Source organism: Pteropus alecto, unplaced genomic scaffold, assembly GCF_000325575.1.
Source record: "Pteropus alecto unplaced genomic scaffold, ASM32557v1 scaffold76, whole genome shotgun sequence".
NCBI classification, from domain to species: Eukaryota; Metazoa; Chordata; class Mammalia; order Chiroptera; family Pteropodidae; genus Pteropus; species Pteropus alecto.
In genome coordinates, this window is record NW_006443138.1 from 25534535 (window position 1) to 25606623 (window position 72089).

Below are 72089 nucleotides of genomic sequence, written 5' to 3' on the forward strand. Positions count from 1 at the left end.
GGGTCCGGTCCTAACAAGTATTTAGATGTTTGTATGCTTCTAAACCATATAAGGAAACAGTGACCATAAAGGAAACAGTGAAGAACAAAACCAAAACATAGGTTTGTTGCTGTTGTGTGTGTGTGTGCATGCTTGGGTTGGACATGCACGTGTGTGTGTGTGTGTGTGTGTGTGTGTGTGTGTGTTTCATCTCCGTGAACTAAGAAAACCTAACAGCAAAACTACATTTCCTTTGTTGAGCAAAATTCTGCATCTCTGTAGTTTTCACATCTTGGCCATTGTTACTCTTTGTAACTCCAAAAGAAATCTGTTCTCTTTTCTACCAGCAGCTCTTGAAGATATTCCAAAATAGCTGTCAAGTCCTCATTTTTATCTCCGAATTCCACCTTTCTAAAATGTGCTTTTTAATGTGAGAGAAAGGGATGATTTAAGGGGATATATCAGAATCAAGCAGGGGCATTGCTCGTTTGAAACCTTAAATGATATTGAAGGGGAATATGAGGGTTTTTTTTTTAATGTTTATAAAATTGAACCATACTTTAGAAATGACCTTCTGCATTAGGTGACAGGAAGGATAAGGGTCTCCTCTTTTTTTCCCCAGATCTCTGCTCACAGAGGTGAAAAGATCTAAGATGTATTTAGCTACCTAACTACAAAGACAAAAAATATTGGAGAAAAAAGTTGTGGGAGATTTTGAAATGGGAAAAAGAGATTACTGGATATCCTTTTAGTGAAGTGTCCAGGGACCATCAAATTCTGTGCACATACACACACCTTTGTCTGTCTTTTTCTGGAATATTTACAACTTTGCAGAGATAGAAGTTAACTTGTAGACAACTGATAATAATGCAAATAATTTTGTCATAGAAATTCAAGTTGCGTCCAGTAGAATACACTTGATATCACTCTCTGGATATTGCCCTGTTCTTCTAGTTTTATATTCACTTGTAAATTTATCTCTGAAATTCCTTATCAGTCCGTATATATGTGGGACTTTGTTTTCCTTTGAAAAAAAGGTTGTAAAACCTTCCTGATTTGTTCATTAATGAATTAAATAAAATCGTTGACGTGTTTTTGTTATTTGAATGAGAGTCACAACCGTACCTTATTTTGAAAATTTTCCTTTAACAATTTTCCTTTTTATTCACTCATCTCTTCATCCATCTTTTGGCTTTTTAACATGCCCTTCCTTCATATTGCCCACATTTTATATGTATGGAAGCACTTGTCAAATGAACTCAAAAAGAGTCTGGAGATTTTGGCTGGAAAGAAATGATAAAGATTTATTCAATAGTATAAGAGTCTGTAAATTAGGAACAGAGATAGCCAAAACTGCAGAATAAAAATGTTCCAAAGAAGAAAGAAATTTAAGAGTTCTTGCAGTGAAAAGTACATTCTTGACAATTATCAATCCTTCATTCTTAGCCCTAGGATTGGTCCAGGATGATCATCAGTCAGATGTCAGGTGGTCTGGATAATGATGCCAGGTGGTCTGAAAGATTTGCTCCAGGAGGTCTGGTCATGTCTGATGGTCTCGGTAATGATTGATAACACCTACTCAGGCAGAAGTTAGGTGGTCTGGATACTTGAGTCTTTCAGGGGATAATCAGAGGGTTATCTGGAGGTCTGGCGTATGTCCAGGTATTGACACACAACGAACTGATATACATCCAGGCGTTGACGTAGGACTGGAAATTTCAAAGTTTAAGTTCCCAGGCTAGGTAGAACAAGAATAGAATAATTTCCTTATGCTTCATAATGTTAATAATTTTAGCAGCTTAGTTAAAATGATTCTATATGTTCCCTATCTTCATTCTTTCCTCACACCTAAAATTCTAATACTATTATTATCAGCATGGACTCAGGAACCAGACTGCGTGAGTTCGAAATCCAGAACCTTAGTGAAGTCACTTGACCTCTCTATGCCTTAGTTTCCTCATATGTAAACTGAGGGTACCTCACAGGGTTTTGTGATAAATAAATGAGTTATATAAATAAAACATGTAGGAAAGTGTGTGGAACATAGAAAAAAGTCTGTTATTTTTATCTCCTTTAGGTTGCAAGGACAGAGATAATTCCTTTCTCACTCTGAGACCTGCTGCTTTTTCCAGGCCCTAAAACCTTAGCTAGCTCCTCTGTCGCTTCTATGAATGAAAACCAATTTTTAATTTAGGACACTTTTGGTATCACTACTTTCTAATTTTCTCCTCTGTCGGGTAATATTATCGAGTAAGGATTTATATTGCAATTTTTGTCTGAAAGAGCTCATTTTTTAATAACAGAATGAGTTTATGAAATCACCACTCACCCTCGTAAAAGCCCTTCGGATGGATCAGATGCATTTACTGCACTTATTTATTCTGAACATAAAATTATAGCAGCCTTCAGGAGCCTCCATTCAAGCTGGGAAAGACATTCATCAGCCTATAAAACTGGAAAGATCATGCTGTCTTTTAGATGTAAGATTAGGGAACCCACATCAATGATCCCTTTGAGAAAACAGGGATAAGGGGTTTGGTTTAGCTTCGTCAATTGGTTTCTGGACCACGAAATTCCTTCTTCAGAATTGGGCTGTTAGATTCAAGTTTTCAGTGAAGGTTGTTCTTGGAGTAGTATTCAAAGTCCCTGGTCCCAGTTTTATCAGTCACGATGGGCTTGGTTTTGTTGTTGTAACAAATGATCCCCCAAATCTTAGAACCTTGAACAACAAAGGTTCATTTCTAGCTCATGCTACTTGTCAAGCGTGTGCTGACAGTGTTCTCTGTCTCATGGCATTTCTGCTCCAGGACTCAGGCTGAAAGAAACTCTACCATTTGGGATGTCTCCAGACTTAAACCAAAATGAAGAGAACACGGGAAATTGCAAAGTGCATGGTAAATATGTTTATCTGAAAGTGATTGTTATCACCTCTGCTTCCCTTTCATTGGCCAGAGCTCATTTCAAGACATACTTCAAGTGTGGGGACTGTGCTTCTCTCGTGTGCCCAGAACAAAAAGGGAACTAGATATCAGATATTTTTGGACATAGTAATGCTTACCACTCCAATAATGGCTCCCAAGCCCCGACTGCTTTACTGCCTTGGTTCTGATTTGTTAGCTTTGCTGTCAGCATTTGGAATAGGACGTAATTCCATTTCACTTGACCTTGCTTTTAAATTGAGAATATCCCTAACATTATCTGATATCTGTGTAGAGGAACTAAGCTCCCAACAGTACGAATTTGCTCCTTTAGACTTCGAGCTTTCTCTAAATAGGCACCTTCAGTATTACCAGGAGTAAACTTGTTTTTCTTTCAGAGTTACTGCTTACCCAGCCCCTACCGGAGTATAATTGTAAAATGCGTCTGCATGTTTTAAAAGCTCATTATGTAAATGTATCAGAGTTCATATCCATCAACAGATAATTAAGAAGACTATATACATATTTATGAGTTTGCTTAATATCGCTTTAATGAGGAGGTTTACTAGAAATACCAAATCAAAGATGCAAGTAGAAAAATGATCATCCCAAAGATGAGTACAAGTTTTCAGCAGTTCTTGGTAGTCCTGGAACTGTCAGACACTCAAAGAGCACCTCAAATTTCCTATTAGCCTACCATAAATGATAGGAAGAAGATGGGGAAAGAGGTAGATAACATCACTTAACACCTCTTTGAAAATCAGACTATACTTTTTGTTTCAAATGAAAGCTTTTCAAGGAGCCAAAGTCTCATGTTTCCGCCACCTATAAAAGCAAGGCCACTGTGGGGACATGGTCAGAAGTTTGACATGGCAGCCCCCAGCTGATTCAAAAACTGCAGAGACAAAACCCCCACTCTAGCCCACATAACTCCTTTGTGCAAATTAGAAGAAGTGTCTCCTAGGAGAGGAAGAAAAACTTATGTCTCTCTCTACCCAGCAAAATACTACAGGTACATATGTGGCTTAGCAAGAAGAAGGTGCTTTGTGCGGAGACATAAGCAACCTTGGTCCAGGTAAATGAAACCTAGTGCTAGGACACAGGGTGAGGTGACTGGAGCATGGGCTAGAATTTAGCTTGCACTTACCCTATCAGCTATACACCTTTGCACAGCACGTAATCAGCTCAGCCGTGGTGGCAGCCCTATCTAGAAAACTCCATGGGAGTGATTCTCACCAAGAGCCGGCCTAAATCTGTAAGAACGGAGGACTCGTCCTCATTCTATCTACCAACTTGTCCTTTAGTTTACCCAAATGGCAGCTCAATCTCACATTTGGGCCTCTTTATTGCACACTCTCCACTACCCACACACATTTCACTGGCTAGAACTCAGTCATGTGGCTCCACCAAATTACAAAGAAATCTGGGACATGTAGTCTTTCTGGGTGACCAGGAGGGAAAGGAAACCAAGTTTCTTGACCACATAGCATTGTCTCTGCCACAATCTACCCATCATCTGTTCACCATCTGTTCATCCATTTCCTACTATATTCCTCACATAGAAAGCATAGACCTCATTCCAAGTGAGACAACACAAGGACCATCCAATGACTGCAACCAGTTCCAAGGCTAGGATCTCAGTGATGTTTTGTAGTCCTCTTTATCAGGCCAGATGTGGTTCCCTATGATCTAGTGAACTGTGGACTAGAAGACAAGTTATCTATCCACACCACGCCCTACACATTGCTGGAGTAGAAACAGGATATCTAAAATTAAACCTCCCATTCAATAAAGGGAAGAATAAAAGAAGCATTCCTTGCCCATAGCAATTCTGAAGTTTCTTAATTTGATCTAATTCTGGTCTCTGGGAAATACTGACTTGTCTGTCGTTCTCCCTGGCATGTCTGAACTAGATGCTGACAAATGTGTTCTCCTTGGAGGCCCTACAGCTCCGGTACCCTGATTCCTCCTAGAGCAAGTTTAGAGGCCCGAGACTGTTTCATAACTTGAACAGTCAAATACTTTTTTCTTTTAAATTCAGGTTTGTGGTTTCTTTGGCTTAAATGTAGTAGCTCTTCTGTTCTATTTGCATTTAATCAGTACTATGTGTCAAGAACCACATCCATGTCCATTCTTAGACGTAATTCTCAAACTTGACTTATGTCTTTGCTTCCTTATACCTCTCCATTTGTCCGTCTGTCTTTTTAGTGGAAGGCATATACCACCTCTTCCCACATTCCCACATTCCATTGGCCAGAACTCATTCACATGGCTCATTTATTGCAGTGGAGGCTAGAAATTAGGGTCTTTCTATGCATCCAAAAGGAACCAGAAATGGGGTTTGAATCCATATCATTACTTCTTCCTCATGTGGCTTGGGAGGTAAGTTATCCTCGTTGGCAGCCTCCACTCATAGCTGGAGTGAGGTAAGGCATCTCAAAAAGAAGAGGGGTATTATTTCTAGAAAAAATAGGAGTCATAGTAGACACAGTAACAGATTGCAATCTGGATAGAGTTTAAGTATTTTGGGGGGCAGGCAAACCTAAAATAAAAATTTCACTTTCAAAATTTACCAGCCTTGGGTGTCTATAGGGAAGTGACAGGAGCTCCTGGGCCTCATGTGTAAAATGGAGATGAAAACAGTACTTCCTTCATAGATAGTTCTAAACTTATATTAGGTAATGTTTGTCTTAGTCCATACACTCACTTGTGCAAGAAATTTAACTTAACATCTATGTTAAATACTTTCCTTCTTATGATAGAAACTTAATCTTAGTCAATCCAGAGCTTCTCGCAGGATCCTGTGTAAGTTCCAGGGAGCAATGTGGCAGGGGTGAGAAAATAGACATCTGTCCTTCAACATTGTTCCTTGTCTGGTGACATCCACTGAGATGAACTTGCATATGATTTAGTCTTTGTTCCACTTGGGTCACAGCTGAGCCCTTTCTTGTTCCCAACCAGCAAGAATCTGCAGATCTGCCAACAATATGTGTCATGTCTGGATTGCTCCACAGTGCACAGGATACACTATTGCCCAGGTTATTCTGGGGACCCAGAAACCTCTGGGAGGTTGCCTTGGACCTGTCTTGTCTTGACTCATTGCACAGCTATTTCTTCTGCTTTCATGCTTTATTAGCTTAGAGACTTCTGGAATCTTCCCACTCCCTGGTAATGAGGCTCAGAGCCTTTCTGCTCTTGGTTCCCCAATCCTATCCAGAGATTCCATCATTCAGCATCAATCAACTCCCTTCTTCCCAAGACTCTATTCAGGAAAAAGCTCCCAATAGTATCTAAGACTGAGCTGTCCAATACAGTAGCCACTAGCCATGTGTAGTCATTCAAACTAAAATTTGATAAAATATGTTAAATTAGTTCGACTAGCCACATCTCAAGTGTTCAGTATTCATATGTGGCTAATGGCTACCATATTGGGGAACACGGTTTTTATTATAGAACACTTCCATTATCTCAGAAAGTTGGATAGTACTGGCCTAGGATCTCTTTCATGTCTGGCCTTCCCCTCCTCCTCATCTCAGAATCTACATCTGGCCTGGAGGAGAGGCCTTGCTCTTACATGATCTTACAATCTTACAACCATCCTGCCTCATGTCTAGGCCTAGGATTCAAAGCTCAAAAGCCAAGAACTGACTCTTTTGTTCTCTTCGTTCTACTGAGTCATCTGTTCAAGGCACAGAGGGTGGGATGCCTTCATTACCAATAGAGTGACCAACCGTTCTAGTTTGCTGGGACCAAGAAGATCCTGGGTAATGAGACTTTCAGTCTGAAAACCAGAAAAGTCTCAGACAATCCAGGACAAATTGGTTACTTTGGTTATGAAAAATCCCAGGTTACCAAGAACTGTGGGGGAAAAAATCCACTCTTTATATCTAAAAATTTACTTCAACTCTTGTAGCTAATATTAATTTGATGAGAATTTCAGCTTAACTTCCACAGTTAGACTTGGATATTATATTTCTTTTTTCTAAAGATTTCCCAATCCCCACTCTTTTGCCCCTCCCTTCCTAGTCCTATGACTTCCATAGATTTCATTGGTTCCACCTAGTATTTATTAGATGTATATCTTGAGGTCACTTTCTCTTATTCCACCTACTAGGGGGACTGTTTGAAGTGTCTGATATTTCACCCTTTTTACAAAGAAAAACTATTGATCCTGAGGTCATATGAAGAGTGAGCCACATAAAAGACTTCTGCAGGGCAAACAGTGAGGGCTAGCTCTAAAGAATCCCTTTGGTCATTAAACTAAGACCTTCAATGCATTGTTAATAGTTACCTTTTGGTCCATTTCTAACTCATATAGTGACAATTTCAAACACAGAAGCTATTGTAAGAGAAGGGACTGTCATGAACTGCTGTCACTCGTCTGCTAACTGCCTTGTCCCCTTCTATTCTCTCCCTGACATATTCCTGCTCTGGCTTATTAGTTTGTGTGAACTGTCTAAAAATACCTTGATAGCAACAGCTCAGAGGATTAAAGAAGGAAAAGTGTTATTTAGTTAGAAGACAAATGTCTTTCTTTCATCCAATTCCTTTCCTCAGTGAGATTCAGACCCAAGAAGACATCAGCATAAGTTCTTTTTGAGTCTCTCACCCATGAATATGATTTGTGCTGTTCTCTGCTCCTGGAAAGTTTCTCTCCCTTCATTAACCTTAACCTGTAAGGTCCAATGCAAATACAACCTCATCCAGCAAGCCATTCATGATTCACCCTTGCCAAATCGTTTGTCTCACGGCCAGTATGACAAAAGATTTAAAAAATACAGGATTATATAACCTTACCCCAGACCTGAATCAAAATCTTGAGAGTGCCAAAAATATGCATGTTTAACAAACACTCCAGGTACTTCTTTAAAAAAAAAAAAGTTATATCGATGTATAGGTTACATACCATACAATTCACCCATTTAAATTGTACAATTCTTTGGCTTTCAGTATATTCACAGTTTATATTCACATAGGGGTGAATAGATCTTTACAAACTAGTGTTTTGTTTTTCTTTAGGTATATATGCAGAAGTACAATTGCTGGGTCAAAGGTAGTTTTATTTTTAATTTTTTGAGAAACCTCCAAACTGTTTTCCATGGTGGCTATATCAATTTGCAATTCCACCAACAGTGTACGAGGGTTTCTTTTTTTCCCACATCCTCACCAGAATTTGTTTTTTGATTTATTGATGGTGGCCATTCTGATAGGTGTGAGGTGATATCTTACCGTGGTTTTAATTTGCATTTATCTGATGATTAGTGATCTTGAGCATCTTTTCATATACCTGTTGGCCATCTGCATTTTCTCTTTGGAGAAATACCTATTCAAGTCTTCTGTTCATTTTTTAAATTGGATTTTGGTGTTCTTATAATTGAGTTGTATGAATTCTTTGTAAATTTTGGATATTAATCCCTTCTTAGATATATCATAGACAAATATCTTCTCCCATTCAGTATATTGTCTTTTCGTTTTGTCGATGTTTTCCTTTGCTCTGCAAAAATTTTTTAGTTTGATGTAGTCCCATTTGTTTATTTTTTCTTTTGTTTCTCTTGCCTGAGAAGATATATCAGGGAAAAAAATTAGTAATAGCAACATCAAAGAGTTTGCTGTCTATGTTTTCTTCTAGAATTTTTATGATTTCAGGTCTTACATTTAAGTCTTTAATCTATTTTGAATTTATTCTTGTATATGGTGTAAAAAGGTGGTCTAGTTTCACTTTTTTTGTGTGTATCTGTCCAGTTTTCCCAACACCATTTTTCAAAGAGACTATCTTTACCCCATTGTATATTCTTGCCTCCTTGTCATAGATTAAATGACCATATAGGTACGGATTTGTTTCTGGGCTCTCTATTCTGTTCCAATGATCTATGTATGTGTCTGTTTTTACACCAGTACCATGCTTTTTTGATTACTATAGCCTTGTAGTATAGTGTGATATCAGGTAGTTGCACATTATTAATCACTCCCCTATTCCCATTCCCCCATCTCAGCTGTAGACAATCTCTAATCTATTTCTCTTTCTATAGATTTACCCACTCTGGATATTTCATATAAATGGAATCATACGATATATGGTTCTTTGCGACTGGCTTTTTTCACTTAGCATAATGTTTTCAAGATCGATCCTTGTAGCATGAATTAGTACTTCATTTCTTTTTATGCCCAAATAATATTCCATGGTATGGATATACCACACTTAATTTTCCTATTCATCAGCTAATGGATATTTGGATTTGTCTTACCACTTATATTGTCTATTATATATAATATTATGAACATTTGGGTACAAGTTTTTGTGTAGACATGTGTCTTCATTTCTTTTGGGTGTATACCAGAGAATGTAACTGTAGGGCCATATGGTAATTCTATGTTTCAGTTTTTGAGGAGCTGTCAGACCATCTTCCACAATGGCTGCTCCAGTTTCCATTCCCATCTGCAGAGGATGAGGGTTCCGATTTCTTCACATCCTCACCAATACTTGTTATTATCTGCCTTTGCTTATTCTAGTCATCCTAGTGAGCATGAAGTGGTACTTCATTTTTTTTAGCACCTGATGGCTAATGCAGGTGCTTCTTATACTCACTAAAGTTTAAGAACCTTTGATATACTGCTTATAGTATAGTGATGGGGTTTACCTGCTGTATGGTTCCTACCAGACAGTAAGCTTCCAGAAGGCCTTGAGTACACTACATGGCAACTCAGTGATTGCCCTGTGCCTGACATATTGTCAGTGCTCCAGAAGTAAGAGCTATTATCTATTGAGGGCTTGTGTTGTGTTAGGTATAGGTCACCCAAATTAATTTATTTAATCAACACAACAACTCCATGAGGTCAGGTCTGTCATTACCACTATTTTACAGATAAGGAAACTGAGGCACAGAAAAGTTAACTTACTTGCCCATTTTTGAACTCAGCTTGCTTGATAGCAGATGGAACATCGCCTGCAATAAATATTGAATAAATGAATGAATTCAAAATTCTGAAAAAAGGAGACAACAGGCCATGGCAGCAAGGCTCACTCCACCATCAATTTGACTGAACACTATCTTTCAGGAAGAACAGCGCTAGAAATCTGAGCTGCCTTGCTTCTGTGAGTAACATTGTGACACCTCATAAAACCTCAATTCCTAATGAAGGACATAGAAATTTTCACAGGCTTGGATTTTTTAAACCAGATAGACACTAATCCTGAGTTCCCAAGCCCATCAAGAAGTATCCATGGTGGAGAATGGAAATATAGACTCATTCTGGTAGAAACTTGGATAAATGCATGCTATCCAGGCATGGCAGGGATGTATTGGCAGTGAGGTTAAAAGGTAGAAAGAAGTTTTTACAGCTTTGAATTCAGCTACTGCATATCAAATGTTTCCTCTTGAGAGTAAACGTGACTAAAGATCAGCTTCTAATTTCCAACAGGAATTTCTACTTCTTGTACAAGGTAAACTCTTCAGTATATCCTACCAAGAAGAGCTGCTGCACACCCGTATCATAACTTTGGGCTAGTTAAGAAAAGACACTTCTTCAGTCTGAGCACAGCTTTGAATTCAGTTATTGCATATCAAATGTTTCCTCTTGAGAGTAAACATGACTAAAGATCAGTTTCTAATTTCCAACAGGAATTTCTACTTCTTGTACAAGGTAAACTCTTCAGTATATCCTACCAAGAAGAGCTGCTGCACACCCGTATCATAACTTTGGGCTAGTTAAGAAAAGACACTTCTTCAGTCTGAGCCAGGATACATAGGTTGGTAAGCCAAACACAGGCTGGATTTCAGGCCACACCAGCCCACTTGCCTGGGGTCTATTTTCAGAAATATTTTGTCATCCTAAACAAAAACTCTGTACCCATTAAACAATATTTCCCCATACCCTTCTCCCCCCAGCCTCCAGTAATTTGCCTATTCTAGGTCCTCATTTAAGTGGAATCACACAATATTTGTCCAACATTTGCAATGCCTAACCTGAACAACCATATATGGCAGCACTGATACCAAGCACTCTACATTCCAGAGAATAGGTAACTCTGTATATTAAAGAGTTTAACCCTGGTGAATATGATAACCTTGGCAATTAGGGAGCTATTTACCATAAATCAATTAATGGATTTTCAAAACCAGCAACAAATGACTAATAGAGCCTTTGTTTGACATAATGGAATGTAGAAGCTGACTAAAGCCAGGCATACAGAATCCAAGGCAAAGCCACAATTCAAAGCCAGACTCATTCATCTTGATTTCAGTGCCTAATCCAGAAAGCGAGGGTGCCCTTGGCGTCCTGAAAGGTAGAATATGGTACCAAAAAAAATAACTTTAAGTTTTCAGCTCAAGACTGCAGGCAACCTTCTCAACCATGGAACAAGACCAACATCCAACAGCACATCTTGCTTCTTAGGCAATTGAAAGAGCTGTCTATGACACAGGCTTTGTGAAGTGGCCCCATCAAAGTCCTGGCCGACAGCCAGCCACCACCACCAAATAATGTCTGCCCCAAAGCAGCTCCAAGAACAATGCCATGGGAAGTTGTAGTGGGTGGGAAGCCGTACAAGATACCTAAGCACCTATAAGAGGAAATGATGGTATGGAACAACACCGACTATTATTTGTGTCTTTCCAAATGCCCAAGCCTGTTGACACACAACTCCAAATAATATAGCATGATGGTGAGTTGCTAAGGAACTGTGGTCACAGATAGAATAGCAATATTCAGAGAAAGAAAAAAAAAAATGAGAGACTATATATGAACAGAATGGAAGAGCTATTTACTGTAGCGGGTAGTACATAAACATAGGCACAAGTCTAATAACAATAATTATTATTTATAATAATAAAATTACTAATAAGTTGCTAAAACTGTACTATGCTCTTTATTCACATTATCTCATTTGCATTATTAAGGCACACAGAATGCCTAAGAAGTGAGTATTATTAATGTAATCTTCTTATAGCTGAGGACATGGAAGCACAGAGAGCATAAATAACTTGCCCAAGATTACACAGCTTATGAGTAATGGAGCCTAGATATGGAGACATGCAATCTCAGTCTAAAATCCAAGCTCTTAACTGCAGCCTTATTTTGCTTCTCAAAGGACTATGGTATATGAAGCTACAATGAGTCCTTGAAACCACTATCATACACAGTGGACATGTTGTTCATCCATCCATACATCCATACATCTACACATACATATTTTTTTCAAGGAATATTTATTGTGCTCTGCTCTTTGTATGCATTGTTGTCTTTAATATTGCCAACAACTCTAGGTTGTTAGTAGCAGATTGATTCCAAAAATGGCTGCAATAATATCTTTCATTCCTCATGTATTTTGTAATGAGACGTTGTTGATCCTTTCATTGATAGGTGGAGTCTATGTACCCTCACCTTGAATCTGAGCTGTCAGTGTGCCTTACTATGATCAACAGAATACTCTAGAAGAGATATTCTGAGATGTCAAAGTCCAAGGTTTAAGATGACTGGCAGTGTTCACTTTTTATGTAATTAATCTGACTACCCTGAGACTGCTACGCTGTGAGGAAGCCCAAAGCTAGCCATGTGAAGAGAGCCTGGATACTTGAAGGAGCACCAAGGCACCAGACACCTGGCAATCTGTATTAGAGACAATTCAATCTGTATTAGAGACAATTAGACTGAAAGATTGATTTAAGGAATTGATTACAGAGGCTGGTAAGTCCAAAATCTGCAGGGTGGGCTAGCAGGCTGGGGATCAGGAAAGTGCAGATGTTGCAGTTCAAGTTAAAATGCCATTTAGTAAAGAATTTCTTCTTGCTTGGAGGAAGTAGAGTTTTGTTCTATTTAGATATTCAACTGATTGGTCTAAATAGAATACATTATAGAGGGAAATCTGCTTTACTCAAAGTCTACCCACTTAAATGTTAATCTCACCCAAGAACACCTTCGTAGAAATATCAGAATGTTTGACTAAATATCTGGCACTGTTGTCCAGCCAAATTGACATATAAAATTAACTATCATATAGTCCAACCCAATGACCTATATAATGCAGTTGTGTGAGCGCTGTTGACAAAAGAACTATCTAGTTGAGCCTTATCCAAATTTCCGACTTATAGAATCACAAGAAATAATGAATTATTGATTTCAAGCCACTGAATTTTAGGGCCGTTGGTTATATGGCAATAGAAAACTGAACTTATAATTTAGTGACCTTAATAAACAAGTAAATAAACACATAGAGGTATAGTTTCATATTTATATATTAAGGAGGAAAGAATAGAACAAAATTCTTCCTTCACTGCATTTATTAAACACTTGCTAGGTAAAATTTCCATGGTAGTGTCAGACAGGACACTGATACCAAGATCATTCTTTTCTAGCCCTGGTTCTAACCTGCAGTGATAACTGGGCAAATCACTGACCTTTCTAGACCCTGGCTTCTCCATCTGTGAAATGGGCATGATAGCACTCATCCTCTCTGCCTCATAGGCTCTTGTGAAGATGAAATGAGATGAGAAACAAAAGCGCCGTGACTGCTGAGAAGCCCTCAGCAAGCTTCATCATAACCAGATAAATGTTCCCTTGTGCTAAAAATGCAAAATTGCTTTAAAATGTATTGCTAAAATGGAAACATCTGGCCCAGGAAACTTGAAGGAAGCAGCAACCTTTCTGACCCAAACAATTTCATCTAATAGCTGGTCTCTGAAGTTTCCTCCTTCTGTTCTGCTTTGCCCATTGCTTGGAATTTTATTTTGAAATATGTCAGCCTTGCTTTTTTCGCACTTCTGCTTTTTCTATTTTTACTTTTCACCAGATTAGAGAAAGAAAACCTTATAAATGGTGAATGTCTACTGTTGGACATTCCAACTAAAGTTTAGAAATCTCTCCATGAATTTATTCACCAATGTGTCTTTTAATTTTACTTTTAGAGCAAACTGGGTGAACCATAATTATATAGGAATTTTATAAGCAACCTCAGCAAGCTGCAATTAGTCTACAGACTAATGCTATTTCCACCTGGGTTATAATACAGTGGACCCAGCAGCCAAATGCAGACATGTCTTGTCCCTGTTTGAAAGCTAATGAGTGACTCCCCAATGTCCTCTGTATAGAGACCAAGCTCCTTGGCTAGCACTGATGTCCTTCGTGATGTGGCTGTTGCTTACCTCTTTCTTCATCCTTGCCTCTCACCACTCACATTCTTGAGTTTCGAGACATGTTAATGCAGGTGTATCATCTGTGGCCTTTCCACAAGCTATTTTTTTCTACCTAATATACCACCCCTCCTTCCATCTTTGCTTAACTAACTCCTTCATCCTTCATGTCTGATTTTAGATGACCTTTCTGAGAAATCTTCCCTAAGCCCCCAAGACTGGGTTTGGTGTCCCTCATCTGTGACCCCTTAGCACCTTAGCTCTAAGGTAGTGTTAAATTATTATTTTCAGAAAGTTAAAGGCACAACTCACATACAAGTACTTCATGAGCCTATGTCAAAGATTTATTTAACTCATTAATGAGAAGACCAGCAGGTTGATAAAACTGAATCAAAAGAACATATTAATCAATGAAAGAAAGGATGCTGATATAAGATTGCTAAGTTAGATACAAAACTGAATGTAATATAATGTCCTATAAGCAATAAAATCATAACTTTTAGGAGTTTTCTTTTCCAATGGACAGAAACTATCTACATCTCTACCAGACAAAAATTACTTGCAACTTATCAATTTCCTACATATTAAGATCTAACTTTCAAGGTCTAGACCATAACCAGTAGTAATAGTTATCCAAATCAAGGGTGTCAGAGGACCTTTGGGCTGGCCTATTAGATAATGCTTTAGTATGACATTGAAAGGATCACAGTCATCTTTCTGGATAAATATTTTTTTACTGGTGGCATTAATACCCTGTATTATAACAACCCATTATCTTGTCTGAAATTCCCAGCAAACTGAAAGCTTCTTAGGGACGAAAATTTTCTTTTGTTCACTCTTATGGCCTCTGATCTTAGTTTAATGCCTAGTATGTAGGAGGCGCTCAGATAATTACTGTTGGGTGTATTAAAAGGTTTTCTCTTTGAGGATTAAAGTACCTCCTTCAAGAAGCTTATCAATTTCCTACAGCTCAGGTAACAAATGATGAGAAATCTGTTCAGTGATCACAGCCCATGTACCTCTCCTCACCTAACAAGTGTCCCCTGTGGCCTCCAGCCCCTTAAGCATTTCTTCTGATTCCTACTATTATATAAGTTCTAAATGTCATTTTGATGGTCAGACTTGAAAAGCAAGATAAAGGAAGACCATCTCCTTTACTGTATCTTCATTTAAGAAGCAAGAAGAATCAGGTCCTTCCCTGCCAAGTCCCCCCTGTCTCCAGTCCTATTAAGCAGGCTAGAAACCACAGGCCTCTTTAGCTGGCTGCCTCATATATTCATGCAACTACTAGGGGCACACGGGCTCATTCTATTCCTGGATTCAACTCCCCAGGGACTGCTATTGAGGCTGCAGCACGGTGCTCATCATTCTAACAGGCTTATGGGGCAGCCCAGTTTCTCACAGATAATGAGCCTGTATAATTTAAATCAAGACTAATTTATGCACTTAAATATTTATTGCCAGCATGGATAAACTACCCTACTCGTGACTTGTTTTTATTAGCACAAGAGGCAGGTAAAACATCATCAACTGATTGAGGTAAGGGACAGAGGCAGGCATAATTTTCAGTTACTTGGGATAAAGGAATGTGCATAAAGAGGGAATTGGGATGGAGTGCACTTCAAATACCTTCACATTTTGAAGGGTCTGAAAAGGTCTGGAGAAACAGCTTTCAAGTAGCATGCATGAGAATGACTTTATTACTTTACATAAAACCTTCGTCAACTTTAAGATGACCTTGGAAAGATTTCAGAAAAACAAAAGCCTGTAGACAAAAAACCAACCATCCAACCAACAAACAAACAAACAAAAAACACACAAGCAAGAATTTGAGACTTCTTTGCCAAGTAGTAGGCCCCAATAAGCCCAGGATGCTGGTAGAGGTGGACTAGGGCTGTGCAAAAGGAGAGAAAGCAAAGAGAGAACAAAAACATAGCAACAAAGGCTCTGTGTGTTCTTGGAAGCAGAATGGATCCTTGAAAAATCTAGGAAGTGGGTGAAGTTTGCCTTTAGAGCTCCCAGTTTCTTATTCCTGGGCCTTCTTCCTCCTCTAGAGAACCCCCTTCACCTTGTATATTCTCTCTCTCTCTCTCTCTCTCTCTCTCTCTCTCCCTCTCCTCTCTCTCTCTCTCGCTCTCTCTCTCTCTCAATCCCTCCTCCCCGCAACCCATGCATGCACAACTGTATTCATTCTTAAACTTTTCTCTCTGAAAAAAGAATAAAGTGGCCATATAATTTACCATCCATCCAGGAACACTTTTAGCACCCTTTAAAATTGCACCAGGACAAAGAGAATAAAGTAGAATTGTCCCAGAAGGGTCCTGGGAAAACTAGACATAAGATCATCCTAGAAATGCAAGGCTTGTCTTCTGTTTAAGGAATTATGAGCATCACTGAGCAGGTGGAAAGAGGTCTCTGATTCCTTCCAAAGGAGAGAGCAATGGAAGAAAATGGAAGGGGGCAGAGGTATATCAGGATACCTCCAATTGACATATTGAAGTATCCAGCTATTATGAGATTAAATTAAAAGGATTTAGTATTCTCACATAATAAGTGATGTAGAGGGAGGTGATTCCAAGCAGGATCAGTGGCTCAGCCATGTCAGGGCTTCTCTGAGATTCTCTTGGTACTCTCCCACATTATTGCAAAATGGCTGCCCAGGCTCTGCACATCATGTCTTCACAAAATCAAGTTCAAATATAGGAAGAAGGAAATGTGACTTTTCCTCTTATCTCTTTCTTTTATAATATAATATGCATAAGAATGACCTTATCACTTTACGTAACACCTTTGTCAATTTTATGGGGACCTTGGAAATTTTTCAGAAGAACAGGGAGCTATCTGGGTTTGTACAAAATAACACAGGCAAGACTTTGAGATTTCTTTGCTATAAAAGAAGGTTATAGGTTATGTCTTGTTCAGAATTCTCCCAGCAGAGTTCCCCTCTGGTTTAATTGGTCGGTATTGGGTCACATGACTACAGGCACACTTTGGTTTATTGTGCTCATCAGATATTGCGTTTTTTACAAATTGAAGGTAAGTCCCTCCTCCGGAAAAAAGATTAAAGCTTAATGAAGGATTAGATGATGATTAGCATTTTTAAATAATAAAGTAACTTTTATTTAAGCTATGTATATTGTTTTTTTTAGACATAATGCTATTGCAAACAATAGATTATGGCATAGTATAAATATAAATTTTATATGTACTGGGAAACCAAGACATTTATGTGACTCACTTTATTGCATATTCATTTTGTTGCGGTGATCTGGAGCCAAACACACACTGTCTCCAAGGTATGCCTGTATTGCCAGAGCTGCAGGGGAGGCTGTGAAAGAGAGAACCTGCACGTCTGCGTCTATGATAGGCAGTGAACTCTGCTCACCTGAGAAAAGAAGAGAAAATGGCTGCTTAGTGGACAACCAACTGTGTCCACCATAAACCTTCCCCTAAGACTTGTGCCAAATTTCATTGGTCCTGCCTAGAATATAATCCAAAACTGGACCCCCAGTGAGACATAAAGAACTCCAAAGCAGACAATGAATTAATACGCCTGATGAGATCCTGAGACATTAGCTATGAATCCATTGACTACCATGTTTCTTTCAGAAAGGCTTTCCCTTTATTACTGAGTGGTTTTTCCGATACCCTTCGCTCTTAAGGCTTTAGCTGGAAGTCGATCTCCTGAGCCTGATTAGAATTCAGAGATCTCTTAAGTCTGATCCAGGCTTGAAGCTAATTTATTTAATCTTCCCACCATCTCCATGAAATAGGTATTCTTGTTAACACCATTTAACAGATGAGCAAACCAGGTTTTAGCAGATTTGGGTAACTTGTTCGAGATCAATTCCCAACTCCTTACTTAATACATTAATTGAACCTATCCTTGAAATAAAGGGAATAGCATAGGTTTTGCAAATTATTGGTAATTGTACTAGTGAATTTATTATTAGTAATTATTAAAGTTATCACTTTCTCCTTACTCCCAAGTCCTTAAGGTCCTATGTGATTTTTTTCTCTCCTCTTTCCTTCGTCAACTTTTCTCCTCGGTCACTTATGATAAAGGACTTATTTCTGTTCCTTGATTGTCCCAAACTCTGTTCTGCCTCATAACCTTTGCACTTGCTTTTTCCTCTGCCTGGAATGCTCCTGACCCAGCTCCTCCCTTTTGAAGTCTTAACTCAAAGAAACTTTCCCTAGCCACCCTAATTAAAGTGCCCTCCCTTATTTTCTATAAGAGCACTCGATTATTTCCTTCAGTGGGTTTATTACTGACTCTTTTCATTTGCTTGTTTATCTCTCTCCTTTAACCCCTCCCAAGACTTCCCTGAGATCAGAGATTTTGTTTTTGATTTTTCCCCTTTTGGCTGGAATGATGCCCAACACATGGTAGGTGCTCAATAAATTTGCTGAATGCTTAAATGGTTTTTAAAGTTCAGACCCAAATCCAAGTCTGAGTAGCTCAAAAGCCTGTAGATATAACCACTTTGGAGCACAATTAGGAAACACTGGTCTTATCTAACCCCATCATTTTAAAGATATGAAAGTAAGGCCAAGAATTTTCCCCCTAAGATTGTAAATTAGTAGCAGAGATAAGGAAAGAGCATTGGAATTGGGAACTGAAGATTCCATTTATAAGCCAAATATCCTTTGAGAAGCCATTTAATCCACTTAGCCTCAGTTTTCTCATTTGTAAAATATCAACTAGACAGCCTCTCTCAGAGTAATTTTGAGCTTTACATGAGATCGGGTAGGCATAAGTGTCTAACATGGTACCTAGCTCAGAATAAATGCTTGGAAAAAGTTAGCTTCATTTAATCCCAGGCTAGTGCCCTTCAATTCCACCATGTTCTTGTGGCAGTGAGTCCCTTTACAAAATGACAGATACATCACTCTGAACAGACAATGATGTAAGGTGCTGTTTTTTGCAGACTCAGTTTCTTATGGTAGGACTCCAAGAGATCCCAAGAATAAATGAGTGGGCCCTAATAGTCCCTGGTTCAGAGCTCTGAGTCTAATCCACTGTAACTGGGGTTCTAGGCCAGCCAGCAAAGCCTAAATTGAACCTATCCTGCAGCTGAAGCATTGATTGAAAGTGAGGCGAATATTACTTGCAGTTTCCAGTAACTAACCAGGGAGAACACCAATATTCTGGTATGTCAGGAATAGGGTGGGGTTGTGAAGGAAAGAAAAAGTAGGACCAGGTCTACATCAGCCTACTTCGAGGGAATGGGAGGAAGTTTGCAGACTGGGTGCGCTTTGATTTCCATGGTAGGAGTGGCCATTAGGTGCCAGGCCATGGTGGGGAAAAGCAACTGAAGATTGCAAACTCTCCTCTGTCCATATTAACAGGCAATAGGGAAGGAATTAGGGTCACTAGTGTAGACTCTAGGGTCACAAAGACCTGAGTTCATATTCTGGCTCTACCCCTCACCAGTGGTGCTACATTAAACACATAACCTAACTTCTCTGAGCTTCAGTTTCCTCATCTATGCAATGGGGATAACAACAGCACTTACAGCAACAAGATGTTGTGAGGTTCAAAAGGGATAATGCATAGTAAGCTCCCTACAGAGTTCTTGACAGAAACCTGGGTTCAATAAGGTTAGCAATTTATATCAATTTATACAGTCGTAGACAGAGAAAATTTATAAAGTAAAAAAAGGGAGAGGGGTACAGATCTCAAAGGCAGGTAATTTTGCTTTCTCTGCTTGTCTTTTTCCATTTTGCAACTAAGAAGGCAGGCAAGACTCAGCCTGTCCTTAGCCTTTATGCCCACCCCATTTCAAGACAACCTCGGACCACAGAGTATAAACCTTTACCATTCACAGAAACCAAACTTTTCCATCTCAATCTGCATAAATGAAGAATGAGAAGGCCTTGCAGCCTGTATTTGCTGCATGTTTCTATGAAGGCCAGCAAAGCAGGACTTCTAGTAATGGGATAGTAACCTGAGTAAGAGAACTGAAAAAGCAAGTCTGGATTTATCCCTGCCTGTCATGTTCCAGTGAATGATGAAGGCACAATAATGGGAAACATTGCTTGCTTACATGTTCAAGCCCATCCACACCTGTTAGGTACTATTATTAGTAGCAATATTAATAAATGCTTCTGACATGCAGTAAAGGTTCAGAGTCCTGGAGAGTTACAGGGCATGTCAAACTATAAACTGCTTGCCTCTAGTGGCTCACAGGCATGAAGTGTATAAGACAAGGCCCAAATGGCAGAAAACATGGTGACTGGTGAGGGCTTCTTGTGGGTGAGGCAGGGAGATTTTTTTCAGGACTCTCTCCTTACCTTGTAGATGGCTTCCTTCTCCCTGTATCTCTTCATATCATCTGTCCTCTGTGTGTGCTCTGTGTCCATATCTCCCCTCTTTATGACGACACTAGTCATAATGGATTAGGACCCCACTCCAGTGACCTCATTTTTACTTAATTACCTTTGTAAGGACTCTCCAAATAAGATCACATTCTGAAGAACAGGGGTTAGGACTTCAACATATGAATTTAGGGGGAACATAATTCGGACCATAACAACCCTTCTTATAAAATATGACATTTATTTACCTGGTATGGAGAAGGTACTCATTAATCTTTATTAAATGAATATATATATGTATATATATATATATACACACAGAGATATTCATCATTTTATTATATCAACATTATCACTATCAATTAGAAATCTTTAACATTTATTTACTTCTATAGTTGATATTAATTGCTATTTACTTGATAATTAATAATATATATTAATAATAATATCCTAGAATTATGGAAAGATTCCAAAATGCAATTCGAATCATTGATCAAAGATTACACTAAGCTCAGTATAATTTTAATGTTAGTTACATTTTATTAATATAAAACTTGGTCATTTGTAGATGGGATTTATTATAATCACCAAATACCAAGAATGTTTGTTTTTACTCTAGTCTAAAAAAATGTGAGGGTTTAAGTTACATACCAAAAACTGGATTTCAATAAAATGAGAATGAAAACACACAAAGCTACCTTAAGAAAAAAAAGCAAGTATTCTGACCATCAGAGTCACCATAATTGCTCTTCTAGAGCATAAAATTGTATTAACATTTTTGGGCAACACAGCAGCAGAGACAAACGATCCTGAGCAGATTTATAGCAGTTTTTTTTAAGAGACAGAAGATTTTTACCTTGTGTAAAACTTGGAGAAATTTCCACAGGGAGTGACCTATTGGGCATAATTGACCATTGCATCAATTAGTATCTTCCACAAAAGTTTCAACTATTCAGAGGCAGAATTTAGACACTTTCTTGTACCCAGTATTATAAAAGTCAGGCAACAACATTAAGACATAATTTAGTGAAGATAGTTTTTGAGGTGCATGGTGCAAATATGAAAACTTCCACCCAAGAGCAGCACTCAGAGGATGTAGAAGAATAAATAGACACCATATTCCTTAAATTCTCTCCCCTAAATCTCATTTTCATTCAACTGGGCTCTTTGCAAGAATGCTTGAGTGCACAGTGTAGGAAGTCAAACATATGGATTTGAATCTGGGCTCCATCTCTTCCAAACTGTGTGACCTCAAGTAGGTTACTTGCATATGAAATGAAGGTGATTATTATGCTTATTTTGTATGTTTTGTGGTGAGGATTAAATGATGTACATAATGCTCTTAATACACTATCTGGGCCATGGTAAACACCCAGTAATGTTAGCGGTTGGTTATTATAGTAGCATATTCTTGGATATATGTATATATCTATATACATATATACATACTATATACGTACATACTTAGTAGTAGTAGTATATTCTTGGATATATGTATATATCTATATACATATATACATACTTTGGAAACCACATAGGTGAGTGGTAGAGTTCACATTCCCTTATGAAAATAAAAGTATGCAAGTGGTATTCCTGCTTAGATGGAAACCTGCTTCACATTCACATAAAGGAAGAGTATAGGAGAATCTCTTCTAGTTTCACTAGAACACCCAATTCTCTTATAGAAAACAATATGTTAATTCCATTAACAACTTTCCAAGTAATGCCCACATTATGATCACTAGTTTCATTATTTGGCATTAATTTACTTGATCAAATATAAAACAGAGACTCGAATTTACCCAACTCTAATTACCAAAACAAAATTAAAAAACAAAAAACAAAAAAACAACTTTGTATAGATAACCCATCTATTATATAATAAAGAATTTGATTCTTTGTCCCTGGTTCCTGGGAGGGAGACTCTAACTCCTTGGAATTCCTCATGCGATGGGAATGTCTTTGTTATTCATGAGCCTCTTGGATCACACCTGAGTTAAACTAAAAGATGAGATGACTGAGGATGAGAGCTGGTCATCAGAGAGACCAAACTTGTGATTAGGAGGTTGGGGCTATGAGCCAGCCCAACCTCTGGGTAAAGGAGAAGGGCTGGAGATTGATGTAATGACATGGCCAATGATTTAATCATGCCTACTTAATAAAACCCCAATAAAACCTCTGGACACTGAAGCTTGGTGGCACTTCCTGGTTGGTAAACACATTGAAATGCAGATTATAGGCTCAATTAAGCCCATATTTATGATTATGGAACATTATGAGCATTTTATTAATGGTAAAAAGCTACAAGATAAATCATTACTAATTGTTATAGACTTATACTAGTTATTTTCTTGTTCATTTATTGTGTTTCTATACATGTCTTTCTCTCCCCTTTCTTCTGGTAATAGATTCAACTTATCTTCCATTGCCCAGTCACACAAATGAGTGTCAGACCAGGCCAATTGAATCACAGTACTTGTTTTAGTTTGGGTAGGTCAATTGCTATAACAAATCAGCCCTGGAATGTATAATGGCTCACACACAACAGAAGTTTATTTCTTGCTCACACAACTAGTCCAAAGAGATTAAGATCAGATTGGGGAGAGAGAGATCAGTTGTCACTGGTTCTTTTAACACATATTTCCAGGACATCCTGGACATTAATATCCATTGATAGCAAGTGACCAAGGGAGTGGGAAAAGCCCATCTGTTTCATAACCTTCCTAGCCTAGGAATAACATGTCTATAGCATTCACATTCTTCTGATAAGAACTAGTTACACGGCTTCATTTAGATACAGGTGAGGCTGGGAAATGTAGTCCACGTCTGGAGTGCTGCTTTACAGAGCTCTCTAATTTGGAAACAGGAGCACAAATTTTGGTGGATCATTAGCAATCAGAGTTTGGTTAAAGGGTAGACCCATGACATGACCCAAAATGGACTAACCAAAGAACATCGAAGGGATTGATATTCGAAAGCTAGGAAAAAAGGAAGAATGTGAATTTGAACTTTTGTAGCCATGTTCTTTGCTATGATGTGAAAGTGTCAGCAAAATGAATCCAGGCAGAGAGAGAGAATGGGAGAGAGACAGAGACAGAGACAAAGACAGAGACAGAGAGACAGAGAAATGGAAAGCAAGTGAGTCTTAGTGGCCTCAACTTCCAGTTCTGGTCCCTGAGGCTTAGGTGCCCCTTTTCATTCACTGATGCTCTGAGCCACCCCATTCTCCTTGCCTGCTGCATGAGCCAATGAGTCAATATTTTAGTTTTTGTGGCCGATCTGATCTCTCTCACAACTACTCAACTGTGTCCTTGTAGCACAAAAGCAGTCAGGGATAATATTGAACTAATGGGTGAGGCTGGGTTCCAATAAAATTTTTGAAATCAGGTGGTAGCTGGATTTGGTCTGCAGGCAAGAGCTTGCTGACCCCTTTTCTGGAAATGAATAATGCTAACCTGAAAGTCAAGAGAACTGTTTTGTGCATAACAAAATTGGTGACCTTGAACAAATTACTTGATATCTGAGATCTGTTGAGATTTATTGATGCCAGTTTCCTTATTTGTCTCAAAATCCTCAACAGCCTTTTTATTCTTTTGTTAGATTATTATTTATTCTATTTTCCTTTTCAATGTGCAAAATTAATTCATAATGGTTCCATTTTTAAGTTGGAGCTCAATTAAGAACTACAAAAGCATTTTTAACCTTGCCCTCTTATTACAGAGTATACAAAACATGAATAACTGTTTTTATCTTTATGCCCCCAGTTCATGGAGTGGGTCAGTCATTCTGTGTGATTCACTCTCTCATACGTCCCAGGGATGTGTTGGGCCCTTAGGGGCCCCCACACTATGTGGCCTCAGACTGTGTGCTATGAAGTCAGTCAGTCTGTTTCTCTGGCAACACTGCCATTCCCTCGGCTGTCTGCTGTCATTTCTCACTGCTGCTAATCTGCTCCCTGATGAATGCTCAGTAGCTTAGATCAAGGTCCAAAAATGTGTCCTTGTCTGTCCCCGCTTAGAGTAAAGTAAAATTATGTCCCTAGAGACCTTTTCCATTGACTTCAATGTTAAGTTCTAGGTGCTGGGTGGTTGGCATTCCTAGAAATATGATCCTAGAGAAGCAGGACATTATTGAAATGCCTGCTTGTTTACCTATTTAGCAAAAACATGACACTCAAGTCATGAGACTAATTTTACAAACCGCTTTCTCCTTAAGCCATGAAGCTTCCAGAAATCTTCAGCACCTGAAAATTTTCCACAAACCTTGAAAGCCAATTAGAAGAGAGGCAAACAAAGTTGGAAACTCCATATTCTTCATCCTCGGTAAGGGCACAGAGGTCCCCTCAGGGCTGTCTGAAGAAAGACCATCATCTCCTCACACTTGTGTATTGTCAACAAGGTCAACATGAGCATCAAATCTCTTGAGGGATATTTAGAAATAGAGATCTGAGGGTTAGAATGAGTCAAGGAAGGTGAAATAGCAAATGTTTATACAGCACATGGCTCTCCCTCCCTGATAAAGGGTGGGTAGCTGATGGGCAAACTATTTAATAAAGGGCCAGATACTAAGTATTTTAGGCATTGCCGTTGACCTATGGTCTTTGTTGCATATTTGTCTTATTTTTTCGTTTTGTTTTGTTTTTAAATAACTCTTTAACATGGTAAAAACTCATGAGCTAATAATATAAAAACAGTCCAGATTTGGTCCACAGGCTGTAGTTCGCTGACCCATCTTTGAGCACTGAGACATGAATACTGGCTTTGCTATCATTAGCTGTATGATCAGGATGAGTAAACTAAGCTTTCTAAGCCTCAGTTTCATCACCTGTATAATGAGAACACCACAGAGTTGTTGGCTGGGGTGGTTTATCACCGTGCCTGGCATAGTGGCATTTGGGCCATGATTGGGGGTTGGCATTATTATTTCCTGAATCGTCGTAAAGTCTCTGTTTTAATGTGGTATATACATACAACAGAATATTATTCAGCCTTATAAAGAAGAGAAATTCTGACCCATACTACAACATGGATGAACTTTGAGGACATTATGCTGAGTGAAACAAGCCAGTTACAAAGACAAATCCTATATGATTCCACTTATAAGAGGTACCTAGAGTAGTCAAATTCATAGAGAGAAAAAAAAAATAGAATGGTGTTTGACAGAGGCTTGAGGGAGAGAGGAATGGGGACTTATTTTTTAATGGGTACAGAGTTCCAGTATTGCAAGATGAAAAATGTTCTGGAGATGGTGGTGATAGTTGCACAACAATGTGAGTGAATTTATATTGAGCCGTACACTTAAAAATGGTTAGGATGATATGTTTATTGTATCATGATTTAGAAATCACGTAGGTGATACATATCTCAGATAAAGAAAAATAAAATGAGTGGAATAGGGAGTGTTGTGAGGGTGGTTCAGTTTTAAATAGGGTGATTGAGGAAGGTCACCTTGAGAAGTAGATACGATAATCCTGCCCCCCCTTATCCATGGGTTCACTTTTACAGTTTCAGTTACCCATGGTCAACCTCAATCTAAAAATATTAAATAGAAGTTTCCAGAAATAAACAATTCATAAGTTTTAAATTGTGCATCATTCTGAGTAATGTGATGAAATCTCCCACCGTCCAGCTTTGTCCCACCCAGGGGACCTGGATCATCTTTTATCCATGGTATCCATGCTGTATCCATCTGTTAGTCACTTAGTAGCCATCTGGTTATCAGATCAACTGTCACCAAATAACAGTGCTATGTTCAAGTAATCTTTATTTTACTCAATAATGGTCCCAAAGCACAAAAGAGTAGTGATTCCAACAATTTAAATATGCCAAAGAGGAACCATAAAGTATATATATGTATAGAAAAAAAGATAGTATATCCAGGGTTCAGTACTATCTATGGATTCAGGCATCCACTGGGGGTCTTGGAACATATTCCTTACAGATAAGCAGGGTGGGGCTATTTGAGCAAAGATCTGAAGGAGGGAGGGAGAAAACTATGTGGGTTTGGTAGGTAGGAGAGTGTTCTAGGGGAAGAGTTTAGTAAGTTCAAAGTAAGTATCAGTGGGCTAGAACAGAGTAAGTGAGAGGAAGATGAAATCTAAGAAGGAATGGGAACATTGGGGTGGGAGACAGGAGGTATAATTGCACAGGACTTATGGGCCACTAGAGGCACTTGACTTTTATTCTCAGTGAAATGGTGAGCTATTGTGGGGTTTTGAGCAGAAGAGTAACAAGAGCTGACATGTATTTTAACAGAATCGCTCTGGCAACTATGTTGAGAGAAGACCATGGGGACCAAAGGTGGAGGCTGGGAAACCAGACAGGAGATTATAGCAATTATCCAAGCCAGGGGTGATGGAGGAGTGAACAAAGGTGAAAACAAAGGGGAGAACTGGTTGCATTAAGGATCTGCTTTGAGGTAGATTCAACAGGATTTGCTGAATGTGGGATGTGAGCCAAGAGAGGAGTCGAGGATTCTTCCCAGGTTTGGCACCTGAGCCAAACTTCCATGGTTTATGTGACACATTCATGTTATTATCTCATTTCCGGCTCACAATGAAGGCCTCATAGAGGTTAAAATTCCAAGGCTCAGGCTGCCAGACCTGAATTAGAATCCTGTTTCTGTTACTCATTAGCAGTGTGGCCAAGGCCCTTAACATATTTGAGCCTCAGTTGCCCCATCTGTAAAATAGAGATTCTGATGCTCAATAGATTTGTTAGATTTGTTATTGTGAGGACAGCAGTACACAGGAATTAGTCAGTACTGATAACTGTTATTTATTAGCACAACTGGAATTAGAACATGGCCCTCTGGCCCCAACCCTGTATTCTCTCCCCAAGTTCTTTTCTCAATTTCTGGACAGCTTCTGGTTAATTGGTCATTCTTGGGAATAGCATTCCATTTTCAAACATTTACATTATACTCTATTTCACTGAAGAAAGGTTTTCTTCAACTGGTAGAGTCTTTTCTAAGAGTCTTTTCTGGATTTGGAGCACAGTCATGTGTGTGCTTGGGGGTTGGGAGAGCAGGTCTTTGAGTGACTTTTATTCAGTATTGTCCCCTTCCAAGCAGGAACAACATACTCTAGTCCCTTATTCTCTCCTGGCTTAATGTATTGGGCCAAACTGACCAGACATTTTAACATTTATCAAGCACTGCCTCACTCTGACCGAAGATGATCTAGAATTACAGAACAAATGTTCCTCTCACTCCTCCCATAATTTGGTACATAGACAAGAAGACAGGAAGAAATACTGACACCATCATGCGGTGGGCAACGTGGGGCTTAAAGGGAGGCAGCAGGCTTAGCAGGAGGAGCACTGCACTGGGAGTCTCAACACTTGGTGTTTCCTTGCTGTGAATCACAAATCACAGGCTCTCTGAACTTTAGTCTTTGACCATCAATAAGAATAATAACGTCTGCCTCTACTCCTCATGGAGAATCAAAGTAAAGAAAGTAGGTGAATGTAAGATGTCATGAGTCACGAATTATAATATTTGTTAAATTCAAATGCATAGCCATAATCCCAGTCATCTTGTACAGTATCTCAAATCATGGCCTATGGACTTTCTTCATTAGGATTACCTGGGGTTCTTAATAAAATGCAGGAATCTGGGCCCCAGTCTAGCCCAAGCCTCACACACCTCTTCCCCATCAAGAAATTCTTAAATGCTTAGACTCACTGCTCCAGGAGCTAGCTTTGATGGAATAGAAAGAGATAAAGGATAATTAAGTGCCCGTAGATTCTTGGTGTTCAGCTGTGTGCTAACCTATAATATAAGTGATGGACCTTATTCATCGCATTTGAATCTTCCCAGTAGGTGGTACATAGAATTCCATTAAAAATAGCTGGGTAAGGGCACTGGTCAGAATTTTAAATAGGCAATGTAAATTGTTACACGTTTCCCTTCTGCAGGGGCATTTTTAATGTAGAGCCTTTTTTTCTAAAGATGAATATCTAACGTTCTTTCCACGTATTTCTTATGCCCCCAGAACATTCACCTTGGCTTTTCTTGGTACTTTGCTAAGTACCACAAAATCAAGGACTCACGGCTTTTATGCCAGCATTTCAGAACTGGGCTCTTCTCCCACAGCCATTCTATTGCGGTGGCCAAAATAGCAATCACACCTGCATATTGATCTGGGCAAGTGCTCAGAGGACAGCCTGTCCTGGTTGAAAGCAGGCCCTTGTCACACATTGATTCGGCAGGACCCAAATATTTCTAAAAGCCAGATGGGCACCGAGAGTTTCTAAACTCTCAGCCTGCAATCTTTTAACCAGATAATAGGCCCTCAGTGGCCAGCCCCAAAGTTTTCAGCTGGGCATTTCTCTATCTACTCAAGAGACAATGAGCTTTGTGGACACACAGATGCTCCAGAATGTATTTGAAATAAATTGAGCGTGTGGCAGAGGAAGAGGGCAGGAAGGGTTCTTAGTATGACCGACAGCTCTTTTGCTTCTTAGAACCTGTGGTCCAATGTGAGATGACTGGAAACTTCTCAAGGATACCACACATGCACACACACGAGTGCACGCATTGCCAACTGTCATAGGTAAAAAGAGACAACACTCAGCTGCTCTAATCACTGGGCATTTCATTGGCTCCTAGAAACAAGGTAGAACAGGCATGCTGAATGCCAAAGTGGAGCCCAGAGCCTGGGGTGACCTCGGGAAGCTAACACCCCTTCACTCAGGAGACACAGAAATATTGAGTAAGGCGTAGAATACATGCTTGTGTTGAAGTTATCTAGATATCTGGGGGCCAGGGTACCAGCGGACAACTGGTTTGCATCATTGTTTTTGTTCTTACTATTTTCAAATTCCCCAGCCTGTGTTGTCTCCCAATCTACAATGTCCTTCTTCTATCTAAGTCCTACCCAGCCTCCTCAGGGCTTACCTCCTCCATGCTGTCTTCCCAGGTCACCAGAAATCTCCACCTCCCTAAGCCTTGAGAGCAACTTACAGTTACCTTCCTGACATTATTCAGTGCACGTGACTCTTACATTCCCAACTAGATCCCCTGGCAGGCGCCATGCCTGGGTGTCCTTGGTTTCAGCCCCTCACTACCTCACATGGTGTTCAGCCACAGTGCTGCTTGCTCAGTGCTGCTGACTCTTAGCGTGGGCAGGGACATGGAAATAGTCTGTAAAAATCCAACTGGGTAATACAAAAGGCTTTGTGAAAATGAGGTAATACCTGAATGAATGATGAGAAACACACTTTGGCAAAACAGCATGGTAGGATCATTCCATCATTCTGCACCTAAAAGAATGAGAGGAAGAGAGCAAAATGAAAGCTGCCCGTGACATCAGCTTTGGCAGTCCCTAATGGAAAGTGACTCTGCCAGAGCCGCTCGCTCGTTTAATCCCGGAACTCTTTCCATTAACGCTATTAACCCGGCAGTCAGTCCGGGCAGGGCCGGCGGGGCCAAATGTGTTTGATTCCAATTGCTGAATCATCTTCAATGCGTTTGCCCTTCCTAATACCTTCAGAATTAGAAGAAAAGGAGGAGGAGATAAGCAAGGACTATCAACTTTAGCAAATCCTTAATAAGAAATAGTTTGGCCTGGTCCTTCCATCCCTGGGGATTCTTTTCATTAAAATCATTTCTCCGCCACAGCCATGTTTTAGACTTCTCATTGTATCCTCAGCCCAAAGGAAAATTCTCAACTCTCCGCCCACAAACACATACTGTAAGCGATTTCCTTCTAAGGGTGGAAAATAACTCTTTTCCTTATACAGCTTGACTGCTTGACATTAACCAAGAAATCCAGTAACAGCTTGACCTTCTGAAAGCAGACAGGAAGATCAGAGAAGGCTTTCCATGCTATCCCCCTGGACTCAGCACAATCAAAAGGTGCAAAAAGACCTCAGGACTGAAGATGGAAGAACACATCGAGGAGGAAGTGAAAAGTCAGACAAAGCAGGAAAATTAGAGTCAAGGGTATTCTATTATTAGGAGAAGCTCAGGAACCTCTGTTCTCAAGTTTGGCTGGGGGTAGGTTGCAAAAAAGGTTACACTGCCCTCTATTGGAGGCCTATCATCACTCAGCTAGGGGCTTTTCATTCATGATCTCAATTAGTCTTTGCACAACCCTTAGGAGCTACTATTATCTGGGGGGAAAAAAAGTACTGAGATAAGAGATATCAAGTAACTTGCCCAACTAAGACTGTACAAGTAAGGATGCTAAAGCAGGGATAAATGACTTCAAAGTTCATTTTCTTGCCATTTACCTTCACAGTTAATTTTTCCTTCTTAGACTCAGAGAGCTTCATGCTTTGAGAATGTACCAGTGGTTCTCTCTAGTTTGGTAGTTCTTAGAGCTATATGCATATTAGAATCACCTGGAGACATGCTCAACCCTGCCAAGGACTCAAGCCCCACCTCCAGAAACTCTGATTTTAATTGATTTGGGGAGTGGATCCTGGCTCATGTAGATTTTAAAAGTTCTCCATACAGACTCAGAGAGCTTCATGCTTTGAGAATGTACCAGTGGTTCTCTCTAGTTTGGTAGTTCTTAGAGCTATATGCATATTAGAATCACCTGGAGACATGCTCAACCCTGCCAAGGACTCAAGCCCCACCTCCAGAAACTCTGATTTTAATTGATTTGGGGAGTGGATCCTGGCTCATGTAGATTTTAAAAGTTCTCCAGGTGATTCTGATATGTAGCCAGCACTGAAAATTCCTGTTCTAGATGCAGAAGAGATGGAGGCAGACAAAGGTGGGCTCTTCGCCCCCAAGAAGCAGTATTTAATAGAGAGAAAGTTTGGAGGGCTTCGTTAAAGGTAAATCACTTTTGAAAGATGTAGACTCAGTAGTGGAACACTACAGTTATGCTTTGTGATGTTGTGGTAGGGGAAAAATAGCCCCCCAAGAACTCCATGCCCTAACCCCTGGAACCTATGTTACCATGGAAAAAGGGACTTTGCAGATGTAATTAAGTTAAAGATAATCCTGAATTTTCTGAGTGCCCTTGATGTAATCACAAGGGTCCTATAAGCAAGTCAGGGGAGTCTGTCAGAGAAGGAGGTGCGATGACAGAATAGAGGTTGGAATCATATGAGGAAGGGATCCAGGGATGTGGCAGCATCTAGAAGCTGAAGAAGGCAGAGGAAACAAATCCGTCCCTAGAGCCTCTAGAAGAAACAGCCCTGCCAATATCTTGGCTTTAGCTCAATGAGACTGATTTTGGACTTCTGACCTTCAGATATATACAAATAAAAATATTTGTATTGTTTTAAGCCTCTAGGTTTATGGTCACTTGCTACAGTAGCAATAGAAATGAATACAGATGTTGAGTAATTTACTTCACTTGTCTGAAGCTTGATTTCCCCACCTCTAAAATAGGATCATCTTACTTACTTCAATATGGTAATTGTGAGGATTAAATGCATTACCTATAAGCATATTGCTTGGTACAATGGCTGGCACGCAGCAAACGAATAGGGCTCTATATTGTGATCATAAATAGAGGTCTCATGGGACAGAAAGTGGAATTGTGAAAGAGGCTGGGAGAAGAGAGAACCTTCTAGCTTCCCCCCAGTACATTTCTATAGGACAAGGGACCGAAGTGAATGGAAAGTAAATTAGCAAAGACTGGTGCAAAGGAGCAGTGGCAGCAGAATTTCTCAGCCAGCTGGCCTTTGGAGATGTTTGCTCCTGCCTGTTCTGAGCATCTCATCATGTTCCCAGCACTACCAGGGTTACTCCCCGCTGGAACTCAGTTCCTTCGTTGTAAGAATTCACACAGGGAAACAGAAAAGGGATAGGAATCATTGAGACACCTAAAAGGCCCAGAAATACAGTTTCTTCATTATTTTATTCACAGTCCAAACACAGCCAACAGGTCATTTTCTGAGCTTATAGACAATTTCAGGTTCTTAAACCCTCCCGAGAATAAACCATTGCCTGCTGTCTGTTGAGTTTTGGTTGAACTATGAATAATATTGTACACTCTACCACTCACTAGACTTGTGAATATGGGAAAATTACTCTGTTCTTCAGCTTCCTCATCTGTAATGGGGACAAGGATAACTGCTACCAGTAGAGTTGCTGTGAACATTAAATACTTTATATATGGAAAGGGCCGAGTAAAGTGCTGACACACTTTTAAGTGCTCAGTTGGTTAGTCTCTAATATTCTTATCAGGATTATTTTTATTTTGAGAAAAGAAGTGAGGATAGGTGAAGGATATCACCCATGTAGAGGACTTGACATGAAAGACAGTAATTCTCAATATCCTTTGATGGATTTATTTAGTTTCTTTTAAAGAACTGCAAGAGAATATTGTCCGGAATAGGAGCCAGATACAGTCACTTATTTACTCAACGAAAATTTATTGAGTGCTTATATATACCAGGCACTTTTCTAGGAACTGGGAACCTACAAATAAATAAGACCTGTTTCCTATCCTCAAGGAATGTCCAGTTTAATGGTGGAAAGAGACATGGTGGATTTCCATTACAAGATAACAAGATGCGTGCTGCAATTGGGGTAGGCAGGCTGTGATGAAGATGTACATAGGAGAGACCTAACCTAGATCTGGAGGAGAGGGCATCAGGGAGGGCTTCCTGAAGAAAGCGTCATCTCAGCTGGCTGAGTGGTTATTCCCCAGACGAAGGGATAAGGATGTGAAAAACTTTAGAGGGGACCAGCTCTTCTGAAGGCTTGAGGTCAAGAGCAAGGAGTGCTGTCAGGGAACTACAATGAGTCAATATGAGCATGACGCGCGGGCCCAGGCCCAGGATGGGGTGGGGTGAGAGACTTTGCTGGAAATATAAGTGCCGTTCAGATCACAGAGTGACTTAAGATCCATGATAAGAAGTTTGGGTTTTAGCTCGAGGGCAGTGAGGAGCTACAAGAACAGCTGGAAGACTATAAGCAGGACAATTCTGTAATAAGATTTGAATTTTAGAAAGATCATTCTCAGGAGCAGTTGAAGATGGACAAGATAAAAGTCAAAAGACAAATTGGAAGCCTATTGCAATAATTTTGGTGGAGAGTAATGGGTGATGGAGCCAAGGTACTGGCAGCGGGGGTGATCAGGGGGGTGGATGGATATAGAGATATTAGGGCAGTGGGAATGCAGATCGCATGGCGGGATAAGGGAAAGGGAGAGAAAAACTTACTTCCGAGTTTCTATCTTGAATGAATGGTGGTACCATTCACTAAGACAGAAAATAAGGGAAACCGCAGTTGGAGTGGCAAGTAATGAGCTTAACCGTAGACACAGTGATCTAAGCACACTGAGGGCCTGAGCAAGCTTCAAGTGGTCATATGCAGTTGACACTTTCACATGAGTCTGGAGTTCAAGAGAGCGATCTGACAGATTTGATGAAGACAGATGAAGACAGATTTGAGAATCATTAGACCTTAGGGGGCCTGCTTGAAACAAGGGAGAGTAAAGACCAGGAAGAGAAGGTGGTCAATGGTCTAAGGTCAGGCAGAGGAAGAAAGGACGGTCAAAAAAGTACACTGAGGCTAAACACCCCAAGAAGAGAAAGACCAAGGTAGGGTGGTGTCCTGGAAGTCATGGAAGTGAATGCTTCGAAAGAGGGAAGTGCTCACGGTGCTGAGCGCTTCACTGAGGTCAAAGGAGATGAAGACATGGACTTGACAGCATAAGGTCCATTACCAAATTTGGCAAGAGCAGTTTCAGTAGATTGATGGGGGTGAAAAAGCCTGAGGGACGTGGGCAGGAAGTAGAAGACAGCAGTGGAGAGAGCAAATGGGACCTCACTTTCAAGATGAAGACACTATATTCTCTTGCCAGAACTTTGAGAAGACAAGCAGAGATAAGGCCATAACTGGAGGGAAGCAGAGGTAGATTTTTTCTTTTTAACATATAAAAAACTTGAGAATGCTGAAGTGCTGCCAATGAGGAAGAAGTAGAGAAAGGAAGAATTGAAAGTACTACAGATCTCCATTATCATAGGAACCTAACTCTATATTTTCTCTAGGAGCAGTGGTTCAGTATTCATTAATTCAGTGTCCATAGCGACTTTATAGAAGAAAAATATTGTGAATAGTGAGAGTCAACTCTACAAGAGAGAAGAGTCAGGAAAACGTCTCAGAAATGGACTTGGGGGAGGGGGCGGGGCATGCTTTCAGGTAACAAATGGTTGTCTAGAGCTCCTGATCTTGTCATCCAACAAGTTTGCTAGGCCAAAATATAACTTTCAAACAAAAACACGTGGAGATAGCTGTCAAATGGGCTTTGCTCTGAACAAGCAGCCATGGTATATGGAGAATGAGCGGATGAGTAGTGGGAAAGAAGTGATATTAATAAGGAGACATTGAAAGTAAGATATGGGGAAAGGGAGAGAAAAGTCTCGTTTTGTTTCTCTCTCTCTCTCTCTCTCTCTCTCTCTCTCTCTCTCTCTCTCTCTCTCTGTACGTGATGCAATTTATCAAGTTAAAGGGGGCCCCTACTGAGGATTTCCCAGAGAGTCTCGGATTTTACATTCCTGCCTCTTCTGGTGACACTAAACTTTGTTTTGACCCCTACTCTAAGAAAAAGTTTCATCTTTGCTTTGCCCATACATGGATTGAAGAGGAAGTTAATTCCAGACAATCGAGATTTGACATTACACTGTGTAATCTCTTTTTTATTAACTCATCTCAACAGTTGAAAGCACTGGAAAACACTATAAAAACAAAGCAACCAAAAACAAAACACAAACAAAAACTTTACAAACAAGTGTATATCCTGTGGGAAACACAAAGAATCTTCCCTTCCCACAACTCTTATACTATATTAGAAAGGCAAAGCTTTTCTACTCCCAAAGTGAGTTGAAAATAAAAGGGAAAAAACTACTTTGTTTTAAACGGTGTTGTGCACATTTTGAGGATAGGGACAGGACTTCAGACAGGAGAAAAACAAGTCTCAAATATTGATCATCCTTGTAGGCTGAGTGAAGTTACAATGAAGTTCTGACATTGGGGGAAACTGACACCTGATATAGTTTCACGTCAGGTCACAAAAGCCAGTGTCTTCTGTTGGCAAGTATAGGGAACTGCACTTACTTGGCCCCACTGATGCGTGATTTATGATTATTCAGAGAGGCTGGACCAAAGCTCACCTTTGTTCTAGCTGAGTAAAATCTTCTCTTAGCAGATTGACATAAATTGAATAAGTTCAATTTATTTAACAAAATATACTTTTGGGGGGACAGATTATAAACTTAACAGATCGGTGATACTATAGAACATTTTTGATTTTTTTTTTTCTTTTTAATTAATAGGCTTTATTTTTAGAGCAGTTTTAGGCTTACGGAGTAGTGGATTAGGAAGTGCAGAGGTCCTATAGTCCCCTCTCCCCCTCCCCCCCTACTCCATGCACAGTTTCCCCTAGTGTTAATTCTGGCTTGTTCAAATGCAGTACATCTGTTACAAATGACAAACTGATCTTTGATACTTCATTACGAAAAATGTATGGCTCATAGTTTACATTAGGATTTACTCTTTGGGTACAAAATATACATTTAATGTGTTTTAGAAGCACAGACGTCATAATAATGAAGCTAACCATTCGAAGACACAACGCGCTGCATCATACATTAACTCATCATAACAGTCTGAAAAGAAAACCTGAAACTCTTACTTAAAGAAAAGGAGCTGAGTTTCAGAGAGGCAAGTGACCTGCCAAAGTTCACACAACTATGAAGCGAGAGAGACAATTTAAGAACCCAGGTCTTCTTACTTCCTTTCCAGTTATGCTAATGTTAATTTTTAAGATGCCATTCTTAGCCCCATGTCTTCCTGAAATTCAGGTTTACATTTTCTAAACAGAGGATTAAGATTCACACTGCTAGCATTTCCACTGAGAACAAACTGCGACAAGGTCAACAAAATGACACTCGTCAAATGCTGGTCAGGTGAGGGGACACAGGTTAACTAACCCATCTTTTGGGCTTGAGTATTTAGGGTCCACATTTCCTGCTAATTTATTTGTTTGTTTTCTCCTCTACACTTTGGGAGAAAAAAGAACCATATTTATCTTTCTCGCCATTGTCTCTTAGTTGCTTACATATTACCTGAAATATAATAGTGCTCAAATAGCAGTTATTAAGCGAATGAATGGAAGGATGATGCATTAGTCAGAGTTCTCCAGAGAAATGAAATACACACACACACACACACACACACACACACACACACACACACACACACACCACACACAAATTGAACTCGTTCTCAGCTCAGGCAGAGAGCAAATTCACCCTTCCTGTGCCTTTTGTTCTATTTAGGCCCCCAGAGGGTTGGAAAATGCCACCTACAATGGTTAGGGAGATCTTTACTCAGTTTACTGATTCAAATGATGATCCTTTCCAGAAACACCCTCACAGACGCACCAGAAATAATGTTTTACCAGCTATCTGGGCGTCCCTTAGTCCAGTCAAGTAGACACATAAGATAAACCATCACGGATAGATATTGTCATCCGTGCGTAAGAATAACCATACATAATTACCTCTGGAATCACTTTCTGGTAGTTTTCCAATTACTACGTCATATGACCTTTTCTAATTCTTATGATATTTTGGTCCAAACAATTTCTACCACATCCTGTAATTACGAGATAACTTGAACCAAAACCAAATTTCTCAATCATTTTTTTTTCCTGCTACATTACAAGGTTCAGACAGAACCTACCATTTCTCTTAAAGTAATGTGAGAAATGCAGCCCTTTGGGATGCTTCCAGTACTGAAATCCATGTATATGCGGATTTGTCAATGCAAATAGCTTCTTCCTGGTACCTCCTCATTAGTATGACGGGTAGAGGAGCTGATGGAAGGAAAGCTAGGCAAAAAGTCAGGAAAACTAATTTCTAAATCTAAGTTGTGCTCACAGGTCTTTCAAGTTTCCCTTTGGTTCCTTAACTGTTGGTGGGGTCTTGAGTTTCCTTGTCTGGTATTGTTACCAAAGAGTGAGGATCCTCTCCTGGCATGTTGTCCAGGTTCTTGATGTCTCGAACAAAGAATTGAGCAAGACACCGAAATATGGTAGAAAAGAAAAGCTTTATTAGAAGGGAAAGTACACTTCCAGACGTGGAAGTGGGCCTAAACAAGAAACATGTGGCTCAAAAGACCTGATAACGAAGCCTTTAGGGTTTTTATCCCTGTTTGCTGTCAGTGGTTACTTTTCTTAGAGGGATGGGCTTCCTTGATTGACCACTAAAATTGAGGGACTCAATGACTCATCATTTGCTTTCTGTGCATGTTTGTTCCCAGAATTAAGTCTGTAATAATGATATTAATAAACTTCCGGGCATATGAATCATATTATAATGTGGTATAATGAGGCTCAGGTGAGTCGAAGGTGGTTGGGGGTCTTCATTGCACAGGTGCAAGTGATTGCCTTAAACTGGTACCTAATTCTCTGCCTACTTGTTTCTTTATGTGAGTTAAAAAAAAATGCCTTCTGGCTTGCTTAATTGTGGGCAAATTAAGGTGGATCCTTTCTAGGATAGGATGACCTCAGTGTCTTTGCAGGCAGACTCAAAACCCCCTAACTAACTTTCCTAATTCTTTTCTAAGAGCTATGAACCCCTTATTATTAGTATAAATGTTGAGGGACGGGAGGTCTCTTCTTCTGTATCTGCTTCCTGCTAAGGAGGGTCGTAGTGCCTGCCTATTAGGGTTTCATGGAGCTCTTCTCCCTCTGCCTTATTCAGGATGGGGTCTTGGGTTTCCCGCCATAGCGCCACCTCAGTCTTTAAACAAGGAAAAAGATACAAACTTGTTCCTTGAATCATATATCTAGTTATGTTGTTGAGAAAAGGGAAACAGGCTTGGTTAATATATTTCTTAAAGGAGAAAAAAAAAAGACCTTTGGCCTAAAGTCCCCTCCCCTCTCAGACTCTAAAGGCCCTGTCTGGCTTAACACCATCTCTGCTAACAATGGGCTGATGACCCTTATCTATAGCCAGAGGATCTGAGTCACCAATTTTGGGGCAATTATCAGAATTTGAGGGAGAGGGCCTTTTTCCCAAAGAAAGGAGGGAAACTTAACTAAGTTTACTAAAAAGATTAAGAACTCTACAAAGGATGTCCCTTTTCATTTTCTGCTAAAAGATTAAGAATTTTACAAGTGATGTCCCGTATCATAACCACAAGACAAAGATAATATCATGTGTTCTTGGGACACTCCCTAAGACCATTTTTTTCTTATATAAATGAGCAGACAAGGATGTTAAAGTTCTTGGGTAGTTCCTTAAGCTGCATATTAGTTTTAGTAAACATTAACTCCAAGGCTCTAAAGCAAAGGCTACAAACTGGTAACTCAAGGGACCACATTGAATCAATAGAAGAGTTTTCTTTGCTCAGCAGCATTTTTGTTTGTTTGTTTGTTTGTTTCTTTGTTTGTTTTAATTCAATTCAGTTACTAAAATGTTTAAAACTTGAGAGACTTCACATTAACATTCTGGCTTCCTTTGAAAAATCCGAAGATTTTGCACCCTAGGACCAATGTGCTGTTTGGCAACAACAGGCTGGATCTGAGCCAGGATTGCCTACTGGTAAGGGCGTGAGCACCCTCTGTGCCGCTGCCGCTCCCCAGCACTCCCTGTTTTATTATACCCAGTCCGTTTGACTCAGTTATGTTACTGTCTGGTTCCTGAAGACCAGTGAAGGCGTTTGAATTTGGCGGTTTCTGTTTTGAAGGGATATTACGCAGCATGTGATTGACTCCCCAAGCAGTGGTTCTCAGATCAATCCTATGCACAAGTATGTTCCACAGAAGAAAATCCACAACATCATTTGCTAATCTATTGGAACATTAAAACCTCTCTCTTTTATCCATAAATTTCCTCACCATAAAAAAAACCAATGAGAATAATATAGTTTTAGAGCTAGATGAAATCTTATAAACCATCTGGTTCAACTCCCTTGCTTAACAGTTGAGGAAACTAAAGTACTAGTTGGTAAAGATGCTTAAAGCCCAATAACCCAACAGAACTAGAACCTGGAAGAGGAACTAAAAGCAAAACCGTGCTTCCGACAGACAGCTTTCCAAGCAGCAGCTTCTCATTCTTTCCAACATAGTCATTGGAAACAGCTTCTTACTTTCCTTTTTAAGTTTGAACTCAAGGGAAAGAAGTGTTTTTCTTTTGTCCTAGGCTTTAGATTCACAGAGAGCTTATTTTCTTCATCTTAATTACCATGGAAATTCTCTTTTGAACCCTGTATTCATTTCCTCGGGCTGCCATAACCTAGTGTTGCAAACCAGGTGGCTTAAAACAGCAGAAATCTATTCTCTCAATTCTAGGGACTAGAATTGTGAAATCAAGATGTCAGCAGGGCCATGCTCCCTTTGAAGTCTCTCTTGGAGAATCCTTCCTTGCCTCTGGTGAGTTTTAGGAGGCTCCCTGAAATCCTTGCATTCCTTGCTCGGAGCTGCATCTTTCTAATCTCTGCCTCTGTCTTCCCTGTTCCTGTCTCTGTCTCATCTTCTCTTTTATGAAGACATCAGTCCTTGGATTTAGGGCTGAATCTAATTCAGTATGACCTCATTTTAAATTAGTCAATTACATCTGCAAAGACCTATTTCCAAATAAGGTCACATGCTGAGGTCTCAGATGGACCTGAGTTGGTTGGGCGGGCAGGGGAAGGAGACACTATTCAAGCCACTACATACCCCTATAAGTTTTCCTAAAATTGTAAGCCAGTCCGCTCAGGTTGATTATCTCATGGCTCCTCGATGCTCTATCACCATTTCAATAGGCCATCGCAATGCTGGCTTTTAAGAAACAATACATGCAAACTCTCATTACCCTTCAGATTTTTTAGGTGTTTTCTTGTCATTCTTAAAGTGAATAGCAATAGTGTAATGGTCAACACTTTGGCTTTGGTGTTTGATGTGACTGGAGTTACTAGCTGTTTGGCTTTGATGCTCCAGCTTGTCACCTCCCAGTCACAAGACAGCTGTGCCAGCTACAAGAATCATATCTTCACACAGCTGCATCCATGCATAGAAATTTTTCTCTGAAGGAGAAAAACCTTTCTCAGAAGACCATCCCCACCCACCCAGACTTTTCTCAGGTCTCGATCAAGACTGGGCCGTATGACAAAGTCTTAGCTCAGAATTTTCAAATTTTTGGTTTCAGTACCCCTTTACACTATTAAAAAATGTTGAAGACCCTAAAGAGCTTTTGGTCTTTGTGTTATACCTATCAACATTCATCATATTAAAAATTAAAGCTGAGACATTTCTAAAATATTTATTCATTCATGTATAAAATGACAATAATTAACCCATTACATGTGAAAATAAATATTTTTATGAAAAACGACTATAATTTTCAAAAAGAGCGGTGTTGTTTACATTTTTGCAACTCTCTTCAATGTCTAGCTTAAGAAAATTAATAGAAGACAGCTGTGTTCTCGTCTCGGTTTCTGCACTCAGTCTGTTGAGATATATTCTTTTAGTTGAAGTACATGTAGAAAATCCAGCTCACATAGATGCGGAGTTGGAAAGGACAGAGTATGATAACAGCCTTTTCAGATTATTGTGAATATTCTTTCTCTATATTGCACCAAAACTTGACAAGTAGTAGTTTCTTAAAGGTTAGTTGCAATGTGAAATCTGAAAACATGTCAATGAATTGTTCATCCTTGATTACATTAAAATCTTGTATTTTGAATTTTGTAACATATGCGTTGGTCATTTGGAAGATATTAGTTCACTGAGTTCTCACAAATGTTGACACATTTCATTATACAACATAAGATATCAATTTATTAATATCACCACCAATCTTATTCTAATTCCTTTTGAAAGCTTGGATTTTATCATTGGCAGCAAATCCTGTCAGTTGTTTATTCCTTGATATGACTCACTCACTTCATTTTTTTAAAAACATTTATATTAAACACCCAAACTTGAATAACCGTAAGTTGTCTGTCAGTTGTTATTTCAAGTAAAAAGGATGTTCTGTTGGGGGCAGGGGGACAGACAGTGCAGTTTGCAACTCAAACAATTTCACAAATGCTTTTCCTCAGGACAAGCATCGTTTGCTATGCAGTAGAAACAGTAGACTTCCCAAGTCAAGGATGAAAACGTAATAAAATTAGTAACTTTCACTGCTTCAAGGACATTCTTAAGTAAAGTACTTTTCTTTTTTTTAAACTCTGTGTGGTGGTGAAGAATACAGGGCCTCCAGTTTGGTGCCATGATTCATGCTAAGCCACCAGAAGTTTTTACCCACCACTGCTTTTAAACATCAGTACAAATGATGGCACAGGGAAAAAGGCGAATAACATCTTGAAATGATTACATATGTATATTTTGTTGGATCTGTATATTCATTGGAGATTACATGCATACATAATTTTGAAAATAGTTTTGACCTTTCAGACACTTAAAAAGATCTCGAGGACCCCCGGGTATTTTTACACTTTGAGAACCATTACCCTAGCTGAAAGGAAAGCTAGGAAAATGAATATTTGAGATTTTCAGCCACTTTTTCGAGGAAGCAGACTCTGCCAGCAGGAAGAACAGACAAAGAACAGCTGTTTGCTGGCCACCAACACTCCTTGCCATTGCCTTTAAAGCATGCTCGGCACGAAGAAAGCACTCATCGATGTTGGATGTTATGGTAGCAAGCATTATTATTTTGTACGTGAGTGGTTAGATTTTCCTTCCCACTCCCTCCTCTGGCAAGTTTTTTTTTTAAAGATTAATTTACTTGATCTTCTCAATACCCCGTGAGATGCAAGATTTTCCTCCCCCTCCTCTGGCAAGTTTTTTTTTTTTTTTTAAGATTAATTTACTTGATCTTCTCAATACCCCGTGAGATGCAATAGGCATTTTATTTTATTTTATTTTATTTTTAGAGAAATTGGTTAAGTAACCTACGATCCCATACAAATTAGGAGTGAATGACTACTACATGCCTCAGGACAATGCTTAGGGCCCACACCTGGTTATGTGGCCAGCATGTGTCTAATGGGTGCCTTCCCTGTAGTCTTCTGGATTCAGGAATGTTAGCTGGTGAATCACGTCAACTCAGACATCCAGAATCCTACTTCAGGCAGTTTGGCAACAGAGCCAGTATGGGACTCTTCGGTTTTTCTCCTGTGGTGCTAAATATCTATTCCCAGTTAGCTGAAGGCCTCAAATGAACGTTCTTTAAGTCCTACTTCTGTGTTAACTTACATCATGAGAGAGCTTACATTCTACATTATATTACTTTATCTCCCTACAGAAATGTATTTGTTAAATGGGTGCCACATATCACTAATGATCATATGTACTTTTTTTCACATTTTAACATCTTATAAATTAGAATTCATCTTACAGTCTGTAGTAAGTCATAATTTATTTGCCAGAGTTTTCTTTTTCTTAGCGATATCTAAAATAGTGGTATTATCTATTATCAATGGAATCTTCGATTCAACAGAATATGTATTTAAAAATTTAAACCTAGACCTTTTTGAGCTTGATATAAGAAATAGTATTTGAAGACCACCTCCAACAGTATTATTATGCATCGTGTATTTTATGACTTAATGCCTCTAAAACAGATCTGCCACAATAAATCTCACAGAGTTCAATGCTAAGGAAAGAACCTGTCTCTCCCATTGAACTGCTATGCCTCTCTTTCTGGATAGCCATAGTAATGGATCCTGGTAACCAACCTTTTTAGCTAAGAAGGCCAAGCTGCTCTGTGCTAAGTTTTGTACTAAGCTGAAATTGCCATCTTCAACCTAGGTATTCCCTTCTGAACTTCTGTTTACCATCTTCACCCTCATTTTAATCATGGTGAAGAAGGGTCTATTTCTTTCCTTTTCAGAAGTAAGTGGGGCACAACTAAACAAATAAATAGAATAGGCGTATTTTCTAAAATACACTGGCTATGGATGAAACACCTCCTAGATCAGTGATTCTCATTCTTTTTGCCTTTATACATATACAACACCCTCCTGACAATACCACCTCATGACTCCCAGTGAATTAGAGTGAGAATGGAGGAAAGATATAACGCGACACATGTGCCTGGAGTTGCATGTCAGAATCCCTCAGGGCTGTTCCCAGAGCCCCTTGAAATTCTAACCTACATCCATCTCTGCTTTGGGGCATCTTTCTATGCCTAAGCTAGTGATTTGCATACAGTAATGGCTTAATAAATTGTTTCTGAAAATGATTTAAAATAATACAAAATTAGGGATTAACATTTGGAAAAGACCCTAATGACGAATGACTCTGAGGTTTAACTACATTAGCCTCTAGGTGTGGTCATGTTCACTCTTATTCTGGCCAATGAGTAGTGAACAGAATTGCTGTGCGAGGCCTCCCAGAAATCTCTTTAAAAGAAAGAAGCAGGCCTTCTTTCTTTTCTTCCTCTATCCATCAATTCACCTATGATGGCTAGGTCTCCAGCAACCATCTTAGACCAAGAAAATGAGTGTCATAGCTCAGACAGTGGGATAGAAAGTCAAAACAACCCAAATGTCTGGTAACTGTGAAGCAGCCTAGAACCCCAGGCTGATTCCCTCTCAGACTTCTTTATTTTGTGAAAGAATAAAGCCTTGAGTGTTCAAACTACCATCTTGGGATCTCTCTGTCAGCCACACGCAGTTCCTCATTGATACAGCACCATAAAATGATCCACACAAGAAGGTCATAGACCAGGGCAGGGATGAAGGTCATAAAAGGAGTCCAGGCCTGGAGGTCATAAATACTTTTTCTGGTTTTTGCTATCCTAGTTGTGCCTTTAATTATTGCTTCGTGAACTAGAGTAACCCACTTAATCTCTATTTATTCAAGTTCTCTCATTAAAAAAAAAAAATAGAACTTCCTCCCTCAGAGTTATGAGGATTAAATGACATAAAAATGGGGCAGTCTTTTGAGAATGGTAAGATCATTCATCTTTGTTATGGTTGGTTGTAGCAGCAATGCACTATTATCCCATTTCCTGCTAAGTGGGTTCAATTCTAGACTCCCATGCCCTGGGCGGTGGTATTGACATTAAAACAGTGGTTAACAGAGCTAGAATTGTTTAACCGGAGAATAAAAGGTGGGAGAGAGCAGGCATTTTAAAAGTTTTCAAATTAAGAGATTTTTGCAAAGAGTGATCAGCTGTTTTCTATAACTTCCAAGGGTGATTAGGAGAATAAGAATTTCCTAGATGGGTACTGTCTTAGAGCCATAGGTCTATGGGAGCCAAGCTTGTGAGATTGGTATTTTTATGAGATTTCAGGAGAAGGATGTAAGGGGGTTAGAGAATAGGTTAGATCAGGAGAAGAAGATAAAGATGTGGATTCAGCTCAAGTCTAGACTCAGCCTGATCCCAGAGGGAGCTCTGGAGCATGAATAACAGTGAGGAATTGCCCTAACTCAAGGAAAGAAAGCCAGGCTTTTATACCTTAGTATCAGTCAGTCACTGGTACAGACCACCCCTGAGAGAGGGAGGAGAACATAATTTTTCAAGCGTCTCTAAGTGCAGAGGCCCCCATTGGCAGAGGACAATTCTCAAGGAAGGGTGCAGCTGAGATCTGATAGCCGCCAACACTTATAGCAGCTGTGCGATGGATGCATTGGCCAGTGAAGGGGAGCTGGAGGGTGTACCCCAGTGTCTACTATGGGAACAGAACACTGAAACTAGAGCAACTTATAGAGGAAGCTTCAGGCTACTTCCTTAGAGACACTTAAAAATAGAACCAACTCATCTGTTGGGCAGAGTCTAAATAAATGAGCTTTCCATGAAGAGATGGATAGATGGGAAACCTTTACAACAGACTGTGGAGCTCTGGCAATTCGACTGCAAACCAGGCAGAAATAAGGACATGTGGGACTCAAGAGCTCTATCCTGAGAGTGCCCACAAATAGGGGAGACACATGAGCCAGGGAAAACTTTTCTCCTTATTCCTTATACTTCTTTCCCTGTAATCAGTGGCCACTGTCAGAAGCAGTTTGAAATAATCATTAAAAAGAAAAAGTCTGCAGTCAACCCTCTATTGATTCTGCCCTTGGGCTAGTTAGTTAAGCTCTCTAAGCTTCACTTTTTCCAGTGGTAAATAAGGACAATTCTTATAGCAGAAGCAGCTGACTGACCACTCATTCACGGTGTAGGCACATGGCTGCCGGTCACTGCCTACATTTCCCAGTCCCCCTTGCAGCTACATGTGATTTTTTCTCACCAATGGAATATGAGTAGAAGCGATTGTCTCTGGTCAAAGTTATTAAGAAGTAGGTGACTCTCAACCAACTCCTTCCCCAACCTGTAGCCAAAAAGAAAGAATCCCAATAACCTAGAGAAGGTCAGAGGCATAAAATAGGAGCCTAAGTTCCTACATTACATAGAAGGCTGCCCACCTAGGATTACTCAGAATGGACTGAAGTGAATGAGAAATCAACTTCTCCTTATGTTAAATAACGAAGATTTGGGGATATGTTAAAACAACGAGTGTTAACCTAAATGAATACAGTTATAACTTCCCATTTTAAGGTGCTGATGAGATTGAGATGATATCTACAAAGAATTTTAAGCCCCTTAATAATCTCTAACATCTTTTCTCATGAAGTTCCCCAAAATGGACAGAGTCTACGTAAGGACACAGACTGATGTTTCCAGATATTTTGTCAAAGAATATGCAAATGAAGCTGTCAGAAAAATTCTCTAGCCCCTCTTATAATCTGTTATATTGAAATTCCGTATTCTCTGTTGCTTAGCAACCTGACAGTAATCAGCACTTATAATTGTTAGTTATGGGAGTTAACAATGACAAGGGATAGAATTTTTATGAAAACAAGAATAAAAATCAATAGTTATTGAATGCTTAGTGTGTGCTAGAGACTGTACTAAAGACTTGGGTATGTTATTCATTTAATTCTAACCATGGACCAATGAGGTATAGACATTATCCCCATTTTACAGATAAGAAAACCGAAGTTCAAAAATGTTAGGTAGCTAGCTGAGTTAGTGAGTGGCAGAACTGGATTTGAACCCGAAGCTTGTGTCCTTTCCTGTCTGCTTTGTGTCAGGTTCCAGGGCTCCCCTCTGAGCCTAAGGACCCCAGTCACTGGAGGTAATTTAATCACCACAAAGCCATAGCCAGCTCCCCATTCCTTAGTAGATTTTTAAAATCTCCTTAGAATCAACAGGCTATCCTGGATGGAAAGTTTCTTTTTATTAAATCATAATTTATATAGGTTACTCCACTGCAATATTTTTCAATCTTCTTTTAATTTCAAGTGTTCTCTCCAGAACAGGTCGGACCTGACTTGAGTCTATAAATCGGAACACTGTGGAAGGAAAGGACCAGAAACCTGATAAGGGCAGAACTAGGAGAGTTTAGTGATTTTTGCCGCCTGATTAAAGATACTAACTGAAGAGGCCCCTTCTGGCTTCCTGTGTGAGCTCCTGGCTTTTGAGATTTTTCTACATCACCCAAGAGAGCTGAGAGTTCTAACTCTGCCAGACATCTCTAGGCAGGAGGGTGACCTAGATTGGGCCAGCTTGATAAATTAGATGAAGACAGAAGGCACAGATGCTCCTTGTCACTCTGGGAAATGTGCACTCAGACCAAGAATGCACCTATCACAGGGGGCCCCAGTGTGGTAGACAGGGAAAGACAGGCCAGGACCACTGCTTACAGTAGGGTAAGGGGGACAAAGCACTGCCTCCTTCTAAAGGACAGAGCGGCAGTGTTCTCTCCAGAACAGATTAGACCCGACTTGAGTCCACCAGGGATTTGCTATTTTAATCATTCATTTCTTTTAAACCTTCCCAGCCTGTGTGATTTGGTTTTGGTGCAGAATAGGTGTACTCTTGGTGCTAAATTCTCATCTCGTTTAACAGAAACCTAAGGCAAAGGAAACAAGGAAAGTGTCACCAACGCTTATACTTGGCATTTCCCTTCGTGGATTTCTATCAGTATTGCCGATTTGATGGTGTTAATGAATCACATTTCTCCTACCCTCTGGATTCTGAAGCAATGAAGAATAATACATGAGAATCAAAGATCATAGGAGGGCCCTTCTTGATGAGAAGGCTATTTGAAGACTTGGCTGGGATCCAAGGCCAAAAGAAGCATTTTCTCTTCCTCCTGAACTGAAATCGTGCACAGGTCACAGGGCACTCACCTGCAAGACTCATGGTGGTGTGGAGGAGAGGAGAATGGGTGGCCCCTGTGGGTAGGCAGAAGGTAGTAAGCAAAATGGGCACCATGCTCCATCTCTATTTTCCCAAGGAAAATTAGAAAGAAGTGTGGAAAGCTTTGCCCTGTAATCTTTCTGAGGGAGGAAAGCAGGACAGGGTCCCTATTCTATAGGGGTCCTAGGAATGGGGCAAATAAATTTCCTTTCCAACAGACTTCTGGAGACAAAGAGAAAAGAGCTTCTAATTCTGGAGTCACCTTAGAAGCCTGAAAAAAAAGCCAGTCTGAACCTCTGAATTAACCGCACCATCTTCATCGGTCAGTGACCTAGTGCTCCTTTTTTCCTTTTTTCTTTTTTTTTCTTTTTTTCTCTCTCTCTCTCTTTTTTTTTTTTTGTACCAAGAAGCCGACTATCTTGGCAACTCTTGGCTGAATAGCTGGGCCACATCAGTGTCTATTGATCCAAGTCACCTCTGTCTGTCTCCTCTTTTCCGAAAGCATTATGCAGCTTTCAGTAAAGGTTAACATTGTAAAGTATTGCTGTTCCTGAATTTGCTACATTTTCTGTTCTTGGAGGTAATAGGTGGGCTGCTCTGCTTTCCTTAGTGACAGACATCGCTCTGTAGTCACCACAAGCTCCAGAATGCATTAGCAGATGGGGCAGGGTGAAAATTACAGCGTCCTGGGCTCACATGCTTTCCTGATTGGCACGGTGTTTTCTAATCTGTGAGCATTTTACAAACAAAACATTATTTTAATGACTTTTGGCTATACCGATGGGTCATATTTTTCCATTTTTTTCTCCTTGTCCACAAAACTCGTGTGCGTTACTACTGTACTGTCTCCTGTAATGTCATGGGAAGCCAAGGAAAGGGGCCTTTCGGTGCCTTCTCCCGGGACCTCGAGATCTTAAGAAAGTGGTCTGGCCTAGTACTACCCTGATGGGCTTGTTTTGGTGTCTGCAGAGTCAGAGATTCCTAAAGCAGGCTGGACTCTCAGGTTGAGTTGATCTGATCTTCTACTCACTGTAAATGATCTCTTACATAAAATACTTGCACATTTTAAACTGTCCGGTTGTCCAAGCAGAGTGGAATGTTCCAGAAGAAGCCACATAAATGCAGAGGTTTAAAACGATGGGTTCGGCCTTGTGCAATGGCTGTTTTCCTGACGGGCCAGGCTGCTGCCTCAGAGTCACTTGGAGCCAGATCCCACAGGAGCCAACGAGAATTGTAGGCAAATATCCTTAGGCTGTGTAACAGTGACGGTATCTTGAATTTGTCTCACTTCTAGAACTCCATAGAATAAAGGAGTATTTTACATATATGTGATCTGCTCTTCACTGATTTTTTTTTATTTTCAATGAGAAAATACCTTTTAAAGAGTCTGTAAAATGCCCGGTCAGCCCGTCCAAGTTCAGGCCATCGCTGTCTCTCACCCGGATTGGCCCGGGGTCTTCCTTCTCTGCTCTTAACTCCCAACCCTCCCTCCCTTGGCTGCCAGCTTCAATCCCCTAGCGCCCAGTTTTAACCACGTTTGTCTCCTGGTTAAAACTCGTCAGAGGCTCACCTTATTGAAAGGAACATAAGGCCCCGGTGATGTTCTAAGGCCCACCATGAAGTAGTACTGATTCAACTTTCTTGGCTTTGCTTGCTCCTCAGCACTTAGCCACTGCTCCTGTTCTCTGAACACCACGCCACCTCTCCTTTTACCTGGACATCCCCCAGCCCCCACCTCACCCGCTGCTATCAGAATCCTGCCCATCATTCTAGATCAGCCCTAAATGCTACCTTTTTCCAAAAAGCCTACCCTGTCCTACTAGGCAGGCACACTTTCTTCGGGTGCCAATGTGGACACACCATTTTCTGTTCTGTTCTCGGTCCACCTGTGTGCTCATCTTGGCCTTCTCTTTGAGTTTCTCTCTTCATCTTGTAGTCACCTCAGCATCTAGCACAGTGTCTTACACTTAGTAATTGCTCAATAAATAGTAATTGATTTGGAGCTAGAGTAGATACTTTTCTTGTGCACTGAAATATTATCTTCTTGAATATTTTCTGTTCTATGGTCAAGACTTATAACACCCATTTCCACATGGCATCAAGGCAGAAAATGTGTGCTCTTCAATTTTAAGAACAATTTCTGTTCTTTTCATGAGGTTTTAGGTAGCACGGGAGGCATGTGGTGAGAGGGAAGGGGGTGGGACAAGGTCTAGCAACTTAGAGGGAATTTCAAGGACTTCGAAGTTAGGTTTGAATCCCTGTTCGATCATTGACCATGTGTGTGACCTTGAGCAAGTTCCTCAATCTCTCGACCTCAGTTTCTCATCTCTAAAATAGAGATTAAAATGACCTATTAGGTGAGTTTGTTTATGAGAATTAAACTAGAAAGTGTCTATGAAGTACTAACTTAGTGCCTAGCATGTAGTAGGTATAAATCACAGCTCTCGTCATCATCCTTATCGGAGCTGTATGTCGGTTTCCATAGACCACATTTTACTCCAGAATCAAATGTCAAACCTTTAAACGAGTATGTGTTGAGCATCTACTATTTACCCGGCATGCTACTAATGGTTGTGGGTAGAGATGGAGATCCCAAAATTGAATGTGACAAGATTATAATCTGATCGAATGGGGAATTAGCCCAAGAATGTTTGTTGAACTGTGCTACACACAGGGGTTCAAATGTGTGTTAAAAGGTAAAAGAGATTTACTTAAACCAAAATGAGAAGTAACGTAAAGGTGGCATCTGGAAGCCCTGCTGCTCAGGGCCCTGCTCTCTCAGCGCTGTCCACAGACTGCCCAGGCATTCGTGTAACCGCCTGGCTTCGGAGGCAGCCTGCTTCCTGAGCCCAAGCTCTCTGCAGTGGCAAATTCCTTCACAACCCCCACCCCCACTCTACAGAAGGCCCCGGGCTTGGCGTAGTGTTCTGCCATCATCACCTTGAAATTCTTCATAATTTTTGTAACAGGCTCTGCATTTTCATTTTGCACTGGACCCCACAAATTATGTAGCCAGCCCTTGTTATAGGAATTTGAGGGGTGATGCTTAATTCATTTTTTTTGTCCCCTGCGCCTAGCACATCATGTGCTCATAAATATTTCTGGAATAAATAAATTTCATGTCCACAATCATGCAGGTGACAAATGCTCCTACAGCTGCTTTTACCTAAGTTTCATACTTAAAATTCACAAAGTTAAGTACATTTGTACCTTCAATTTTGAATTTCCTGAAATAGAACATTCGCAATTTTGTATAAAATCTCCATGTGGAAAACACCCATTTCCACATGGCATCAAGGCAGAAAATGTGTGCTCTTCAATTTTAAGAACAATTTCTGTTCTTTTCATGAGGTTTTAGGTAGCACGGGAGGCATGTGGTGAGAGGGAAGGGGGTGGGACAAGGTCTAGCAACTTAGAGGGAATTTCAAGGACTTCGAAGTTAGGTTTGAATCCCTGTTCGATCATTGACCATGTGTGTGACCTTGAGCAAGTTCCTCAATCTCTCGACCTCAGTTTCTCATCTCTAAAATAGAGATTAAAATGACCTATTAGGTGAGTTTGTTTATGAGAATTAAACTAGAAAGTGTCTATGAAGTACTAACTTAGTGCCTAGCATGTAGTAGGTATAAATCACAGCTCTCGTCATCATCCTTATCGGAGCTGTATGTCGGTTTCCATAGACCACATTTTACTCCAGAATCAAATGTCAAACCTTTAAACGAGTATGTGTTGAGCATCTACTATTTACCCGGCATGCTACTAATGGTTGTGGGTAGAGATGGAGATCCCAAAATTGAATGTGACAAGATTATAATCTGATCGAATGGGGAATTAGCCCAAGAATGTTTGTTGAACTGTGCTACACACAGGGGTTCAAATGTGTGTTAAAAGGTAAAAGAGATTTACTTAAACCAAAATGAGAAGTAACGTAAAGGTGGCATCTGGAAGCCCTGCTGCTCAGGGCCCTGCTCTCGCAGCGCTGTCCACAGACTGCCCAGGCATTCGTGTAACCGCCTGGCTTCGGAGGCAGCCTGCTTCCTGAGCCCAAGCTCTCTGCAGTGGCAAATTCCTTCACAACCCCCACCCCCACTCTACAGAAGGCCCCGGGCTTGGCGTAGTGTTCTGCCATCATCACCTTGAAATTCTTCATAATTTTTGTAACAGGCTCTGCATTTTCATTTTGCACTGGACCCCACAAATTATGTAGCCAGCCCTTATTATAGGAATTTGAGGGGCGATGCTTAATTCATTTTTTTGTCCCCTGCTCCTAGCACATCATGTGCTCATAAATATTTCTGGAATAAATAAATTTCATGTCCACAATCATGCAGGTGACAAATGCTCCTACAGCTGCTTTTACCTAAGTTTCATACTTAAAATTCACAAAGTTAAGTACATTTGTACCTTCAATTTTGAATTTCCTGAAATAGAACATTCGCAATTTTGTATAAAATCTCCATGTGGAAGAAACAAAGAACAGCCAGCAGCAGGGTGACTTCGACTCAGTTTTTAACACCTCAGTTTTACTTGTTCTTTACACACTTGGTTATACCCTAGATCCCCTCAAATGCCAATACGCACATGCACACACATACACACACACGTGTGCGTGCACATACGTATTCACTCAGGTGAACACACACACAAACACAAGCATTTCTTTTCCTCGGATTGTTTTGGGACCAACTGGCGCTCTGAAGTAAACAAATTTATAGCACACGTTAAAAAAAATTCAAGTACAATTTCTGAAATCTGTTGGAGTAATAGTAGATGAGTAAAAGATACTTTTGAAAAGATTCAGTTATATACTTTTTGTGTGGTGAAATGTACATAACATAAAATTCACCATTTTAACTATTTTAAAGTATACAGCTCTGTAGCATTAAGTGTAATCACATTGTTATGCTATGAGCACCACCATCCATCTCTAGAACTTTCCCATCATCCCCAACTGAACCCTGTACACATTCAACAATAACTCGCCATTCCTCTCTCCTCACCTCCCTAGTAGCCACTATTCTACTTTCCATCTCTATGAATTTGACTATTCTGAGTACCTCACATAAGTAGAATTGTAAAACATTTGGTCTTTTGCGTCTGTCTTGTTTTACTTTGCATAATATCTTCAAAGTTTACCCATGTTGTAGCATGGGTCAGGATTTCGTTCCTTTTTAAGGCTGAATAATATTCCACTGCATGTACATACCACATTCATCAAATGGACATTTGGGTTGTTTCCGATATATTTCAAAAGAAAAGTCAGAATATTCCCTGCAAGTTTTAAAAAAAATTTTCCAATATGAAATATAAAGTCTCTTTGATGATGCGGATCAATTTCTCTTAGCATCAGGGAGCCAGCAACCCTTCTTTTCCACACAGCCTCGGAGGTCTTCTGGGATCACAAAAAGAATGGTGCCAGGAAGAAAGAAGAAAAGATGACCTCTCCAGAGGTAAAACTTTGGTCAAACCTGGGCTTATTAGCAGTGTCTCAGAAATATATCCAGCATGAACACAAGCCTGATTAAAATTTTAAAAAAATTTAAAAAAAAATATAAAAACACAGATGCATTCATCAATGGCCTTACCCATCTGGAGATCATTTCCACAAAACCCAGACGAGCCCCAAACCATGGCATCAGGTTTGCAGTGAAGCTGACTCAACAAGTGATAGAAGAAGCCTCTCTCTCAGTTCGAAATTTGTTCGTTTGCTTGTTTGTTTGTTTTTATACCTAGAGCTTGTGGCATATGTGGGTTGGGGAGTGGGTTGTAAGAGCTGATGTAAATGCATCTATGGCTGATCTATCATGGAACATGCTGACCTTATTACCACACTAGATTTACCCAAGTCAGTGAAAGGCCTCAGCAAACCAAACAACAATCCAAACATTGATCAGCACCTTTGATGGAGTTCAGGTGATAGTTCTCCTTCTTTCCTATTAAGTTCATTTGTCACATATTTGCAGAGCACCTACGACACAAGTGCCAGGAACCCTTCTGGTTACCACAGAAGTGAGTGACAGGGCAAGGTTCCTTTCTATTCAAGGTTATCACTTATAAATAGTCAACAGACAAACAAGATGAGTTCAGATTGTGGTAAGTCCTATCAAGGACATAATCAGGGAGGTGTCACTGAGAGGGGCTATAGGACAGGAGCGGGAGAGTCACTGTTGACCAGGACATCAGGGAAGGGTGCTCTTAGGAGGTGAGACTTGAGGGAAAACCTAAGGCTGGGAGGAGGAGTAAGCTGTAGATGGAGCGGCAGGGAGGGCTTTCCAGGAAGGGGAGATTACAGATGGAAACGTCTAGATCTAGAAAGAGCTTGGTATGTTCAAGGAACAGGAAGAAGGCAGACAGCAGAACGCAGTGAAGAGCACGTGGGGGATGAGGAGGATCGTGCAGACTTGGGTAAAGATTCTGATCAATTACGGGAAACCAGCAGTAGATGATAAGCAGGAAAACGATCTGAATTACATACATAAAGGAGCACTGAGGTTGCAGCTGCAGGCGCGAGTCTCCTCTTTATCCCTCTTTCTTTTGGAAACATCACAGGAAGGAGCTGCAAAGAGCTCAGCTTCACTTCTCCCTCACTGGGCAAGACCTCTGTCCAAGCCTGAAGCCAGATATCACACTGTGGCATGAGCTTCGGTGGAGGTGACAGCCTGTAAGGAATCTGGATGCCTTTGTCAGGCATTGTCCCTGACTCACTATTGGGTCTTGTGTCTGGATTAATTTATTGCTTCACACTCCTCTTGAGTAAAAATGGGGAGAAAGGTTTTTAACTCCAAGAGAGCTCCTGAGGGAAACTACATGAAGCCCTGATGCTGGACGTACTCTGAAGGAAAACGTTGGCTGGTGGCTCTCTCTAGATGGAGTGTGCACCTTGCACCAAGGAGCAAGCAAAGGCAGAGTCATCTTCCAGGCTCCTGCCCTGCAGCGGACAATGATACTTTGGGGCGGGGGGTTGGGTTAGGGGTGGGAGGGCGAAGCTGTATCACTTCTTATTTAGGACTTGTTCCTCCCTATTCCGTGTGTTTAGTAGATGGTTGGACATTCACATCCAAAGCTTAGGAGAGAAAACTAATCTGAAAATATAGACTTAGAAGTCTATGAGTGGCACCAGAACGGGAATGAAAAGGAATGAAAAATCTTGGGAAATGTATGTGGACTAATGAGAGAAGACCAAAAACTGATCTCTAGAAAACATCAACATTTCAGGGCGAGTAGAGTAAAAAAGAGAAAAAAGGCAGAGAGGGCCAAGGGAAAGGCATGGCCAAGGAGCGTGAGAGACTTTCAAGAAAGAGAGTGTGGCCAACAGTGGCAACCAGAAATCCCACGGTGGATCCAGCTGGGGACCCAAGCATTGGCTGGTGCTCACTGCTACCCAGGCAACGGCATCCAGTTCTTCGAATAGGTCTGGCTTGGTGTGCAGAGGTAGTGGGGAGAAGGAGAAGAGATGCCAGAGGTGTAGGACATAGAATTGGTGAAGGTTACCTGATGAAGATTAACCTCAGCAAAGTGCATAAAGGAATGTAGCAATTGGCCAGTTGCCTCAACTGAAAGAGAAAAGATTCCAGACTTGAGGGGGTAGCAAGGGAACATCTCAGGAACCGACCATAGTCTAGTACACCTGGATTGTCGAGTGCATATGAGAAAGTCATGAGAGATGAGGGTAAAGAAAACACCAGAGTAAGACAACAACAGGACTTTCCATCTTATTCAGTTTGCGTTTTCTTTCAAAGCAATAGGGAACAGCAAAGACATTTTAAGCAGAGGGCTAATATGATCAAATTTACATTTGAACTGATCACCTTGGCAACAAAGAGACTGTTGTGTTAATGCAAGGTGAGAAATTAATGAAAGGCTGTGGCAGTGAGGATGGATTTGTGATATACTAAGGAAGAACTGGCAGGGCTTTTTATACTTACTGGCAAAATTAAAAGTTGACACCTTAAGCCAGGCTCAATGGCTAAGACTGCTAGTAACAGAGTCTCCAACTTTTAGCTGGGCACATGGCTCCCCAAAATAAAAACTGCATATCCCACCTTCCTTGCAACTATAGGGGCCGTGTGACTTAAGTTCTGTCCAATAACTTGTAAGTGGGTAAATCTTATTCTGGGAACCTTCTTTGTAAGTTACCTACTACCCACCCTTTGCCCCTCATTTATTCTTTCCTCCTTCCTGGCGGATACAATGGTTCAAACTGGAGCAACTATCTTGGACCTTGAGATGACGGTGACCTTAGGAATGGAAGTTAATTAAGCACAGCAGGGAAACAAGACAGGAGTATCTGGGTCCCTGAGAGCTTTTTGGAGCAGTGCCTTCCTATCAACCCAGGAGTACTTACCTCCAGACTTTCATGGTAGAGTTAAACATTTTTTTCTGTCTCGTTTAAGCCACTGTTCTAGTGGACCTTTTATTCTTTTACCTAATTAGCTAAACCTGATCCTAACTAATAAAGCTCTCATTTTTAGCTGCTCATAAAATCCCAAACTCAAGGAGCCATTAGTCTGTACCACCCCTCATCCTTCAGCAAATTCCTCCTTTTGTCTCTAATGCCTTTTCGCATCCTTGGCATTGAACACTCAACTCGATACCTAGTAAGTGCTCAATAAACACCAAAGAAGAGGCGGAGGATGCAATACCAGAACTGTCTTATTGTTTTCAGACCTCGTTAGTCATCAGGCCTCAGAAGAAATGTGTAATGTGACTTTCATCATCAAAGTGGTTGATGCCTTGCCTACTGGCACTCAACCCAGGAGTGTGAAGGAGTAGGAAGAAAATTCCAGCAAGACTCTGACTCTGGTTACCTCAACTGGGGACGGGCAGCCTTGAAATCACTGACTCTTCTGTTCCTAGGGTGCCATGATTTGTATCAGTTTGCAGTAGCAAAAGGAGGGATGGCAACATCAGTGTGAACAAGGAGTTATTTTGTAGCTAAGATCCGGTGAAGACTTCAGACAGTTCCAAGCTGACACCCTGCTGGTTCCCAGCAGCCTCTGCTTCTTCTTTGTATCATATATCTCATTTATAACAAATTAATGTTTCCTGCAATCATTTGTTCAATATGTCTCCCCTACTAGAGCATTAGCCTCATCAAAATCAGGAACCGAGTCTGCCTTATTCATCCTGGTCCTGGAACACAGAAAGTGCTCAATATAATACTAGGAATAGAGGAAAGTGATTAATGAATAGAATCTGTCAAGCTTTACATGGGAAAAATCCCTTGCAAGTTTTAAAGGAAATTATTGGATCGATAGATAAGAGTCACTTTGTGGATGAACCCCGGCAGGAGTGTGGAACCTGAACCGGCTTCCTATCTAGCCGGGTAACCTATTACCCAGTGTTCCAGGAAATGCAAATGAATTTCAATGTTCACTTAAGAAAATAAAATGAACAGTAAATCTACTGGGAGCAAAGGGAACAGGAGTCTGTGCCCAACGTCAGAGTAGAAGTGACTTCGAAATTATCCCCAGGATAGGGCTGCAGTCACCACAGCCTGGGGCAGGCAAGGCCGGGGGCTGGCGCGGGGAAGATGGGGTCGGGGAGAGGGGGAGAAGGAGGGAGAGGGGAGGGTTGCTCGGCAGGGAGCAGGCGCGGGGAAAGGCGCCCTCTTCCGGGAGGTGAAGGAAAATGCATCAGCACGTGCAGCTCGGCAGTCCTCCGTCTGTCTCACTCAACCTTAGGAGTAAACATCAACCCTTCCAAGGGAAAAGGTGGAGGGGAAGAAAGACGCATTTTCCGAGCCCCAAACTTCCTCCGGCTCAAGAGGAAAGACTGCGGTTAATTGCAGATATTGGTCGCCCTTGTCCCGGGAAGTCAGGATGCTTCTCCCACTCCCCATTCCTAAAGTTCAAAAATAGACGTTTGAAATGGCAACTCCTAACGGACCTACAGGACTCTTTTTGACCATGTCACCTTCCCCTTTCTGGTTCTGGAGCACAGGAGCCGTATGCCCTTGGGCTGGATCTCTGCGTAGGAAAAAAAGGCTGAGTGCGGCCTGAGCACCTGGAACTGGTCCTGGGGAGCAGCCTGCAGTGCCTCCCGCGGAACCATCCATGACACCTTTTAGGCGGAGAGTCAGGGCCCACCCCGCGGCGGCCAGAGAGTAAGAAGGGGCGTGCGGACCCATATGGGGCCGGCCGGAGCCAGGCTCTGCTCTCGGCTCACAAGCCCCTCCACCTCCCTGCCCTCCGCTCTGGTTTACTCATCTACAAAATGGGGAGGATGAATTAGATGGTCAGGTGGCCCCAACTCTAGCAGCTCCCGATTCTCTTTTCTTTTTTGTGAACCTAGACTGTATCAGTGGGGGAAATCGAAGAACAGAGAGGATGGTTTAGAGTGTGAACCAAAAGAAAACAGTGGGTGGGGGCCGTCTAACCAGCCCTCTTCACTAGAAGGCGTGAACGGCCTTCTAAGGACCCGCGTCTCTCTTTATTGAATCGGGAGTGACACCTAGTGGCACATCCGCCTCACCGTCACGGCGGTGCTGGTGGTTGTCTCTGGGGTTTCAAAGGCCCCACATGTCTGGCCTTGGTACCCTCTGCTAAAAGCCACGGAAGCACAGGATACCGCTGATGTTTCCAGAGACTTCCCAGGAAGGAATTTCTGTCTCCCATCAACAGTCCTTTTCGTGTCATGTATGCAACTCTAATGACATTGTTCTTTTTTTTTTGTCTGGAGAACTAGCTTGAGGACATCTCAGGCAGTAAATATGTATGGAGCTGGCTGCTTTGCTGTTCTATGTGCTGGAGCTACAAAGATGGCTAAGGTTTGGTTCCTGCCCTCGAGAAACTCACAGTCCAGCTTGGAGAAGTGGAGCCGTAAAAAAAGTATTACACCACATTGGACAAACATTAAGAGAGTGTTGGAGGCTGCGGTGGTACCAGGGATGAACATAACTCTGCTTAGAGGCATTGAAGAAAGCCATAATCTTTGAGCCAAGTTTTGAAGATGAGATGGTGTGGTAGGCAGAATTCTAAGATGTATCCCCAGATCCCCAGGTCCTCTCTCCACCCCGTAGACACAACTTCTCCCAGTTATCAAACACTAATTTAGGTGCAACTGTAAGAGATTTCGCAGATGCAATTAAAGTCCCAAATCAGTTGACCTTACAATAGGGAAATTATCATTGGTGGGACTGGCCTAATGAGGCGAACTTTTTAAAAGAGACTAGGCTTTTCCTGGTAAAAGAGATCTGAAGCATCAAAGGATTTATCATGGGCCAGATATTGTTTTTGCTAGTTTTAGACATGAATGGAGCCACATGGCAAAGAATATGGATAGCTTCTAGTAGCTGAGAGCAACCTCTGGCTGACAGCCTGCAAAGAAAGAGAAAAAACTGAATTCTGCCAACAACCAGTGAGCTTGGAAGAGAACACTGAGCTCCATATGAGAACACAGTTCCAGCTAACACCTTGATTTTAGCTTGTGGGAATCTGAGCAGAGAACTAACCATGCTGTGCCCGGCTGCTAACTTTGTGGTAATTTGTTATACAGCCATAGAAAACTAATGTAGATGGCAATTTGAAAGAGAGGAGCAGCATGGACAAAGGCTCAGAGGCATAAAGCAGCAAGTGCATTTGGAGAACTGAAGTCATTCAGTACAGCTGGACCACGGGGAGCAAAGATGGTAAAATGTAGTGTTGAGAACTTGGCTTTGGGTCAGAAATACTGTGCCCTTGGACTGGTTAACTTAGCTGTCTGTGCCTTAGTTTTCTCAAATGTAAAATGGAGCTAATAATAGTACAGCTGACCCTTGAACAATACAGGTTTGAACTGCATGAGTCCATTTATACGTGGATTTTTTTTCCAATAAATATAGAGGGCCCTCTGTATCCCCATGTTTTGCATTCACAAATTCAACCAATCACAAATCAAAAAGAGTATTTTCCATCCACAGTTGGGAATTCATAGAGGCAGGGGCCTGACTGTATGCATTGCTCTACACTATTTTAAATAAGGGACTTGAGCATCTGTAGATTTGAGTATCTATGGAGGTGGGGGCTGGGATCCTGGAACCAATCCCCTGTGGATACTGAGAGAAGACTATAGTTAAGTTTTGGGGGAGTCAGAGGTTATACTTGGATTTTTAACTGTGTGGGGGTCAATGCCCCCTAACCCCCATGTTGTTCAAAAGTCAACTGTAGTTAAAATAGAGTTGTTGTTTAGTGGGAAATATGCATATGATGGGTTCTACAAAGTCTCGAGATATAATAAACGTTCAAAAAATGGTGGGTAGTAATAGTTGTAGTAATTGATCATGTGGAGAATAGAGTAGAATAAGGAGAGGCTGATAATGCAGTTTCTTACAGAGTGGCCAGAGACCTCCTTATTGGGATCACCTGAGGAGCTCGTTAAAAATGCAAATGCCTGAATCCTACCTTGGGTCCATACTGAATCAGACCTTCTGGGGGTGGGGTGTGCACTTTCAAGAAGCTTCCGAGGTGACCTTTATGAGAAGCACTGAGCAAGAGATAAGGAGACTCGTAACTAGGCCATGTTATAGTCCAGGTAAGAGTGAGTCATAGACAGAATCAACCAGGACATTGGCGGTGAGAACGGGAAGGGGAGTGGTGGAGTTGGAAGTAAGTGGAATCCACAGGAATAAGTGATGAGAAGGGATAGTGAAAAAGGAGGCAGAGAATGAGCTGGGAACATTTTGAGGAGGTAGGTAGAGGCAATTCTGTTGACTCAGGTTCAGTCAATGAGAGTTCACGCATCTGTGGACACCCAGGTGGAAAGTCATGTAGACAGTTGGAAAGAATAAAATTCAGGAGATAAGTTGGGGATAGAAATACGATTTTGAATGTCTGTCAGTACGATAAGTCATGAGATGATGCCTGCAGGATGAGAAGATGCTCAAGGAGAGAACTTAAAAGATATGTGAGGGGCCAGGGTCTAGGGCACTGAGAAAGAGCCATCAGAAAGGTTGACTGGTACTGTGTAGGGAGGGGTCCAAGAAAGTGGCTATCACCAGTGTCCCCAGCTTTGGAGCAATCCAATGGGGGAAAGTGTGAATGTATCCCTGAGATCTGGCTACTAGCAGCTCAATGGCAGCATCAGTGAGGCCCATTTCAGTTGGATGAAGAAGGTGGAGGCCAGACTGCAGTCTGGAAATGAAAGGGAGGCAAGGGAGTGGGATTGTTTATTCAGAAATGTGGCCGTGAAGAAAGGGAGAAAAAGAGGGCGGGGCCTAGAGATGTGCACAGCCCTTCCGCTTGAATTTTGTTGGGGTGAACCTAAACACACAGCCAACAAGCATGGCTGTAGCTGGGCGGCCTTGTGTTTGCTAAACCTGGGCTGTGAAGAGAAGGGGGGTAGGTGAAGTTCTCAAAGAAAGAAGGAGTGTTTGGTGCCAAAGGTCGAAGGTGCAGATACATTTATAAGTATGGGGTTGGTCTCATGAAGCAGAACAGAAGAGCAGGATGGAGATGGGCTTGACTCTGTAGAGAAGGAGACATGGAAAAGATGAGGGCCCACAGGCCAAAGGATGGCTGAACTGTGTTGAGGGTCCAGCTGGAATTAGAGGACAAGAACCCTTTGGGGAGCAACTGTGCGACCTTGGGTGAAGTGCCTCAATTATTTCTTGCCTCAGTTACCTTATCTGTACAATGGGAATAATAGTGACACCTACCTAGTAACCTTGTTGCAAGGATTTTCTGAGATGGCACTCACAGTGATGGGCATAAAGGGCAGCTATGTAATTTTATAAGTCAGAAATGGCATGTCTGTTCAGAACCCTCTGATTGCTTTCTATTTCACACAGAGCAAAAGCCAAAGTCCTTAACTACGACCCGACCCCTTTCTCTCCCTCATTTTCCTCGACTCCAGCCACGCAGGGCTCGGGGCTGTTCATCACCAATGTCAGGCTTGCTCCCACCTCTGAAGCTTTGCCCCTGCTATTCCTTCTTCCTGCAACACTATTGTCTCAGTCATCCTCGTGGTTCCCTCCCTCTCTTCATTCAGGACTTTGCTCAAATGTCACCTTCTCAGTGACATGGCAACACCGTCATCCATGCTCTAGAGCTCCCTACCTCCTTCCTTGATTTATTTTGCTCCTTCGGCACTCTCCACCATGACCATGCTCCAGGTTTTATTTATCTATCACCCCTCTCTCCTCAATAGAATACTTGTCTGTTGTTCACCATAGAATCCCCAGAGCCTACAACAGTGCCTGGCATATAGTTGGCACTTAGCAAAGATCAGTTGTGCCGGGACGAATGATCACTTCACTAATGTCTTGGCTCGAATCACCTCTTCAGAGAGTCCCCGTTACCACCATACTATCTAAAATAGCCCGCCTGCCATCAGTCTCTATCCCCTCACTCTACTGTGCTTTTCTTCTTCAAACTTATCTATACCTGGTATTGCATATTTGTCTACTTGCTTATTGTTCATCTCTTTAACTAGAGGTCAGCTCCCACGGCGAAGATTTGGTTAATTCACTGTATATCTCAAGCACCTATAATGGCACCAGGTACAAAGTAAGCGCATAATACATATTTGTTGAATAACTGCATTATCGTTGTTTTTTACTATTATTATTAATAATGGTATTGGAAAGCAGAATTTGTTTGTCTTTACTGTTATTATTAACAGTAGTATTAGAAAGCAGAATGTAAGGAGCAATTGCCCCATAAAGAGTAGAGCAAGGTAGGGGGAGGAAGGTAGTCTTTGGGTAGGACTTCCTAAATGCACTGTCCAGTGGAAACTGTGAGAAAGAACAAGGATCCCCCCACCACGCCCCGCCACCCCTAGCTGGACCGATCCCCACCCCCAGCACCTTGGGCACCAAAAACATAGTCTACACCTCAGGCAGCCACCAGAGTGTTTCTTTCTCTTCTCCCAGAGTGCTTAGAATGGCACATGTTGGTGTTCTATAAATACTTGTGAGGTGAATGCACAGGAAGTTTCTGGAACTTTAGAAGGAGCAGCATTAACACCAACATCCAGTCAATCTGTTCTTGGACATGTACCAAGCAGCACTTCATTTTCAAAGTGAAATTCCATAGCTAAGGCAAGCTCTGGGGTCATCCATTTACAAGAAGAGAGCAAAGAAGCAGAGAGCTGATACCAGAACCATACCACCTGGCTGAAACCTAGATCCACTACCTACTTGGATGATGTCTCAGCTTCTTCATCTGTAAAATAAGGAGAATAATAATACTGACCTCATAAGGTTGTTGTTAGAGGATATATATGCACACATCTACATGTATATCGAACAAATATACGTCATATATAAATATTTTATATATGTACACACACACACACACACACACATTTACCTGGTATATACCAAGAACTGTAAAAGGTTTGAGAATTTACCCTCCTTGTAAGCTAAAAAATTAGCCTGTCACCCTTTCATAAATGCTGGCAAATGACACAAGACTCCTTGTCAGAGGCAAAGGACGAATAGCAATAACCAGAGTATGAGCATTTATGCCAGTACCCTGAGCTTGAGTCCTATGGAGTGGTGCAAAGATGATACCTGCATGCAAAATGGGCTACATTACGGGAGTGGATCTCTGGGCTTGGGGAACCAAATATTTTATCATAGGCAGTAAGCACGCCCACTTTTTGCTCCAGAGGGAGAGGGAGACAGTATCTCTATCTTTCAAGGCTTTTCACTAACAGACTTCTTTGAAAAGATAATCTGGTAACAAAGGGAGTCAGTGCCTTGTGAGATGTGCAGAAATGTAAGAGATCCATGGAGATTTATCTCCCAAGAGTATATGGTAAGAACTATTATTATTAATAGTAATGATACTATGGAAAAATGTATCATACTATAAAACTTCATTTCTTTCAGTGATGCTGAAATTGATAGAAATTATCACAGAGCAAACCAAGACATGGACTAAAGAAAAGTTACAAAGACTAACGGCAAGTCATGGCATTTGAGTTAATGTTCGGTGATTAGACTACCAAATGCATTTCACAAATGGGTTTCCAGGGTGCGGGGGAAGCTGCTGTCAGCAATTGATTATGATATTGGGCAAATGAGTTTGCAATTTCTTGCCGAATAATCTATTACTCCCTATCTTGGAAACTCAGGCATTCAATCTTTTTTGACAGGCAGCGTGTAGATTCTATTGCCAGGAAGGAAGGCATTTGTCAAATTCCTAATTTTTCCCTGTGAAAAATTAACATTTAACTCAAATATAAGATCTGGAGGAACACATAAAATCTTAATTACAAAGCACAATCCAAAATTTGTGCTAATTAATAAGATGATGAAAAATTCATTGGAATTCAGAGAAGAATTGAGGGAAAAAATTGGCCAGCGTTAACACTGAATTCTATGAAATGTTTAAGTCTATTCAAATAGGCAGCCACCCCTTTGTCATAATTATAATATAATCATTCACATGATTATTTCATTTTGTAAGACTTTAGTCACACATCAAAAACTATGCAGGAAAATATTTCTTTAAACTTTGTAATTTCTAACAGTTATACTAGCATGTTAGAGATTTTTGAAGAAGACGAGCTTAGCTACCTGAAATGTGAATTTTTTTAAAGATGCAAGAGAAGATATTCATTTGAATTCTGCCGTAGAGCTCTTTGAGGCTGTTTCCTCTATCCAAATGGGGATGACAATGATACATGAAGTTGTGGTGAAGGTGAATGGTTAGTGTTGCATATTAATCATGGGCCTCCTCCCTTCCAGATTCTTTACCAGACCAGACCAGGAAGCAGCTGGAGATTGAAATGTAGCAACTGGCTTGTTATCAATACAGCTGGACTGGTGAATAAGATAGTATCCAGGCTGAAACTGGGCTTCCTGCATCCACCTTCCCCACCTTACCCCAGAGCCGGTCCAAAAATGCAGAGCAACACCCAGACAGCTCCAGGTAGGGTGCCAGGCTGCCTCACCCTCTTTGGGGAGCAGGAAAGAAAAGTTGGAGGGGATTTTAGGATGGAATGAATCTTGCAATTGTAATGAATCAGAAACTGGGTGGGAAAATCAGATCTCAGCAATAGCAGAATATTCTCACTGTTTAAAAAGCACTCACCCCTTAGGCTTGTAAAGATTAGAAGCTAATAATTTATGTCAAATACCTGAGAAGCCCTCCACAAAGTCCTATTGCTTGTCCCTGCCTTTTGACTGACAGATATGAAAATAGAGACTGATTTGAAAACCTAGGGCTATTTAACTAGAGCAGCGTTAATTTCAGAAACCAAGAAACAAGAGGGTGGGGAGGCCCCATACACCACAAAGGAACAGATGTCGTTGGTGGAAGGCCACACCTTTTTCCAAATGCAAAACTCACAACAGCTCTTTGAGTTTGAGTTAGATTTCTAAGCCTTCTATACCTCAAATTGGCAAAAATAATTTCTCCCGTGCTAGTTAAAATGCCCTCAAGCTACAGTCATTAGATTTGCTGGACAGCAGTATGATTCTGATGTTATCGGCTCTGTCTTCCTGTTTTCATGAATAATGTATAAGGAGCTATTAGAAATAGATTCTTCCATGGCTGACGGTATTGCCACCAGACAGGTCCCTGAATTCTCAGTCGTTTTATCCGCAGCTCTAACAGCTCTCCCTCCTCTCCTTCTGGCTGTGTTCTGGCTGCCATGTACGGAGAACCTCCCAAAGACATCCTATCCCCTCTTCTCTCTCGACAGTAAGGAAACTGGTGGAGACAAGAACAGGTGTTCACCACCTTCTTTCCTTTTCACTGTTGCTCCACATCAGAGGAGTAGTGTGGGAGCTACCAATGACAAGTTCATGGGTTTGACTCCCGGCCCTGCTCTGTGTGGGCCAGACAGCTTTGCTCTGTACCAGATGCCTGCAGAGAAGATGCTTCCCCTTGGGTGCAGGTGAGGGCTAGAGGAGAACCTTTACCTGCTCATTTTTTTTCCCTATATCTCTATGTGCTCACATCTGTCATAACTTTACAAAGAAGAGAAACATCTTTCAGCCCCACCCCTTCATTCACTCATTCATTCACATATTTTTATTATCTACGAGGCTTCCAGTGGAGGAGGCATGTAGTAGTAATCAAGGATTACAGAAATGAATAGAAAATATATGCAAAAAAGAGCATTGATTGTGGGAGTGTATAATAGAAAGAAGTCACCAAGTCCGGGAAGGCGGTAAAGGGATGTGAGATTAAACTAAGAACTGAAAGACAAGGACATTAAGTCAGTGGTTGGGGTCCAGGCAGTGGGGACAGTGTGTGCAAAGCTCCCCAGCAGGAGGAGTCAGGACTCAGAGAACTAGGAGAAGGCTCCAGGGGCCCAGAGTGCAGTTTGCAAATGGGAGCCAAAAATTCCCTACCCCTTTGACAATTGTTCACTTTCTCCTTCCTGACACTCTCCCCTTCCTTAGGAGTCTCCTACCCCTTCCTGATTGTTCCTACCCCCGCCCCCATTTCTCAACTATTCCCTCTTGATCATGGGTGTTAACCTAACATTTTTCTCCCTCTTTGTGCCCTGGTGTCAAATGCAGTACCTGCCATCTAGAAGGGGTACATGACTGCGATGACCAATTATTGTTCTGAGTCCCAGCTGAGAATTTGAAAGCATCCTGAATATCCAATATGGGAATGATTAAATCAGCTGTTACGCCCACATACCAGAGGGTTGTAGAGTCAATAAAAGTGATGCTTTAGAAGACTAAAGATCTTAGAAATTTCTGGTGATAAAACATGAATTTGAAAGGAGAATATAAGATTTATCCTAAAGTATGATCTCAATTTTGTGTGAAAAAATGTACATACAAAGAAAAAGACTAGAAGTAATTTCATCGAAATATTAACAGACTATATCTGTGGGTGCAATTATTTGTGGTTTTTATATCCATTTTCATACTATTCCATCTTCCCCTTGAATGTCATAACTAATTTAATTAATCAATAATTTCAATTAGTTAATTTAGTTGAACTAGTATTAAGCACTTATTACAGGCCAGACATTACTTCCAACTCAGTGGTGGACAGAATACAAACATGGTCTCTGTGCTGAAGAATTGCTTCTATAAAAAAATATTTTTAACATAGGCAGTAAACTCTCTGACATTGCTCTCAGTAATATTTGTTCTTATATATCTCCTCGGGCAAGGGGAATAAAAGAAAAAATAAACCAATGAGACAACATTAAGCTAACAAGTTTTTGCGCACAGCATAGGAAACCATCAACAAAATGAAAAGATAATCTACAGATTGGGAAGGGGTATTCACCGATGAAACATCCAATAAGAGGTTAATATCCAAAATTTATAAAGAATTCATACAACTTAACACCAAACTATTTAATTAAACAATGGGAAGAGGACCTGAATAGACATTTCTCCAAAGAGGCCAACAGCATATGAAAAGATGCTCAATGTCATTAATTATCAGAGAAGCACAAATTAAAACCACAATGAGGTATCACCTCACACCTGTCAGAACGGCTCTCATCATTAAATCAACAAAAAACAAGTGTTGGTGAGGATGTAGAGAAAAGAGAACCCTCATGTGTTGTTGGTGGGATTGCAAATTGGTACAGCCACTATGGAAAACAGCATAGAGAGTCCTCAAAAAATTAAAAATATTAAAAAATAAAAAATATTAAAAAATTAAAAATATGACCCAGGAATACACTTCTGGGAATTTATCCAAAGAAATCCAAAACACTAATTTGAAAAGATATATGCATCCCTATGTTCATCGCAGCATTATTTACAATAGCCAAGATATGGACACGAGTGCCCATCAATAGACAATTGGATAAAGAATGTATATATTCGATGGAATATATACATGTGTATAATGGAACAGGGTCCCCAACTCCTGGACCATGAACCGGTACTGCTCCATGGCCTGGTAGGAACTGAGCTGTACAGCAGGAGGTGAGTGGCCGGCAAGCGAGTGAAACTTCGTCTGTATTTGCAGCTGCTCCCCAGCACTAGCATCACTGCCTCAGCTACACCTCAGATCATCAGGCATTAGATTCTCATAGGAGCACAGGTCCCTGGTGCCAAAAAGGTTGGGGACCTCTGCAATAAAACATATATACAATGGAATATTACTCAGCCATTAAAGAAACATATATACAATGGAATATCACTCAGCCATTAAAAAGAATGAAATCTTACTATTTAAGATAAAATGGATAGTATTATGCTAAGTGAAATAAGTCAGAGAAAGACAAATACCATATGATTTCACTTATATGTGGAACCTAAAAAACAAAGTAAATGAACAAACAAAACAGAAACAGATTCATAAATACAGAGAACAAACTGATGGTTGCCAGATGGGAGGGGAGTCTGGGGGACTGGATTAAAAATGTAAAAGAAGTAAGAAGTACAAACTGGCAGTTACAAAACAGTCACTGGGATGCGTTGTAATAACCACACATGGTTATTACAACATTATTGACTATATTTCCTACAGTGTATATTCCCTACAGCGTAGGGAATATAGTCAATAATGTTGTAATAACCATGTGTGGTGCCAGGTGGGTACTAGACTTATCGAGGGGATTACTTTGTAAATTATATAAATGTCTAACCTCTATTTTGTACATCTAAAACTAATATACAATAATACTGAATGTCAACTATAATTGGAAAAAAATGCTTTTAAAAACAAGATGGAGAGAAGAAAGAGTCATCATCACTCCTAGAAAATGACTCAAAAAATGCTTCCTCCTGTCACTGTCAATAGGGCAGTGTCATCCAGCAGCACGTTGATATTACCAGCTATGGGTGCCAAGGACTGAACCTTGATGAATAACCATTTGTCTTGTGCACCCAAGGCAAAATGCTGAGAAACAAGGGCTCCTTCCTGTCAACATCTATTACTCCGGCAAGGAAAATCCTTTGTACCATCTCACCTTATAAAATTTTGTCCCACTTGTCTGGATGCTTACAGTCACTTCTTTCCAGCCTCCCTGTGGGTACACGTCCAAAGATTTCTTCCCTGGGAATTAGCCATCAAGGATTCTAGATGAAACTGTCTACTCCCCACATGTTTGAAGCCCGGCTTCGCTACCTGCTGCTCCCTAACCATACCCAAAGCAGGGGCTTGTCATTAAACCACAGAAAAGCATCAGCCTGATCGAGAGAGGAAACAGCAGGAGTCCAAGGACTCCTGTGAACTAAGAATCTGATTGTTTTCATGCAAATTGTTTTTCATAGTAGGGAGATAACAGGCAAATGAAATATGAGATATAGGCAGAGATTTTTCTAAACCAGTGGGAGAGGCAGGAGCTCTTTAATAAAACCACAGTGTGTCCTTTCTCAATTAGACTATCAAATTCCCATATTTCTTATCTAGTGGAATAGAATTTCTCTCCATGGTTGCTCCTCTTCCTCCTCTTCCAGCTCAGCAGACTCTTGTGTCTTTCTGCTTCTACCCCATTCCATCTCAGCCTTGTCCATTTCAGATGGCAGTGCCTCCTAATGATGAAAAGTGTATCACCAGAAAATGATCTTAAGTTGTTGACAGAATGCTTCAATCTACTTACTAGTTGTCTATTTATTTTAATGCACTTAGGAAAAACTAGGTCTAACATATCAAACCTATGATTTTATTAAAGGCTATGGCAGCCTAAGTTTTAAAAAATGAGTTAATAGAGAGCCAAGAAAGAGAAAAATATTAAATAGAACATGACACGTGTGGCATGCAAATGTGGTACAAACGGTGAAGTGGCACATACATGTATGACAATTGAAAAACACGAGTTTCTGTAAGAAATCCAAGGCAGCTCCTAGGGAAGGGCTGGAAAAATCTTTTGGTTTGTTGAAGTAACTTAGATGCAGATATTTGCATTTGATTCTTGATGCTTCGTAAGTCTGTAAAATTCTGAATCCTGGAACCTCCCGAAGTCTAAGATCTGAGTTCTCAAGCTGGTAGGCTCTCTCCAGCAAGAGAGGTGTTTTGTTTTAAACATTAGAGACTCTCACAGAAAATGCAGTTTTTGTGTTCTCTTTAAACATTGGAAGGTCTGGCACTCCGGGTCTACATCCCTGCATGGCAATCAGGTGACCATGGGCCCCAAGCGTCGCTAGTCTCTCACATAAAGCCCTCCTGGTGACTGGAGCTGACCAGGGGCAAAGAGTCAAAAAAGGTTCCTCTTCTGTAAGGTTCCTCTTCCCCTGCTTGTCAACCCCCTCTTTCTGCTCTCCCCACTCTTCTTTAGCAATCCCTCCCGCCCACACGCACACACTTGTAAACACATCTCCAGAAGATGGATACGAGAGTAAAACTTTTGTCTTTTCCCACTGATTCCCATGGCTGGACTTGCCTGAATGGTGGCCCAAATTTACAGATAACTCCCAGGTTGATTATTTATTGCCTCTTAGCCATTTAACTGGCAGAAGAGCATTTGAAACCATCTTACATGTTATTTTGTGTAGAATGTGAGGTGGGGGTAAAAATTCAATTTTCTTCCTGCATATTACATCATACTACATCCATCAATTTTCTTCCTACATACTATATACCACATCTTCCTACATACTGCATCATATGTGTCAGGGGACACATGATTTGGAGCTAGAATGTCTGAGTTCAAATCCTGGTTCTCTCACTTCCTGGCTCCGGTGATATCAGGCAAGTCATTTAACGTCTCTCTACCTAAGTTTCTTCATCTGTAAAATGGGGGTAATAGTGTCTATTGCATAGGATTTTTATAAAGATTAAATAATTGAATATATATAAAGTGCTTAGACCAGAGCCTAGAACACAGTAACAGTTATGAAAATGTGACCTATTATATGAGTAATAGTCTTCCATTCTATGAACTGCCAATGGGATAAGCTTGAACTCTGTACCCTAAATGCAATAATATTAGCCATATTATTTTTATTCAGCAGCTTTTCATTGCTGTCATATAAGTGCCACGCACCACACTTACCATTGGAAATACAAAAAAATAAGAAAGGGTCCTTTGCCCTTCGAGGGGCTACCTATTTTTAATTGATTTGGAATTTAAGGTTAAATTAAACCATCATCACATGACAATTGTTTAAATAAGTAGGAGCCTATGGAGAACAAAGAATTGAATTATTCTAGATTCACTCTATAAGAATCAGTGTCCCAAAGAACTGGAAACAAATTAGCATTTAAAAGGTATCTCTAGTACTCAAACTTATGACCAGAAGAGTAAGAAGCTGGTTGTGCATACACTCACAGACACACGCACACGCACGCGTGCACACACACATTCACACACTATATTTGAGAGAACACGGGCTAGGGCTGGGACTGGGGAGAATAGATCCAAGGATCTGTTCTGTTCTATTTCTTTGTGTTATTTAAAATCAATTGAATTCATCCTCCCTAAGTTTTCCTATTAACAATGGAAGCATGTTACACCATTTCTCATTTATTTTGGGAGACTCTAGAATAACCAGGGTGGTATGACGCATCTCTCAGATGGTCATACCAGGAATGCACAGTCTGAGAGACATCAGCTAGCATTATGCCAGAGACAACCAACTCTAGAGGTGGCTATAAGTTCTGTGATGGATATCTCAGTCAACAACCAATGATTCGTTATCAACATATTGAATATCAGAATTTGTTTTTGTGGCTGAAATTAGTGACCTGTTAATTCACATGATACATGTTAGAAATAACTCTCATCGATGATAGTCAAGAAGTGATTGGGCTAAAATGGTTCAGAGATAACTTTCTCTTCCTCCTCCCTCCTTTGGGATGAATAGAAAATAAGAATCCAGCCAACCCTTAAAACCTATACCACTGGGATGCACCTGAGGCTTGATCCCTAATCAGTTTCTGGTCACTGATGAGGGGATTCCTGATGGCACGATTTTTGCTGGGGACATAGCCTCCAGCCTCAGACACTAAAAAGGACAGAGAGCTAGCACTTCATCGAGATTATATTATCAAGGTCTTTTGTCTGTGTGGCTAAATAATTCTGTCTAAAAGTGGAAGCATGCCAGAATGTGACTTGAAATTTGTGTCCAGTTCAGCCAGGACATGAGGTTTGGAGAAAGAGATAACTGTCACTACCTCGAGTTCTTCATGCGGCTTCTGCCTTCCAATGAAGATCTAAGTGTTTTGCCTGACCCAACTGGGCCAGGGCAGCTCCCAAGAAGGGGTGGGATGACATGGGCTCCTGGGTGCTGCCCACATGAACTTCTTTGATTTTCTGGGGCTTCTCTTCCACACCCCCCAACCTTAATGGATGAGTCCCAAAAGTCTTACAAATGTGACAGCGGCTGGCAGATGTTGGCTGCCTTCCTTACAGGATGGTTTGTGAAAGAAAGCTCTCAGTGGACTTCATTTGGTTTTCAAATGCTTTCTATTTCCTCCTGGATGTTCCTAGGGGTCCAAAAAAGGTTCTCACTCTCCTCACTACCTCCAGTAAGTTTCAGCCAGGACTTCCATACTCTGGCTTCACCCAAAGTGACTACCATCAGTGCCTCCCAGTCCATCTCAACCTCTGGGATGAATCAGAGCAAGGTCGTGGGGCAGGCCAGAAAGAACAATGACATATCTGTGCTTGCCCAGGCCTCCCCTTGCCCCGACATTAGAACGCTGTTCTCTGTTGGGAATCCAGCCACGTCATGGAAACGATCAACCTTTGTCCACCCATCAGAAGTCTAGAGCAGCACTGTCCAGCAGAACACTCCGCAATGGTGGACATGTTTTCTGTCAGCACCGTCCAATGTGGCAGCT